This window comes from Lactuca serriola, chromosome 4, assembly GCF_051521515.1.
Source record: "Lactuca serriola cultivar US96UC23 chromosome 4, Lser_US96UC23_V15, whole genome shotgun sequence".
Classification (NCBI taxonomy): Eukaryota; Viridiplantae; Streptophyta; class Magnoliopsida; order Asterales; family Asteraceae; genus Lactuca; species Lactuca serriola.
Window position 1 is genome coordinate 377,244,201 of NC_136411.1, and position 72,089 is coordinate 377,316,289.

Here is a 72,089-nt window from a genome sequence, read left to right on the forward strand (position 1 = left end):
TTTTCGATTAAATGAATCGAGTTATTGTTGTTTTTTAAGTTGTTCATAGTAACATTTATTGGTTTTCATCAAGCATCTTAATTTATTTTTGTTGTAGCTTGAAATTTGTTTTAATCTTATTATTATCAAATTATGTAAATTGTAAAATTAAAGTGTCTTTATAAACTTTCGTTGATTTTCTACCAAATACTTGAGCACAAAAGAACTGTACTATATTCCATGCACTGTGAAAGACCTTTAAGGGACGGTTTTTCTTTGATAAAGAATTGAAAGTGTTTACCATTAATAATACTACATGATAATCACATCTTCCAACTTATATTCCCCATCGTGCGATCCGAATTGACAGTGATATCAGCATGACTAGGAACCTACACTATAAAAACATAATCACGACTTTGTTGCTTTAGGCCAACCGGTATGCCTTTAACGAGGGGGCTCGTGGTGGTTGAGCTGGACCACGACCTTGGCCGTGCACACTATCTCAGCCGGTCGTGGTCGTGTTGGGACGTTATCCGGACGATGAAACCAAACGTCCAATAGGGCTCGACCTCTTTTTTGACCATTTGACTAGCTGTTGAACGGTCAAATTTATTAAAAATTCGTTTTTTCTAAATCACTTTTTTTTACATACCATTTTCACCTATAGATATCTCATTCTAAACCTTATTTCTTACATCATTCGTTTCTTACTCTATACACAAAATACCCAAAACATTTTCGCAACCAAAACAATGGATCCCAACCAAAACACTCCTCCAAACTATAAAAATCGCAAACCCGATAACGCTTTTGCGTTAGACACAACCCCTCGCCAATTCCCGACCATGGAATCACCTCAAGGTGGTTTAGTCAATTTGCTTCAAACTGGTTCCCCTATCCAACAAACAACACTTTTCCAACAACAATATCAAGCTTTCTCGGCCTTCCAACAACAACAACTTCAACAATATCAAACTTTCCAACAACAACAATTCCAGCCACAACCATCACAACCCCCTCATTAGCCGGATTTTGTTTCGGAAACTCAACATTCACCATCACCTCAACCTAAAAAGAAAAAAAGGAAAAAACACGGGCCGACCCAACACCGCCCAAGAAAGAATCCCATGGACAAAAGAGGAAGAAGAAAAGCTAGTCGAGGCATGGATTTCAGCTTCCCAAGACCCAATCGAAGGCAATAGTCAAGCTTTTGGTTGTTTTGGGGAGAAAGTTTGTGCGGTGTTTTACGAGCTAACGGGAAGTGAAAGCCGAAATCCCGATCAAATTAACTTGAAGTGGCGCTATATTCGACTAAAATGCACCGAATTTGGATAAATTTACAACAACCTCCTAAACATACAAAAAAGCGGGGCAAACGATTGTGATGTCTTCAAGGTGGGTTTGGACCAATTTGAAAAAATAACGCCAACACACAAAGCTTTTCCATATGTGAAACATTGGCTAAAGTTGAAAGATGCTCTGAAATGGAAGGGACAAATGGAAGGAAGTTCATAATCTTCCGGTTCAAAGCGTTCAAGAAACCCCGACGGAACGTTTCAACAATCGGACGGGCGAACACATTTCGACATCAAAGATGATCCACTCGATATTGAAGACGAGCAACCTCTTCGTCGACCCGTTGGAAGAAGTAAAGCAAAAAAAAAAAGCGGCTTCAACGGCTTCGGGATCTAGTGTTACGAATCAATTTGGAGAGAAACTTGATCGTTATGTGGACGTTCAAGAAACAAAGGCGGAGATGTTGAGTTGGGTAGAACAAAAAATGATAGAAACACAATCGGTGATTCAAAGAAAAAACGATATAGAAATCTTGAAAATGAAAGCGGACGACCTTGAAGGCGGAGATTTGGAGCTATTCATCGTGATGAAGGAGTTCGTTCGAGTCTGACGTAGGAATAGAGGATAGTTTTTTTTTAGTTAAGCTTGGTCATTTTAGGTTTTTTATTTTTAATGTTATTTTTTATTTTTTTTAATTAATGTAGTTTTTAATTTTTTTATTTTAATTAATGTATTTTTTTTAAATTTTAATAAATGTAATTTGGTATTTTAATTTGGTATTTTAAATTAATGAAAACTAGTATTTTTTTTAAAAAAAAAATTATATGATTTTTATGTATTTTTATTTAAATTTAATTAAAAAAACAAGGTGGAGTTGTGTGTTTAGTGGTAGGTATCTCATGGTTAATGGTAGAAAATGTGGTGATAACATGACACCCACCACTATAGTGATTAACGGTGGGTATAACGAATAGTCTTAGAACAAGTAAATCTACTCTAAAAAAAACTTCGTCGTATTGTCATGTATAAGCAAGTGATTGTAATATATATCTCCTAATATAATAAATAAGAGCAATTTTGCCACGTGGTTTTCAATTAGTCCGCCCAATCAATTTATCCCGCTCAAAATATCAAAGTGAATTTCCCCAAATACCCTTATTCGGCTTTAATAGTTTTGCATTTACGTTTGAAGTTTGAATTGATATACCAAATTATCGGCGTTCCGAATTTGATAGCAAGAAATCGGGAATTCGATACCAAGAAATTAGTCATATCCAAACTTAATCACCGATTGTTAATGTTGAAGGTAGATTCTCTCTTAAACCCTAATCCTCTTCCTTCTCCATCAATGGTTCGTTGCAAGAAACGGCGTTCAAACGCTACATCCAGGTAATTAGCCTTTGATTTCAGATTTGAACTAAGCTACAATCGATTTGGGTGTAATTTCTTTTATGTGATTGGTTTTGGAGTCGCGACATGGCATATCATCTGTCCCCTTCAGCTGTTTTTCTCGCCTATTTTTCCAAAGTGAAGTTCTGAAACTCTCATACTTTTGTCTAGCTACTTTGAACTAATCAAAATCAAACCCCCAATTTCCTTTCACTTTCTTCAACCTGCTTAAAATCGAAAAGCCAATTTCGTCCTCCATTGTAGTGGAAGGGTTTTTTCCATGGTGATATTTTAGGTCAAACATTTTTATCTTAGGTAAGAAAAGGTAATTCATTTCACTTTGTTGATCATCGTCCCACCATCTTTTTACCAGTCTGTTCAACACCATCTTATCATCGCTGGTACCAAAAGGTAAACCTTATTTACTACTTTATGTTTCAATCTATATAACAATCTCCATCAATTAGGACCCACACCCCCTCTAACAGACCACAATGTTTGTAAAAGCTTATTTTGTGATTTTTTAAAAGCCTTGGACCGTGTATGATGATTCTAAAAGACATGGGATCAGATGGATATATTGTTGTTAGGTTTATGAATTTTTCTTTTGAATTAAATGCTTTTGTTTGTGTAAATATGATATTTTCTATATGAAATTGTTCCTTATTTGGTATCAGTTATAAACATATAAAGTTAAATCTATTGAGTTTGTTTGGTTTCTTGCACATAAGGTGTTTGATGTATTGTCTCACTGAGATATTTGTTTGGTTTTTATTGTTCTAGATTTATATAAGGTATACTCTCTAGATTTAATTGACTTTCTTGACTGTAGGCATTTAACAAATAGAAAAATGTTTTAAATTTTTAATTTGGATCCTTTATTAATCTGAAACCTTAACACTTATATGTTTTATTTATACCGTCTCACTTTAATTCCTTCCTAATTAGCATGGCATTTTAAAAAAATCTTGAAATAGAATGATCCTTTCATTAATTTGTTTATGGTAAGTTGATATCATCCTTTTTAGTGGAAGGGATTTGTTGTAATAAAAAATGGTGTTGTTAAAGTTGATGGAGGGAATGATGAAGCTACAATGGATGCGGTAGATGATAAAGCTAAAAAAGATACATTTTTTTTGCTTATGTCAACTAAAAAGCAATATTTTTCCATGTTTTCTTGATAAACAATGTAAATATTCTTTTAGAAATGAAAGGAAAAAGTAAATGATCACACATTTGTAAAAGTATGGGACTTAGGATTTCCATGATTTTCTTTATTAATTACTTCTTTAAGTCAGAAAGAGCAACTTAAATGGCAAACAATCACCAAAATTTTTTATGAAGAAAAGTGTGTGCCAAAATTATGGTTAAATGCAATGAAAAACAATGAAATAATGGTTAAGGATATACTAATTTTGTTAATTATGTGCATTTTGTTACCTTTATTGTAAGAAAAAGCAGTGTTTGATTTTACAACTTATTTTTTACATCATATTTCAAAGAGAGGTGAAAAAGCTCATATATGTGAAATATACTAAGTGGTGTCACATAGATGATCCCCAAGTGTTATAAGCTTGTGTTAGGCCTTTAAATGGACGCATTTCCAAAGTTTTCTCCATATTATGGCATTTTTATGATGTCAAGGACATGGTTTCACAACTGTAACAGAAACTATATAACAGTACATAATTTAATATTATTTGTTTCTTCAAAATGACATGAATTTTCAGTATCGATTTATAAACTGCCTTCTTTTTTTATGTTATATTTTTATGGTACTTTCACTAAGTTTATGATAAATGGGTAACATAATCCATTCCAATTTTACATTATGTCTTTAAGGGTGGTTGCAACATGGAAAGTAGCAAATGTGGAAGCTAGAACTACAATTGCTATATTTAGGTGGGGGGAATTGCACTAGCAGTTTAATCATGCTCAATTTATTTCAAGAGTATTATGTTAAACTTTTAGGCCTTACACATAAAGTGTTCAATAAATATTTTAGTTTGACATAATTAAAAAGCACATGCATAGCATCGTAAGTGCATGTTATATATGAAGCTTTATTTTCTAACACCTCACTTTAATGAAAATGAAAGGAGTTAGCTATGTAAATTTTTTTTTCTTTTCTTTCTTTTCTTTCTTTTTTGGGTGTGTGGATATGAATGATAGCAGAAAATTGCAGCATACTTTACCCCTTCAACCAACATAGGCAATATACTTTATTTTCTACATATAAAGGCAATGTACTTATCACTTTACCTATAATAGCAACATGTTTTTATTACTTTACACACGTTGGAAATGTATTTGCAATTTCTTACCCATATTAATTACATAAATTTTGTTCTTACTTATTTTTTGATAACTAAAGACATCTTGAATACAATATTATAGTAAATTTGGGATAGAAAATTATTTTGTTAGCAACAAATCTATTTTAATATACTTAATGAAGAAAATTTGATGGTTACATATGCATATTCATAAATGGACAAAATTAATTAGCAATAGAACATGTTATTATTGATAAATATATGTACAAACCAAAGGTAATCACATGTTGATATATACAAGTGAAAACACATATTTGACTAAATAAGGTTTACCTATCATATTTATGTTTAGTAATAGAATCAACAAGTGATTTTTGTTTGGTGTTATTTTTAAAAAACTATATAGTGCAACAAACCAAAATCTAAACAGCAAGCACCATAAGCTTATAACAAGGTATATATTAATTTTAACTAACAACTATAAACTTATAGACAAAAAATTCAGCTTTGTAATTTAATAATTTTTTTATTTTTTATTATCATTTTAAATTATCAATAGTGTTTTCCCTTTTTATCTGTGGCTTCCACGGGTTTTAACCAAGTATATATATATATATATATATATATATATATATATATATATATATATATATATATATATATAGAGAGAGAGAGAGAGAGAGAGAGAGAGAGAGAGCGAGAGCGAGAAAGAGAGAGGGGGGCTAGGTTATAATGTGGATGGACAACTATTGTGCGAACGCACAGACAATGTTATTCTATGAGAATTACTACGAGAATAAGTTGTAGAATAATGTGAATACGTTCAACCTTACACAAATATCTTCATTTTCATGCATTCTCACTATTTCTTATTCATTTTTGTTCTTACATATTGTTTTTCACTCATTGTCATTCTAACAGAATACGACTCAATAAACATTCTGACAACATTCCAGTAGAACGAGAATAATAATAAAAAGTCTATAATAACCTTATAGACAATTTAATTAGTGAGAATGTGTAATAATGACAATAGTTATGTAATATTAAACATATTCATATTATAAAACAACATATTTTGTTTGTCATTCTCACAAAATATACAGCACCGTCCACACATCCGTACAATAGATGTCAATCCACATTTGAACCTAGCTATATATATGTAACACTCTAAAAATTCCAACCAATTTAAACTTTTCAAAAACAACCCAATTTCATAAAGTTAATACAAAAAGGTTTTCAATACAATTATTTATCAGAGTCTTCCCAGAACCATATCATAGAACATAATCATGAGGAGCGGTACGATCACGCCTTTGCCTTGCCACGGTCTCCTGAAGTACCTGAAACATTTAAACCACAACTGTAAGCCCGAAAGCTTAGTGAGATACCCTCAAAATACCAACGCCATACAAACATAACCATATCATATAACCGATACAGAACAGCCATGCACTTCGGTCTACTGTGTGACTGGTCCGCCACACCGGCCTACAGTCCCCCTGGTCCACCCTCTGAGTCTAGCCATATACATCGAGTCTACAGTGTGATTGGTCCGCCCGTACCGGGCCTTCAATCCACCTGGTCCATTCTCTAAGTCTACAGTATGACTGGTTCGCCTGCACCGGGCCTTCAGTCGGCCTGGTCCACTTACCGAGCCTCGGTACGTCTGGTCCGCCCTCTTGGGGCCTACAGCCTATCCGGACCGCTCGCTGGGCCTTCGGGATAACCGGTCCGCCCTGGGTATGTTGGCCTACAACACAAAGCAGGACCCGCCTCAACCCAACCCCAATCCAACAACCATGTGCATATAAACATATAATCATATAACAATCCACATCCAATCACATAACATAACCTCATCCTAACAAGGATACCGACCTAACTGGTCACTAGCATAGCATCATCCTATATACCAGGATACCGACCTTAACCAGGTCTCTAACATATACCATCCTAACTACCAGGATGCAAACATAGCAAAGCAACAACATAACAACAATGCCCAGATTACAATCCGATAAAGGGTCGGCCTTGGTGCCTTAGACCCTGTTGATATAGTGAGGATAACTCACCTCGCAACGGCTGACTGAAAAGGATAAGATCACGCTGCTCCAACCCCCGACACGAACTCCACCACTGATCAATACCAAAAGACTGAACTCAATAAATACCTATAATTACCAAAATACCCCTGGAAGTCAAGTGGTCAACTCTTGGTCAAAGTCAAAGTCCTCAGTCAAAGTCAACCCTCTTGACTGACTCTACTCGCCGAGTCAACCTGCTGACTCGTCGAGTCCCCATACTCTGAAACTCCCATAACATGACTCAACTCGCCGAGTCGCCCCAAGACTCGCCGAGTTCCAAAACTCTGAGTCTACCTGTACTCAACTCACTGAGTCATCCCTTGACTCACCGATTCACAGCTTAACCAGAAAAGGTTAGGACCTCACGACCAGACTCTTCGAGTCCAAAAACAGACTTGCCGAGTCCAAGGCTATCTTCAACCAACTCACCGAGTTGTTCTTCCAACTCGTCGAGTTGCTGCCCATCTTCATGCAACTCGCCGAGTACACCCATGTTGGGTTTGGAGCAATCTAACACTACCTAAGTGTGCATGCAACCCTAATAAACCTTGGATCTATGTTTTCTTCTAAAATACATGCAAATAATAACTTCCAAGGTTTCTTCCTAACTAGCATAGCATAAGGATTATGAATCATAAAAGTACTAGTAGAAATACATACCTTTTGATGATGGTTGATTGTTTGGAGTTTGAGAACCAAGCACCAATAGTGTGAATGCCTCAAATGGAATCACAAATCACCACAAACACTTGGAAAACTTTGAGAGAGTAGTATACTTTCTTGTGGAATCGACCACCACTAAGTCTCACACTACTAGTGTCACATTTCTTGCATCATATGCTTCTTTATATAGTGTGCATGGTTAGGGTGAAACCCTAATAACCCATGTCTTTTCCTTTCCAAGGATCCATAGGTTAAAAGCTCCATGGACCATCCATGGACTTCCATATTAGCTTAGCCCATTAACAAATGAGTATTAGCCCACACTATAAAATATAATAGCCCATAATTTAATCAGTCTTCTTTTTAATCTCTAAATTAATTCATAATTAATTTAAGATTAAAACTAATTAATACATGACTTCATATTAATATATTATAACTTATAATATATTAATAGATCGTAAGTATACAATTCTCATAAAATTATCCATAAATCGTTTGGGTGAAGTGCAACCCAAATGGACCATGACATGTCGGGTCAAGTATGTACCAAATAAGTTATGGACTTAGACACCTTATCCAACAGACTCCCACTTGGATAAGTCTAATAACTATATTTGCATATGTTACTTCAGGAACCAACCAACAATCGTAGCTCTCGAAAACTCTGTTAAACTATGAAGCGCCATTTTAGATAAGTGATCATATAATCCTCTGTTCTCATGATATCAGCCGGACAAATACATGGAACAACGTCGTACTTATTGTCTAGCAGTTTGTTTCCCGATTTTCGATTTGTCTGACAAAGAACTTAATCGAACACATCAATTTAGTTCTAACCGGCCGGCACATAGGTCACAACAAAATCATCGAGGGACCCAGATATCGCTTCTATTTCTAGAAGGAACAGATAAACTTCGACTCATATGCTTGTTCTACTACTTGTTGAATTGTACACAAAGGCACGTTTTATAACATCAAGTTACTGATGCGTTTACGTGCAATCAATGCACAACCAACTCATAGAACAACTCATATCTCTAGGTTTGAAGATTTATATGATATTACCGTCTCACGATCACTCGAGATAAATTCCATGAAGTGATACAAGTGAGCGTGGGTTTAATCCAATACTCATAACTTATGAGCACTCATGAATGTTGTAGCAACCATTGCTATGAGTAAACCCATTTAGCCATCTACAAACTCGATTCATGACAGTCTTGATTCATACCTACTTCCAACATATGAACGACTGTGGAGTGTTTAAATAACTTAGTCATTCGGAAAGAATAACCTAGCTATTTTGGAAGTCAAAACATGCAAAGTGAGACACAATAATAATCGAATCCAATATGGTCTCAGAACCTTTTTGAATATAAATAGAACCACATTTTATTTATCACCATATTGATTACACATTATTCATTGTATAATGTTTCAAACAATCAACTTAAGACTTGAATAAAAACAACAGTCGTCCCATGCTCCTGGCATGTACACTTTGTTTTTCTAAAACAATAGTTATGCCATACTCCAAGTATGCACACTATGTTTGTCTATGATCCTTACATTGTGATGTAGATCAATTGAACATGATTCCAATGATACTCATTTCACAATCCCAAATCCTTATTGTAAATGTGAGAATCCCCGATTCCTATCATTTACCAAAAAAATCTGTTAGATTTTAAACTTTTATGCAATGTTCCTCTTGTAATGATTATGCACAAAGTCACCAAAACCTTGTCACCAGTCATTACAGAGTATTCCAAAGAAGGTCAACTTCTATGGAACGGAAGTCTCATATTCAAAGTACATTGCTTTGAACATCCTTCTTGCATTAAGGTTTTCTAATCTTACATAGATTGAATAACTTCCACCTATGGAGACATTTCCATAGTCCCATTTTGACTATCACTTCCGAACAAGAGTTACTTCTTTTCAGAACATATCAATACGGTCCTTTCCGACAACTTACATCATACTTCCAACTTTCCCTGAGCAACCAATCTTTGGCGAACCTCAGATTGTCCTCGACAATTGCTTAATCACTTTAGTCATATCCAGTTCTAGACTTTTCCCTTCTCAATGCCTTAAGCATTTGGAAAATTTAGAAAAGATGAATATTATAGCACATGCAATCGATCCTATATCTGAAGCATATGGGACACGATTCATGATGTTTGACATAAAGACATGATACTAGACCAGTCTTTTGCTACAATATTTTTTATCTGCCATGTTTTCAAAATTTAACTATGAAGAGGGATGTCGTAATCATAATCGAATTTTGAAAACACAATATATATATATAGAATTTCTTCAAGTTGAACCATTCAGACATAAAATTCATATATATGTCCTTGACTAAAGATGATTAAAATCTCAATCTAAGCTTCTAGAATTGAAATGAAGTATAGTTTCCTCTCCCTTAATTATAGCAAAACGACTTTTTCAACCCCTACAACTTCATGAATTGAAACTTTTGTTTTTCTATAATTAACATTGCTAGCTTGCAATACTAATCATAATTATCATACTCCCACTAACATGATGATTATTAGCAAAACACTTATGCTCCCACTAGCTCTGACATATTTCCAGAAATCTGCTGGACTTCCGAAATTTAGATTCATACACCCTTTCCTAGATAGCTCACATGTGTGTCTAAGCAATTTCAAGAACTATGAAAGGGATGTCGTAATCATAGTCTCAATTTCTTAGACCTTTGCCATTTCTCACAAGTCCATGTTAGTGTGCCGGTTAACCACACACGCTCCACTAACGAATTTTGAAAATGCAAATAACACAATTGATATCTACGTAAAATCTACTTAGTGAAAGCGTTTCCTCACCATCATTTTCATGAATCGGAGAGAAACCTTATGACACTTAGATTTTATAGTGTATGAGTTCCTATCCATGTGAATTTGTCAAAACTATAATCACAAGATAAGGTTAGTGACAAATTCAGCCTTACATGGATTAAACTTGTTCAATCTTAGTTTCTTGTCACCTTGGTAGCACAAGGCCCACCAATGCTTCCAAGTTGAACTCTGATAACTCACATGCAAATTCAACTTATTTGAAGTAGGTACAGAAATAAGAATTATGTCAACACGATAGGTTGCAAACCTTAAGTCGTGTGCTAGTGATAAATTACAGGTTTTACTCTTGATTAAATCTTGAAACTCTTTCGGGATCTTTAAGGCTCCCACTGTCCCCTTGATATATAAGTTTCCCCAGTCAAGAACCATTCCTTGACAAAAAAATATTCAAGGGATAGTGCGGATTCTTATCAAGACTAACACTTCGCACAATTGGTCTTAGTTGGTCTTTGTCTCATCCAAGACATCACAACTTACCAATCTCAAATGTACAAGGGTAGAAACATTTTACGCTACATTTGATAAGTGTTTTAAACCTTACTTTATGTCACTCAATGTTACAATCTTGGAGTATGAATCTAAGAATTGTTTTGGAACTAAGTATGACTCATCTTCTTGATTTTAACCAATCCAACAATTCATGACCTCTCTTCTTAGCCATAACAATGCACTAAGATGTCCTTAGAGTATGAGTTTGTGATATGGTTTCATAATCATTAAGATGATCATGAAATATGATACTAAAGTACTCTCCCATCCTTTTAGATTTGAGAAACTTTTATCTTTCTGCCTAATTTGATTCTTCTCATTTGTTTTGTCATACATTGTAACCTTTTCAATGTTACAGAATTATACTTAACCTCATAAGTATAATCATATTTACTAATCTTTAGTAAATCATGACAAATCAATCTTTGTGGTGGACCTTGACCAGCGCACACCCAGTGTACCTAATTCCTTAGTCCTTCAATTGACTCACATATACATGTGATCAAAGAATTAGGCTTAATTTTCAAAGATGAAAATTCTCATTCATCATACAATACAACTTGTATGATTCCAAGTTTCTGTCCAATTGAAACTTGGGTGATGAAAAACTTTCTTCATCTGGTAAATTCAGACACTACCACAAATGAAAGAATCAAATCCACTTTCCAATATTGCTATTACTGGAAACATATAAGCAACAATTTTCCACAGATGCCATTGTAAGGATATTTTTAAAATAAATAAAATTAAAACCCTTTTTTCTTTTATTTTAAAACTTTGCGGAAAAACTTATCCTTACAATCCACATGAAAACCTTGTTGTTATCTATTCATAAGCAATATATTATAACTCTTAAGCAACAGCTCAAAATTCTGATTACCGAACCATGCGATCAAAACCCACCTTTGCAATCAGAATCAACATATACTTACTTTAAGCTTCCTATCTTTTCTTTGATTCTTAAAAACATCAGCATGTGACCCATTCACATTATGTAATAAGAATCTCCAAATAGGAACTTAATAGAGTTAGATAGTGGACTTTACCCAAAGTAGAGTCAAACCTCTTGACTTGATCAACCTTATGACCTTTCAGGTGAATAGGGCAGCTTCGCAACCAATGCCCCTTCCTTTGGCAATAAAACATATAGACCCTTTGGTAATGGCACATGAGACTATCTCAGACTTAGCCTTTCTCTTTACCATTTGGTCAACCGAGTTGACTATGGCCGATCCCTTTCCATTGGGAAGAGAAATGCTTTTCTAGATATCCAATGCTACCATTGTCAATGTCCATTTAAGACTTGGGAAGTTGTTCTTTTAATCAAATTTGCTTTACTGGTGTTCCAAATCATTGCTGATTCCACAACACCAAGCAAATAGATAACATCATTAAGGGTCATGTCATTGTCTGCCTCATAGTAGTCCCAAAGAGACTCACTATGTTACTAAGAAAGTGATTGAACATCCAACTTTCACGAGACTTTGACACCTAACTCTCCCGGCTTGTCAATATGTGACTTTATCTCCAAGATGTGAGCATACATAGACTATGCTTGCCAATAGGGATTGAGTGACTTTAAACTTTTCAAGAACTTGTGGGTGAGGGAGAATAATTGGAGGTGGTGGAGGAAGTGAAGCATGATGTTGAGGGACACCATCTTCAAGAGATTTGGGAAGATCATAGTTGTCTGAACCAGACATCTATAATGGGAGAAAATCAAGTTAGTTAATTCAAAGTCCTTAATATAACAACCAACATGAAATATTAAGGCTAGGACCCAACACAATATTTTATAATTTGGAAGAGGGATGCCGTAATCCAAGCTATAAAATATTTGAAGGTAGGCGAATGACGATTCACCAATTTCCACCATGAAAAACGAAATAATTTATTAGGTTTTAATTGGATTTGAAATTCCTAGATCTTTTGAGATTCATTGAACTTTTCAATGGCATGTTTCAATCTCGAGTGTGCCCTCTCAAATTTTGTGACTGGGATGCCGAGGATCACAAAACAAGGTGTGAATAACCATACCAATTCACTTGGTACCCTTAATATTATCACCCAATCAATGTGCCGGTTAACCACACACGCTCCATTGATCTATGACAAACATTAAGTCACCCTTCGTGATCCTTACTAGTCCAAGTTAGTGTGCCGGTTAACCACACACGCTCCACCAACGACTTGGTAAGGTACAAAGTGTGAATTCCATGGGATAGCACCAAATTCACATTTTTCCTGAAGTAACTAAGATTGGGAATTAAATAAAACATTTAGTTACTTTATAATAATCATTATACTTTTAATGAGAATTTAAAGTCATTGTCCTACCCGTTCGGCTAACGACCCTCCACCAGTCAAGCAAGCGGTGGGTGAGAGTGGACACCCATTAAGTCGTCATTTTATAGGCAACAACCTTATACCCACCTTATAGACCGGCTTCGTGAATGAGGCCTACTAACAGTAAAACGACTTGTTCTTATACATATATATATATATATATATATATATATATATATATATATATATATAATAATCAACCATTAATCTTATAATAGTATAAGGGTAGAATTTTAACTTTTAAAACTTCTAGGGTATGGAATTAAAGTTTGTGTGAGACTTTACAAATTCCAAAACTTGAGGGCAAGTTTTGAACAATTCATAAACTTTTGGATATTCATAACTTATGAGTTTTAATTAAGTGTTTAATACTTTTAATGAAGAGTCTCTTGGAAATCCATAACTTGAGGACAAGTTATGAAGTCCATAAAAGCATTTATTAGAAAAACTCTTCTAAAGTGTAACTTATGACTTCTTAAAAAAAACATTTAAAAGAAAAAACTTTTGGAATTCCATAACTTGAGGACAAATTATGAATTCCATTAAAACACATTAAGATCAAGAATTAACTAACAAACAATTTGCAAATAATTCCTATGATCTAACAAAACTCATATGAACATGAACATCCACATCAACAATTTCAAGAATCATATGAACACATATAAAATTGAAATTTTGATTATAACTTTGAAATTAGTCCACCATCATCATTACCACATCAAAAATAGGTTTTATAAGATCAAAACAGTTTAAGGTAATGATTCTAGACCAATTCCAGCACCAAAACTCGAAAATCTTGACTCAGGCCTGCCAACTCGTCGAGTGCATGAACTGACTCGGCGAGTTGGTTGAATCTACACATGGACTCGGCGAGTACCATGAATGGACTCGGCGAGTCTGCTGTGCAGAATGCAATTTTTCGACATTTTTCAGCAATTTGCATCAAGTATTCAAGAAAACAAGCCTAGGCTCTAATACCACTGTTGGGTTTGGAGCAATCTCACACTTCCTAAGTGTGCATGTAACCCTAATAAACCTTGGATCTATGTTTTCTTCTAAAATACATGAAAATAATAACTTCCAAGGTTTCTTCCTAACTAGCATAGCATAAGGATTATGAATCATAAAAGTACTAGTAAAAATACATACCTTTTGATGATGGTTGATTGTTTGGAGTTTGAGAGCCAAGCACCAATAGTGTGAATGCCTCAAATGGAATCACAAATCACCACAAACACTTGGAAAACTTTGAGAGAGTAGTATACTTTCTTGTGGAATCGGCCACCACTAAGTCTCACACTACTAGTGTCACATTTCTTGCATCATATGCTTCTTTATATAGTGTGCATGGTTAGGGTGAAACCCTAATAACCCATGGCTTTTCCTTTCCAAGGATCCATGGGTTAAAAGCTCCATGGACCATCCATGGACTTCCATATTAGCTTAGCCCATTAACAAATGAGTATTAGCCCACACTATAAAATATAATAGTCCATAATTTAATCAGTCTTCTTTTTAATCTCTAAATTAATTCATAATTAATTTAAGACTAAAACTAATTAAATAACATGACTTCATATTAATATATTATAACTTATAATATATTAATAGATCGTAAGTATACAATTCTCATAAAATTATCCATAAATCGTTTGGGTGAAGTGCAACCCAAATGGACCATGCCGGGTCGGGTCAAGTATGTACCAAATAAGTTATGGACTTAGACACCTTATCCAACAACCCATGTGACTCGCCGAGTACCACTAGCTCTTAACCCATACAGAGGCTTTCGAAGCCATGCAGGGTCTCAAATCCATAGATCTACTCTTATACAAGCCATCCATCATGTAAAGTGGCAAACTTTACGTGAATCCAAGGAGATCTAATCATAATACACTCTTGGCTAAGGTTTGGGACTAAAAGGCTTCATCAACAACTCTTGAATAGGGACTTTATGCTCTTTTGGATCATCACTACTCTAGATCTGAGGTAGCAACCTCAGATCCAACCTCCAAACTCAAGATAGCACTAGATAGATTCCCAAAAATCCCACAAATGATAGATCTAGATGGATAACAGCTCAAGCAACGAATCCTTACCTCCAAAGAAGAATCCAACAGAAGAATAAGCCAAAACCTTGCAAAGCCCCTTGCTCCAAGCCTCTTAATCTTCAAAGATTTCTTCAACAAACACTCCTTCAAGATCCAAATGCTCTCTAATTCTCTCACACACGAATATTAGGGTTTCTGGACTTCAAGGGAGAGCAAAGAGGCTGGGGAGAGGGTATTTTGTTCTTTATATAGGGCTCAATCCCTGGGATTAGGGTTTTCTCCACATAGCACCAACTCGCCGAGTCCAGCCGCCGACTCGCCGAGTTGGCCACTTAACACGCGACCAGAATCGCGACCCTACTCGCCGAGTCCACCCATGGACTCGCCGAGTTGACCATTCACATTTTCACTTTGAACCCTGAACTTGCACTCCTGAACTCGGGATGTTACAATTCTCCCCCACTTAAATTAGGCTTCATCCTCGAAGCCTGCGACAACCCAACTCCAAAAACTACTCTCGCAATGCACCACCTGGCATCAACCAGACCAGGTTCCTCAAAACACAACCACCGAAACCCAAAACCTAACTCTTCCCCAGCGGTGTCCTGACCAACGCCTCATCCTCTGATAACCACACTTATCAACCGAGTACCATTCCAGGATACTTCACTCGCCCCAAATCACCACGATCGCTTGACCCTTACACAACTAGACATCCCCTAGTACCGGGTCCTGACCCGGTACCAAACTGCTATCCCTTTCCTAGACTAGCATAACTTTTATCGAATTCACTTCTAGGACTCATCCCGCTTTCAATCCGGATCCAACTCTTTTCCTTTCGCGCTGACAGGATGACCCATCCTTCAACTCCTGAGCAACTCTCCTAAGCTCTCCTCTGCAATCACGCCCACATCCTGAACCTGATCCAACATCCTCGGGCTGGAAAACCCGGCACACTGACAATACCTCTAGACATCCCCATGAATGGTAACCAATGAAACTCCCAATACCAAAACCTTTAACCGAACCATAACCCTCAAGGAACAAACGAATACAATACCAAAAATCACACAACGAGACTAGCAGATATACCATACTCCATAATAATCACAAGATAACCAAATATCAAGAAGGAAACATACCCGCAATTAGCATGTAAATGGACCACAAAGGTCCAATAACATGTAAGAGGGTAATTTGGGCCCAATAGGAATGTGAGTGGACCACCAAGGCCCAACCAACATGTGACCCATAGCTCAGGCCCAAATTAACATGTAAATGGGTCGTAAGGCCCAATAAACATGTCATGGAAAATATTGGGCTTAATATAGACTTACATGGGCCCTTAAGGCCCATTTGCCATGTAACGTGAATATTAGGCCCAATAAAATTGTTATCGATGTATTACGTCAATTTGTTATTATTTTGTTGTTTGTTTTAGTTCGGGGTTTACTGAATTGAATAGAAAAAGTCCTCTTTTTGTAAAAACGGCGTTCTTGGCCAATAAGTCTCAAATTTTCAATCAAGGCCCAAAGTTTTGTAAAAATAACACTTTAGTCCATAATTTATAAAAATTTGTAATTTCATCCCAAATGTTTAGAAATTCATAGATTTAATCCAAAATTTTATATTTTGACATTTATGGCCCAGTTTTGCAGAAAATTACATTTTCAGCCTCTTGTTTGCAAAAATTGTCACTTTCAACCCAATTTTGATAAAAGTTACATTTTTGGTCCAATTTAGAAATAAATGTTATTTTCACTGTTAAAATTTACATTTATGACTCAAACATTGGTCAAATAACATTTTTAATCCCAAAACTTCCATTTTTTTCGCAAATTTGGGCCCAAAACTGTGAGGCCCAAATGTTTGGCCCATTAAGCTAAAATTTACATTTTTGGCCCTTTGGAAAGTATGTTTATCATAAAAATCCCTTTTTTATACAAGTAGGACCTTTTTGGTCTCTATAAAAACATAAATGTCACTTTTTGCCCTTATCTTTTGTTTTCTTAACAATTTTGACCCTTAACAAGGTTTTTGTTTTAAACTTTTATATCTTAAACATATAATCACTTTTGACTTGATAATATGATGTATAAAGTGTCTTAGTTCATGGATCTTTACTCAATGTTACTTAAATTGTCGAGATTTGTTAAGATCTAACACAATTTTACAAAATAAACTAAGAAATCACACAAGACATGCATATAACACATAGATCTACACATTTTACTTGCAATCTCCCCCAAAAATCATATGAAAACCGAAAACGAGGGGGTATGAACTCACCTTTGCTTTGATGTTTCGGTTTTGAAGAAGAATGGAAGAAGATTTTTGGTCCTAACAACACCTTGAAGTAGTTTTCGAGCTTATGAAGTTTCTAATGTGTGATCATGGAATAAAGCTATGTAAGAAGGAGTTTTTTTCATGTTAATATGAAAGAAGATACTTGTGTTTGACAATAAATTACCAAAGATTGGAAATACTTAATGAAGATCCTTAGAACTCTAGCAAATTTTCGAGATCTTGGAGGAAGGAGGATGATCTTTGAGAGTGTTTGGAGAGTGTTTGAAAAAGAGAGTGTGTGTGTGTGTGTGTGTGTGTTTAGCTCTCGGCCGTGAGATAAAGAAGAGAGAGGGTGAGAAGAGTGTGCATGGATATATGGAACTTGTATAGATGTATGTGATGCATTAAGCTTGGTTATCCTTTAAAAAAGTGATGTGTCATGGTGTGGATTAATTAGCCATTTCTCCTTTTTTTTATTTAAATTAGCCGAGAATTGGATTAGGAAGGAGGAAGTGAATTAATTTGGGCCGAATCTTGATCCTTACTCGAAATCATGAGGCCCATAGAGTAGTTTTCGGCCCAATGGGCTCATTAGATGGTTCACGGCCCAAGTGGCATAAAAGAATGGATATATGGCTTACTAGGGTTATTTGGATTAGTTATGGCCCAATGAGGCCCATTAGGGTTAGAATGAATCATTCTAGGCCCAAATGGTCCAAAATGTTATAGATTTGTGAATTGGGTCCATTTAGAATCCAAATAGGGTTTCTAAGCCCAAAATAGTTGGATTGAATGCTTATTGGTCCATTAGGCCCAATAAGGAAATCCTAGTCCAATATGGACTCAAACCAGGATTCTTAGGGTTTTCAGACTCTTTGTTGAACATGAAAGGTGAATTTAAATGAGCACTGAGTGATATTTACTTAGAGTGTATGTTTTACAATAGTTGAATGATTACACGAGAATGGAATTTCCTAGCTAAAATACTAGTTGTGACATTAAGCCCATAACTATAAATGATATGTACTTAACCCGGGAGTATCATGGTCCATTTGGGTTGCCTTCATCAGAACAATCTAATAGGATGGATATTTGAGAAAGAGGTTATTTATGATTTACTAATATATTATAAGTATAATATATTAATTGAGAAATCATAATATTTAATTAGTATTGATCAAGAATTAATTTGGAAATAATTTAGTGATCAAAAGAGACTAATTAAATTAACAGTGACTAATTATGTAAATTAGTGATACATATAGTTTGGGCTTTTGATCCATGATGGACTAAGTTTATGCAAGAGTCCATGAAGACTTAGCCCACATGAGTTATGGATCATAAGCCTATGTGTATGGATTAGGGTTTACACATGACCCTTGGATTCCTACACTATATATGTGTTATCCCTTAGCCTAAAATCGGCCCCCTAAGTCTTCTAGGAAGAGATATAGCCGATTTTGGAGTGTCTAGCCTCTCTCTCAAAGTCCTCCTTTGTTCATGGTGTGTGTGAACCATTTGATGCATCACACTTGAGGTGCTAAGCTCTTGAAAGGCCAAAACTACAAGCTACAATAAAGAGGTATTCTTCTAACTTGATTTTATGATTTATATGTCAAAATTGTATGCTAGTTGTAGGTTTCATGCTTTGGATAATTTTTTTATTGCATGTATAACTAGAGAAAACTTAGATCCAAAGCATTAGGGTTGTATGTGCACCATAGGAGTGTTATAGTACATAAAACCCAACAGTAGTATCAGAGCCATGGGTAGTTTTGTAACATCCCGACTCCCAGGTATAGTATATATATATATATATATATATATATATATATATATATATATATATATATATATATATATAATTATGAGTTTATTGAGTAACTCGACGAGTTGGAAGGACCAACTTGCCGAGTTGGCGTTGTGAGAGGAAACTCTAAATTTCCAGGGTTGGGTCCTATTTAAAGAACCTTAATCCCTCATTTCTACCTCACTAGCCACCTTACTCCCCTGTCTGAAACCCTAATCGTCTATATTTATCTAAGAGAGATAGAGAGATAATCTTTGGGCATTTTAGTGCACCTTTTGAAGAGAAGAGAAGAGTATCAAAGCAAGGAACGAGAAGAGGCTGTTGGATTTGGTGTTATTTCATCCATAGCTTCTGTAGAAGGTAAAAAGTCTTCACCTTGCTCATTATTGTGATTAGATCTCGTTTTCATGGAGTTTTAGGGCTTTTTCCATCTTGCCTTGAGACTTTGAGTGTGTTGAACTCACCAAGAGATTGAGACTTCAGATCTGGAGCTTGTGAGGTCCCTAGAGTCCAAAGGTCCCAGCTTTATCCACCTATAGAGGATCTTTTATGCTTAAGACCCTAAATGGAGCTTGTTTTGGCATTTCAAGCCCTAAGTGCCATGCATGGATGTAAAGATTGTGGCTTTATGTGGTATTTCATCCTTGGGAGGCTAGATCTAGAGTTTGGGGTTGTGAATCTACCTTAAAACGTCTGAATGAGAAAAAAAGACTTAAGGGACTCGTCAAGTTGATGAGCCAACTCGACGAGTTGGCTAGGGTTTTCCTCGACGAGTCTAGACACGAGTAACTCGATGAGTTGATGAGACAACTCGACAAGTTAATTTGAGTTCTCACGAATTTTCTGAAGGAACGAGGGGACTCGACGAGTCACATAGATGCAATTGACGAGTCGGGTCAACATGGACAGTTGAATCGAGTGTTGACTTCAGTTGACTTTAGGGTTTGGTCAAGACAGGTATTATGGAGACCATGGAGGGGTAGAATGGTCTTTTACCCATTCCAGGAGTTAGAGAGAGAGAGAGAGAGAGAATAGCCTTTGGTTTATCTAGAGTTGTGATTGGAGTGTTAATTAGAGATAATTGTCATATGTGTTAGGCGGAGGCTAGATCGGTGATTCGTGTACGATGTTTATTTGCTTGCTTACGAGGTTAGTCTTTTCAATATACTTACCTTGAGTGGTAATTTTGTGTAACCGGAGGGTCTTATGTATTTATATTGAGTATTGTGACATCATGCATTATGTCTTTGTGATTTATGTTGTGTATTATGCTGAGTTTTACTGAGTTAGGATCGGAGGGTCCACCCAAGTTGTGGGACCGGAGGGTTCCACTGAGGCACATCGACCAGAGGGTCTTATTTGAGATATAGCCATGAGTGGCTAATGAGTTATGTGTGGTATTTTGGGGAACTCACTAAGCTTCGTGTTTACCGTGTTATGTATTATGTGTTTCAGGTACTTCTCAGGATCACGGGAAGGTGTCGGCTTGATTGTACATACTAGTTGGAGTTTACATTTGAGGATCTTGGATTGTGTTTAACAATTTATGAACATGTGTTTTTGATAAATTGTCATTTGGAGATTTTTGAACTGTGTTTTATGAGAATTATGTGATTTTAAAAACGAAAAAAAATTGTTTGAAAATTTGCGTTGTTACAAGTTGGTATCATAGCCTTGGTTTGAGGGATTCGAATATACTTTCAGGTGTGTCTGGACTCAAACTGAGGATTTGAGAAATTTTTTCAAAAGAAATTGTTTTTCTAAACAAGTAAGAGTTTTAAGTGAAAAATGAGTTGGAGCAGTGTGTACAATCAGCCAGAGCCCGAACGGTGATTTCCCAAAAATCCCTTACTTATTTGTGTTATGAGATATTTATGAGATGTTAGGGATGCATGCTAGAGGCTAGGTATTTTATATTTTAGGTCTAGAGTTGGCTGATTTGTGATGCCTTAGCCTAGGAGTTGTTGTCATCTGTTGTTGCCTTAAGTATGTGTTGAGTAGGAGTATCTAGCAGGAATCACTTAGATAGAGTTCTGAGTCGAGGGATAATCTAGGAGAGATATCTAGATGAGTATATGAGGAGTCTACTAAGAGAGTAGTATAATATTCGTGAGAGATAGAGTACTTGTGAATTGGAATCCTAGGAGGAGGACTTGGGGTGACTACAGGTTGGTGTGGAAGGTAATATTGGGGTCGTACTACTGAAAACACTGGATCTGTATGCAACCCAAGTAAGAATCTTAGGGTACTAAGGAGCATGTAGGGGCGGGAAATCGAGTGTGAGTATGCTCGAACGAGTCTCTAATGATTTTTGTGTTGTGTTTCAGAGACATCATGGTGGGTACGCGCCACAACCCCGAGGGCGGTCGTGCAAGTGACGAGGAGATCCGCAGGATCATTCATTAGGAGGTGGCCGCAACTATCCGAGAGGCGATACCGGAGATGTTTGGGTTTATTAAGACCACACTAATTGAGACATCTGATGAGCGTTATGTTGTTGTTACTGAGGCTGTTGTTGCTGCAGCCACTGCAGCCCTAGTCGCTGCTAGGCCACAAGGAGGTGAGTCTTTGTTGTTCTGGGAGTTCAGCAACACGAAGCCACCAGAGTTTGATGGGACACATGATCTGATTGTTGCTATGAGATGGATCTCCAACATCGAGGGGTGTTTTTACACATGTTCATGCCCCGGGCACTTGAGAGTTCGGTTTGTGTTGAACCAGCTTCGCTTGGGAGCGAAGGACTGGTGGAAGTTTGTGACAGCCACTTTTACTTTTGCAGACCATGTTGTAGTGACGTGGGAGAGGTTCACACGGTTGTTCCAAGACGAGTATGTTCTCCCGGTGGAGAGGGAACGGTTATCCCATGATTTTATGTCTCTCAAGTAGAAGACAGAAACTGTGACTGAGATCTCGAGGATGTTCCATGATAGGGCATTGTTTTGCCCTGAGCATGTGTCTATTGAGGAGGCACGTGTGAGTCGTTATCTGAGCATACTGAGAAGGGATATACGGGAGTTCGTGGCGAACTCGTCTTATCGTACATTGGCCTATTTGCAGACCAATGCCCGACGGAGGGAGATTGAGCTAGAGTTATAGGCCAGGGAGGAGGGAGAGTCCCAGGGGAGGGATCGGAGACCGATACAGTCATAATCGGCGACGAAGCGGACAAAGCCCGTTGATGCAAGAGTTGGGGGCCAGAAGGTCCGCACTTGTGGTAAGTGCGGAAAGAGTCACGAGGGATCATGTCGGGAAGGGATTTGCTACAATTGTAGCAAAGATGGGCACATGGCGAAGGATTGCCCCCAAGGGGTTTGTAGTTTGTTTTCACTGCAACCAGACTGGACATCGGAAGGTTGAGTGCCCTCAGCTGATTCAGGGATCAGCCCAGGGTTCCACTCCTGCTGCTTTGCGTGCTGCTGATAGTCGGCCGGTGAAGGCCGAGGCTTCGAGGGCTCGTGGGAGAGCTTTTCAGCTGACAGCAGAGGAGGTCCGTGCAACACCTGATTTGGTTAGTAGATATTTCCTTATTTATATTATTTTGAGATTTTTTGTGCTTATTATGTGTTGTATATAGGTACTTTTCTTGTGAGTTCTGTACCTAATTTTGTGTTATTTGACTTGGGTACGAGTCGATCCTTCGTGTCTTTAGCTTTTAGTCGTCACACCAGTATCCGACGTGAGGCGTTGAGTCGACCTCTAAGGGTTTCTATAGCCGACGACCATGCGGTTTTCTCTATTGATGTATTCCTGGGATGTGTACTAGAGATTTTTGGTGTTGAGTTTCTAATAGACCTGGTGACGATCGCGATAAGTGATGTCTGTGTCATAGTGGGCATGGACTGGTTCGGTCGGTTTGGAGTTATGATCGACTGTGAGCGTTAGATGGTGACCATACGAGACCCTAGTGGGGGAGTGATTACGGTGTATGGCGAGGGTACCAGATCTGGATCAGCTTTCTACTTTGCTGCCAGGGCAAGACAAAGTCTACAACAGGGTTGTATGGGCTATTTGGCGTACGTGATGGATACATGGGTTGCTACAGAGAGGCCGAGTTTTATCTCCGAGGTTCCGATAGTGTGCGAGTTTCCAGATGTTTTTCTCTAGGAGTTGTCGGGTGTGCCTCCCGAGAGGCAGGTGGAGTTCCGAATTGATTTGGTTCCGGGTGCGACGCCTATTGACAAGGCACCTTATCGCCTTGCGCCTCCAGAGATGCAGGAGTTATTCTCACATCTCTAAGAGTTGTTGGGGAAGGGTTTATCAGACCGAGTAGCTCGTCGTGGGGAGCACCTATCATTTTTGTTAAGAAAAAGGATGGTTCACACCGGATGTGCATCGATTACCGGGAGTTGAACAAGCTGACTATCAAGAACTGTTATCCACTAACGAGGATCGACGATATCGTTTGGCTGTGCTTTTGTTTTGGAATTTTATATATGATTTTTAAATATGTCATACTATAATTGTAATCTGGAAAGGATAACTTTCTTTGGAATCTGTTATCTTTTCAGAAAAGGAAAACTGGTTTACAGAATTTTATCATCCCTAGTTGTTATTGTAAACTTGATTTTAATATTTATATAATTTTCAAGATCCATTAATGTCAAAATCATACATTAGTATATTAAGATTGATGCTCAAAACTCATTCTGATTACAAATGGCTTCTATTTATGGTTTAAGATTCCATCTTGACGACTTTTAACCTCTTTTTGCCTTTTGTTCAGAATTTGCTTGGATGGGCATCTTTACATCAGACAACACTGGATTGGAATGTTACTTAGGTCTAACCTAGAATTGAAGTTCAATATGATTGTATTCTGGTGTTTGGTATGCTCCTGAATCCGGTTTACGTAAACCAAGGAGATACAACTCAAGCTTAATCAGGACGGACTTGGAATGAAAGAGTAAGTATAAAGATAAACGGAATATAAGAAATAACAACATGTTGTTGTCTTTTTGGTATTATGGCATCATACTTTTCATTTCTATGAATTGCAACATTATACCTTTGATTTATATGTTATTCATAGCAATGTAATTTCATTTTATTACTCAAAATAGCAACGTATTTTTATTTCTTTATTCAAATTACTGTTTGTGGGCCATGCATAAAGGCCTTTTTTCTAGTTCGTCCTAGGCATTTGAATCCTGAGGACCGGCCCGGTAATAAACTTGAGTTAGTTAGACCCTTTGAATGTTTCGGTAATCTTATGTATAATAATACTTGGTCAACTTTATTTCATCATGTTTAGTCTTATGTTTAACAACTAATGGGACAAGAGCAACGATTACATAGATAAAGCCATAATAAAGATTTTTAACCATATTTGAAGTTTTGAACAGTATTTTATACCCACGCTAGCAATAACTAGCGGGAAAACGATTACAAAGATAAAGTCATAATAGGTTATTTTAACCACACAACCCACAAACTACTTAAAAAAACTTACCAACCGAATGTTATAAAGAATCTCTTTTGATGGTTGTATTCGTTGCAAAGAGCAACTTTTCTTCTTTTTTTTTAGACTAAACTGCACAAATGGTCTCTGTGGTTAGCTGAAAATTGTTACTTTGGTCCAAAAATATTTGGACTAGCACCAGAAGTCCAAACTTTTTATTTTGTTGCGGGTTTGGTCCAGTTTGCTTTCAACTTTTTTATAATGACGGATTTACCCTTGTTTTTTTAGTTTATTTATTTATTTAAATATTTTTATAATTATAAGAAAATAAAAAACTAATTTTTCTCTCTCTCTCTCACCAAAAATCTACAACAAAGAACACAACCTAACCATGGCTTCCCACCATACACATCTTCTCTCATAGTGGACCATGAATCGCTAACATACACACACCTCTCGATCTCTCAAAAAACACACATGTTGTCAAATCCATCTCTCAGAAAACCCATCTATATGAATCGATTTTCAATCAATCTATATAAACGACTGTGGTGGCGTTTTGGCTCAATCAAACCGTTAGTGGTGTTACAACAACTGTTGTCGTGTTACGGATCCGATTAACAACCCTACATAAAGGAGTCGACCACGTTCTGATTTGAAGATGAAGGTCGATGATGGTTTGGTTGCGATGAAGGGTGAAGGCTTTCGACCTGTCAAGATGATGGCGACAAATACGATTTGTTCAATACTTAACTTGAGAATAGATCGAATTTTCTATTACAGCCAAACCGTCGCAGCCCCAAATCCATTTCCTCAACACCACCGAAGCACCACTATCAAAGCAATTAGGGTTCATAAGAACATATTAGAAATTAGGGCTCGTCCCTATCTCTCAAGCTTTTCTTCGTTTGCTTCATCATCTCCAAATAGATAGAAGAGACGAACTCAAACGTATGTCCTCAATTTCTGAATATCAACCCACTGATATTTTTTTTTTCTTTTTTCACGACACCTGCAAATCAGAAACGAATGAGAGGTTGGGATAGAAAATCTGAAGGTGGATGAAGAAGGGGATGTGTTCTTCAAAAAAATTCACAGGCATCTCATTGCTTTTGGATTGAATGTGGTTCACAAAGAAGATGATGAATAGTGGATCCCCTAATAAAAATGTAAACCCTAACGGCTTCTGTCTTCTGTTCCTTTTTTATACCCCAAAAGGAATCAAAAATAGGGTATGTCTTCTATCTTCTAAATTTGTGGTGCTCGAATCTTGTTGTGTTCTTGCTTGTTGGGAAGACATCTGCATTAACGATAAATGTTGCTGGCTTCATCGATTTCAGATCATCATTTTTTCATGGTTTGCTGGGAGAAGATAAGTTGGGTTAGCTTCGTATAGGAGAGAGAGAGAGAAGGAGAGAGAGAGAGATTGGTTTTTTATTTTCTTTTAATTATAAAAATATTTAAATAAATAAAAAAGCTTAAAAAACAAGGGCAAATTCGTTATTATAAAAAAGTTCAAAGCAAACTGGACTAAACCCGCAACAAATGAAAAGTTTGGACCTCTGGTGGTGCTAGTCCAAATCTTTTTGAACCAAAATAGCAATTTTCAGTTAACCACATGAACCATTTGTGTAGTTTAGTCCTTTTTTTTATTACAAAAATGAGTTGGTCAGAGAAATTGTTTGTAAAAATGGGTTAGTTTTAAAAACAGTTGTAAACCGGTTTTGTTGGCCATATTTTGTCAAACGTTTTTTACAATTTACACTTTCAACCTTTTTTATTTTTATTTTCAACCCTTCAACCTATATTAATATTACACTAACATCATTTTTGTCTTTTAAATTTTATTTCATACATACCTTTTAATTAAAATGATATAAACTACACACCAAAAAAATAGAAACTTTAGCATAATAAAATTTAAAAAAAAAATAATTTTAATATTAAGATGTTACGAATGAATTTAAAAAAAAATACGAGAGAGAATAAACATGAAATTACAAACTCAGTTAAAAAAATATACCATCTATATTGCATTGGATATTGGTTAAGAATTTGGATAGTTTTTTTATTATAGCCAAATTAGTGGCGTATCCACAACTACGAGGTTCATCGTGATGACGAATATCCATTTTGTTATGAATTCAACTTTTCATGCCTCCAACCTTGACTAACATAACGTTTAGAGTAATATGCTTAAATGTTCCAATTCGAATTCAACCAATAATCAACATGAGTGAGTGGTGCAAAAGTAGAATTATATTGTTATTTATATGTCATAGTAGTGTGTACATGATTAACAATGGAAAGAAGGTTATCTTTTTATTGTATATACAATATAATTGCATGTGAACAATGAAATCTGTCAATTTGCTACTACTAACCACATGTGTATGTATGCTGAAACTAATGGACGATGTATGTATTTCCTCCAGTTTCATATATTTGTAACCATATGACAAATATGTAGGCACCTTTCATTATAGTTAAATTCAATTAAATGATAGTTTTGTGCATGGTGTCAGGTGTAACCGTGTAACAAACATATGTCACATACATGATGGTAGAAATGTATTTCAATTTAATGTATCTTCACTATGCTTTCTTACAAAGTTGCACACTTATGTCGAATGTAAGGTAAACACACGCCGTGATCGGTAACTGTCTTACCTTTTCAATGCATTATTCATACTCTTAGATATATTTGTCGTTAATGGTGTATGGTGTCAACACATACATAACTCCCGGGTCGGCATGGAATCATTTTTCCGGCTTATATGTCACAACAACCAAGGCAAGCAAGTCAGGTCGGAAAGCCCTTCTCTAGCTACAAAGGTACTCAGCTAAGCACGCTCGCATAAAGTATTTCCGTAGTAAAAAAGCAATATCCCACAACACAATAGAAAAGTTCAAGATGTGCCTAGATTCTTTTTAGTTACGTTCAATATGCACCTACTTTTAGCTTCCTTCAAAGCTCTAGATTCTTTTCGAGTATTAAACATGCCTACATAGATTTATTCAACAAAAAAATTGATTGATTATATAATCATATACTATTTTACTTCAAACCAACATACCATGAGAAGTTGAACCAATGTTCTCATCTAGAAAAGAATCAACTTCATGTTCCTCTTCTTCATAATCTTCCTCATATTGGTTCAAACTAAAATAATGAACTCTTCCTACATGACATTGATGGGGAGAGAGTGACTTCATTGTTTCATCAGTAGGCAACACTTCATCTTGCAATCTGAGATTAGTATGTCCCATATAAATCTTAAGATATACAACATCATGATTGCTACTTGACTTATGAAGGTCATATTTCTTCAATATCCCTTTTGGGGGGCCAATTATCTAAATAGAAATAAAACACACATTTTTAATTCAATGTAGAGTGGTATTAAAAGTATGTGTTAGAGAAAATACCATATTTGAGAAATTAGTATTCTTCAATTTTTTTTACTTAGCTTCTCCATTCCTCGATGTCTTTTTTGATTCATCAAGTGTCTACTCAAACACTGCACACCATACAAGTCCATAAAAAGTACATAAAAGACATTAATTCTTATAATAAGAACAATACAAAATAACATTATACTTTCTGAAAATCTTTTCTCTTAAGGAATAAATATGAAAATGATCAAAGTTTAATGCTAAAAATGCTAGTTTTTGAATATTTTTCAAGTATTTTCCAAAAAACCAAAAATAGACAGCAAACTTTAGAAACCATGCATAAAATAGCATTGTACTTTAAGAAAAATCCTATTTTCCACATATTTTCTAAGTAGTAGATATGAAAATGATCAACGTTTGATGCTAAAAATGATAGCTTCCGCATATCTTTCAAGTATTTTTTCCAGAAAAACCAAAAATAGGTAACAAATTTTATAGAATATATAGAAAGTAATATTATATTTTTAGAAAATCCTATTTTCTATATATTTTCTAAGTAATATATATATATATATATATATATATATATATATATATATATATATATATATATATATATATATGAAAATGGTCAAAGTTTGATGCTAAAAATGCTAGTTTCTACATATCTTTCAAGTATTTTCTAGAAAAACCAAAAATACGTAGCAAATTTTAGAAAACATGCAGAAAATAACATTGTAATTTCATAAACCAAAAATTTACATGTGTTGTAAAGTTTGTTGCCCATTTTTGGGTTTTATGGAAAATACTTGAAAGATATGCAGAAAATAACATTATAATTTCATAAACCAAAAAATTTGATTGATTATATAATCATACACGTTAATCATATACTATTTTACTTCAAACCAACATACCATGAGAAGTTGAACCAATGTTCTCATCTAGAAAAGAATCAACTTCGTGTTCCTCTTCTTCATAATCTTCCTCATATTGGTTCAAACTAAAATAATGAACTCTTCCTACATGACATTGATGGGGAGAGAGTGACTTCATTGTTTCATCAGTAGGCAACACTTCATCTTGCAATCTGAGATTAGTATGTCCCATATAAATCTTAGGATATACAACATCATGATTGCTACTTGACTTATGAAGGTCATATCTCTTCAATATCCCTTTTGGGGGGCCAATTATCTAAATAGAAATAAAACACACATTTTTAATTCAATGTAGAGTGGTATTAAAAGTATGTGTTAGAGAAAATACCATATTTGAGAAATTAGTATTCTTCAATTTTTTTTTACTTAGCTTCTCCATTCCTCGATGTCTTTTTTGATTCATCAAGTGTCTACTCAAACACTGCACACCATACAAGTCCATAAAAAGTACATAAAAGACATTAATTCTTATAATAAGAACAATACAAAATAACATTATACTTTCTGAAAATCTTGTCTCTTAATGAATAAATATGAAAATGGTCAAAGTTTAATGCTAAAAATGCTAGTTTTTGAATATTTTTCAAGTATTTTCCAAAAAACCAAAAATAGACAGCAAACTTTAGAAACCATGCATAAAATAGCATTGTACTTTAAGAAAAATCCTATTTTCCACATATTTTCTAAGTAGTAGATATGAAAATGATCAACGTTTGATGTTAAAGATGATAGCTTCTGCATATCTTTCAAGTATTTTTTCCAGAAAAACCAAAAATAGGTAACAAATTTTATAGAATATATAGAAAGTAATATTATATTTTTAGAAAATCCTATTTTCTATATATTTTCTAAGTAATATATATATATATATATATATATATATATATATATATATATATATATGAAAATGGTCAAAGTTTGATGCTAAAAATGCTAGTTTCTACATATCTTTCAAGTATTTTCTAGAAAAACCAAAAATAAGTAGCAAATTTTAGAAAACATGCAGAAAATAACATTATAATTTCATAAACCAAAAATTTACATGTGTTGTAAAGTTTATTGCCCATTTTTGGGTTTTATGGAAAATACTTGAAAGATATGCAGAAACTAGAATTTTTAGCATCTTACTAAATCTTTGTATGATGTTATGAACTCTCTATTTCAATATGGCAAAATATCAATATATATCATGCAAAAGTTTCTTCATAGAAACAATATACTTTTATATATTTATTTAGTATACCATTTACTTTCATTTCATTCTATTATAGCATTGTACTTTCAAGAAGACAGCGTACTTAAAAAGGTTTTTTCAAAACTTTTTTCTATTAGAACATTGTACAATAATTTTATAAGAAGCAATGAAAGTATGATGTTATAATAAATAAAAAAGTTAGAGTACATTGCTATTTATTAGCACCATGAATTATCATAAATGAACCTTTATAAACACATTAAGTTAGATATACCTTTGTATTATGCTTGTAGGAAAAATTCAACTTATGATCCAAGTTGTCGATTCATGATGCGTGCAGGGGCGGAGCTTCAACATATTATTTGGGGGGGGGGGGGGGGGGGATATAATATGTGTAAAAATCGGAGAACACGGGGGCACCGTCAAAAATTTATATTTTTGGTCTAATATGTATTAAATGAAAGTACATGGCCTATTTGTAACAAAACAATCAGGGGGGGCTAATAAAGCTCCGCCCATGGACGCGTGTTATACATACACACCTCATCAACCAACATAAGAATAGACAATATAAACTGCACCTCCAGTTCAAGAAGTTCCCTATAAAATATGAAGCAATAAATAATCCTTTAAATGGTATAGTCATTGATGATTGGGTAAAACTATGTCAAAGATTTGTAGGTGGGGAATTTCAGGTTTTCACTTCTTTACCAATTATATCATTCCTAACAATTATCAATAAATGGTAAAATAACATATTTATAAATAGTATATATGTATTCAATTTATAGAATTATAAAATTGGTCCCTATGTTTTTTGGTTTGAAAAAATGACAGAAACAACCCTTGTTTTTTTTTTTTGCAAAATTTACAGAATTGATCCCTATGTTTTTACATTGTAGAATTACAGAAATGGTCCCTGTGTAATACTATGGACAAATGATAGAAATGGTCCATATATTTTTTGGTTTGCATGTATGATAGAAACAACCCTTGTGTTTTTTATTTTTCAAACTTTACATAACTGGTCCAATGTTTTTACTTTGCAAAATTATAGAAATAATCTATGTGTAATTTTAGTGGATAAATGATAGAAATGGTCCTTGTGTTTTTTGGTTTGCAAAAATGACAGAAACAATCCTTTTGTTTTTTATTTTGCAAAATTTACATAAATGGTCCCTATATGTTTACTTTGTAGAATTACAAAAATGGTCCTTATTTTTTGGTTTGGAAAGATTACAGAAACAACCCTTGTGTCTTTTAATTTTTGAAAAGTTCTAGACTTGGTCCCTATGCTTTTACTTTGCATAATTATTGAAATGGTCCCTATATAACAATATAGTCGAATGACAAATATGGTCCATGTGTTTTTTTTTTTTTTGCTTTGCAAAATTATAAAATGTCCTATATGTAATACTGTAATGGTGTAGCACAAAATTACAGAAGTAGCCATTGTGTAACGCAATAATAATGTAGCGCAAAATTACAAAATAATAATAATAAATGTGTAATAGTAAAATTACATAGATATTCTATATGTCTTTACATTTTGCATCAAATAATCATTTTCACTTATTTAATATTATAGAAGGTTAACATTAGGAATAAGAAAAAAAAATCATTTAATCACCATTCCACCTACTGTTGATAGTTTCAATTACAAGGATTGTTGACATGGTAACTTTTTTAAAACCTAAACTTTTATTTTCATGTCATATATATATATATATATATATATATATATATATATATATATATATATATATATATATATATATATATATATATATATTGACAAAGTTATGGTTTACAACATTTTTAAACGTAAAAATAAAGAAAGAAAAGAAGTATCATTGATTGAACATTATAAGATTAGATATTTTTCAAGAAAGAAAAATAAAATGGTCAATGAGACAGATGAAAAAATTTAGGTATTTTTAATATCTTGACACGCTTATGAATAATTTGTTTGTTTCACTTTTAATCTAAATTGTTTTTGTTATGCAGAATGAATTGATAAATGAGGAAGCTTCATAGTTTTGTTTGTCGGTTAAAATTTTTATGAAAAAACACATCATATATCGGGACATATAAAAGGGAATTCTATTTCGACAAAACAAGTTTTAGCCAAAAAAAAGTTACAAATGGAACTGGAATTAAAAAATAAAAAATCAAAAGCTTATGATGAGAAAATTAAGGTAATTAAAGAAGAGCATCTATAATTTTAAGACGAGCATATCAAATATCAAAAGGAGAAAAATAATAAAATGGAATTTATGATAAAGGAGCTTTTATGTTTATCTCAGTTATATTGATCAATTGAATTTATTTTTAATTCACATTAATTCAATTTTTAATTCACATTGATCTTTATATGTTTGCTTTTTGAAATATTGGATAAAATATATGGATTTTGTTTTTTAAAAACGTAATTTAATATTTTATATTATAAATATGAAGATTTATTTGGTTATTGTTGTTGTACTCTAAAGATTTATATCATTTACCTTTTCTTATGATTCCTTAATTATTAACTTTTTTGTCATTTAGTGACCATTCTTTTTGGTCTCTAACAATATCAAAAAATTGTTACCACTTTCTTTGTCATTATAACCATTAATAGGTTAACAAAATAATTGGATAAAATAGTGATAATCGTTATTGATTAGTGACCACGTTTCAAATGGCATTTGATCTAGTGGTAAGGAGTGATTTGAAATGTCATGTATTCAAGTCTTTTATGAGACATAGGTGGTATTTAGAAGTATGTTAGCTAGTTTGTTGTTTCAAAAGAAAAAAAAGTGACAACATCTAGTGACGAAATTGGTCGTCACAAATTTTATGAGCAATATATTTTCGTCACTATTTAGTGACCACTTATATATCTAGTCACTAAATTAGTTTAGTGACAGACCTATAGTGTCGAAAAGTGATGAGCAAATATCATTTAGTGACAACTCCTTGTATTGTTTAGTGACTATTTCACTTTCGTCACTAATTGGCATTTTTTTTTTGTAGTGATAAAATATCTTATTGTCTTTTATTTGTACCTACACTAGACAAAAAAAATTATTTCAGTAGTTACTACTAACCACATGTTCATCAAAAAGAGACAACTCATAAGCAACATAATTAAATATTAAACAATGTTATTTACCTTTTGAAATGTTTAAATTCAGAATTTAAAACGTATTTAATATGCCGTTAACTCTAAATTTCTTAGAACTTTATATAATCAATATTTGAATATCATATAAAAAAATTCATAAAATTCCAAAAATAAAAAATAAAAATAAATAAAAACAGTTAATTAATAATAATTTATAAGAAACTATAAAAATGCAATAACACTTGAGTTAGTTAAAATTAAGATTTATGAAGATAAACAGAAGAATAAGGTGAAGATATTATAAAACCAATTCTAAAAAAGGAATCCAATAGATTAGGTATTAAAATAATTTCAAATGTATAAATGAAATAACATAATTATTTCATGATACCTGAATTAACTACATTTTGTATTTTGTTTAGTTTCATCCAATATCTCAACAAATACATATTCACCTTATTATGGGAGGATACAACATCCCAATAAATCACATTTTATAATAAAAATTCATCTAATTAAACACAACAACCAAAATATATAGAAAAAGTGAAGAAATAATAAAAAGTGGTGAGTAAAGAATAAAGAAGGCTTTCCTTATATAGAACCATCTATTCTCTTTCTTTTTTTAATTTGGGCAATGTGGGATAAGAGCAAAAAAGAAAACAACCTTTGCGTTTACTGTTGTGTAGCTTGAACTTTCTTTTAATCTTATGATTATCAAATTATGTAAATTGTAAAAGGGATTTTACAAACTTCCACTCCCAGTTTCCAAAGCAACGGTCGTTCTATTAAATTTTTTACACAAGAGAATTGTTATATTCCACGCATTGTGAAAGACCCTTAAGGGTCGCACATTTTCTTTGATGGGAATGGTGGGTGTTTATAATTATTTATAAGACTAAATGGCGTCATTATGATGTCATGCAATTAACACCGTCGGTGTCAATTAAGAAGAACTAGGATGTGGAAGATGCTTCTCAAAGATCGTGGGATACAAACACCTGTCTAATGGAACACGAATTCAATGAAAATTATGCTTATGGGGAACATTTGTTTCAACGTCGATTTTGAATGGTGAAATATTTATTTCTCCATATAGTAGGTGATGTTACTAACATTTCTGAATATATGAGACAACGTCGAGATGCAAGAGGTGCGAATGGGTTTTCAGAAATACAAACATGCACAGTTACGTTCATCGATTAGTTTACGGTTTCGTTTATGATTCATGGGATGAATTTTCAAATGTCTGAGCGGATAATAGTTTGGATGCATTTTGCATATGCGTTGTCACTATTTACGGACCAAGGTACTTGCGTAAACCTATTTTTATTGACGTTCAATTATTATATGCTCATCATGCTAGTGTTCATGGCTTTCATGATATGCTTTGAAGTTTGGATTGTCTTCATTGGGCTCGGGGTAGTTGTCCTAATGTATAACAATGGCAATTTACATAGTCATACTTGAAGTTGTTGCGTCACAGGATCTTTTGATTTGACATACATTTTTTGGTGCTCCCAATTCAAGCAACCATATTAATGTTGTAGACATGTCGCTCATAAATGGGTTTTGTGATGGGTCCACACCTAACTGTCCATTTCAAGTGAATGAAATGATGTATGATTATGGTATTATCTTCTTGGTGATATATACCCTAAATTTGTTGTATTTGTGAAAATGCTAACATGTTTAGGTGATCCATAACGCATAAAGTGTAAAACATTCCAAAAAAAGGCTAGGAAGGATGTCAATTAAGCATTTGGAGTCCTCAACATCTGGCACATCTTGGAACAGTGGAAAAGCTCACTCGTATTATGTATGTGTGTGTCATTTTACATAATATGATTTTGGAAGACGAGCACAAAATAATTTGTCAGATTCAAGCAAATGACAATGCATCCTCAAGTGCATCAATACAGGTTGGTTCCCACGTATGGCGTGCAAGAAGAAGGGTCATACGTGACTATAAAAAACACCATGATCTTCACAACGATGTGGTGGAACATATATATCGAGTTAATGAAATTAATTTAAATGAGCTAATTGACAATGATATCGGTGAATATCTGGACTGAAAGATTTTATGTTATTTGGATTAACGGCACTGTAACACCGTAAAAATTAAAACAATTTTTCAGATTTTCAAAACACATTTTTCTAACACATTTATTAATAAAATGTCATTGTATCATATCCTTGTTTCACAAAACATTCCCCAAGATCGAAAAACATAAAATCTCATGTGTGTGTGTACGAATCATGTCGGCGCCTTCCTGCGTTCATCACTGGTACCTGAAACACATAACACGTAACACTGTGAGCATAAAGTTTAGTGGGTTCCCCAAAATACCACTCTAACACATGTTAGCCACTCGAGGCTATAACTCTGTTTGACCCTCTGGTCAATGTGTCTCAGTGGGACCCTCTAGTCCCAACTCTCTGTGGGCCCTCTGGCCCTAACTCTGTGGACCCGAAGGTCCTAACTCTATGGACCCACTTGTCCTAACTCTGTAACTCTGAATCATGCATATCACATATCACAATAAATCTCAACACATAAATAGCATACAAATACACTGGCACATAACTCTAAAATATACTGCCGCATAACTCAGTTACCACTCTAGGTAAAGTATAGTGAGAAGACTCACCTCTGGTAACTCGGTAAATCTCTGATGCGGTAAACGCTGGCCTAGCCTCCACCTAATCATATGAAATAAATACCCTATCTAATATAACTCTCAAAGGCTAGACTATGTCCTCTTATGACACTCTCATAACTCAAAAGGCCCCACAATAGACCATACCCTAAAAGTCAACCAAAGTCAACTTTCCGGGTTACGCTGCGCGTACCAGATGTGTACGTTGGGCGTACCCGGCTGCCTCTCGAATCGGGGAACGCCACCTTTACACGGCGCGTACTGGGATTACGCCCGGCGTACTCCCCTGCTTCAGCCCTTTAGTTCTTGAGGTCTTAAACAGTTAAGACCCACGTCCAACTTCTAGATCTGACCACATCTAAGCCTCATAATCCATAAAGTTGATGAGGAAAGTTTTGAACTTTATACCTCTAAGTGCAGCCCCTTTCTCTGTAGATCTCAGATCCAAAATGGCACTTTAAGCTCTAGCCTCCAAGAGCTCCTTTCCTTCTTCTTCACTAAGTCACCAATGCACAATTAGCTCCAACAACACTCACACACTCTAAGGACGATGGGAGGCTCTCTCTTAGGGTTTCACTCACTGATATGGAGGCTGAGAAATGAGCCTTAGCACCCTTTAAATAGTGCACAAGACAGATTAGGGTTTTGCACCTGGGCCGGGTACGCCCAGCGTACCTTGGCGACTCTGCGTCCAAAATAAGCGCATGAGTACGCCCAACGTACTCATTTGCCACATAATTCCTCTAAAGGGCTAAACTTGTCAACAAGAGAAAAGAATGAGGATTGAATAGTTGTACCTAAATCTTGGGATGTTACATGCACTACATTATGAAGTTAGTTAATTTAATTTTCGTTTTATGATTATTAAATCATATTTAATGTTTTTAATTTTTAATTAAATGTTATTTAATGTTTTTACAATTTATTAAAAAATTATGCTATTTAATTATTTTTTGTTTTTTGTTTTATGTAACTTTTATATTTTTATTAAAAAAAAGTTGGTAGGTAAAAACATCACCACATCCTAGTTCATAGATAAAAAATGTAAAAACTGCAAAAGCTTATGTGGTACCTAGGTGACACTCTTTTACCATTGACAAAAAAACATCACACCCTTTAGCCTAAGCAGTAAATTAATACTAAATGATAATCACATCTTCCAACTTTCACTATTGTTTGATCCAAGTTTGATTAAGTTGACAAGATAGTGGTATGAAAATGTTATGATTACACATATACACTAACAAAAACATGATTACATATATACATTGACAAAAATATAATGATACAAATTCACTATTATGAGATCCAAATTTGGAAGAAAACTCATCATATTGTCATGTTCAAACAAGAGGTTGTATAAAGCGAATATCTCATCAAAAGAGCTAGTTTATTATGACTTTATCGAATGTATGTAGATGTTAAAGTACACCAGAGGAGGTGCATCAAAAACCAATCATAATCTCAAAACAATAAAAATTGATCATTGCTAATGTAAATGAATAATCATATCTTATCATATATGTAGATATTAGAGTTTCCAAAGTATCTCCAAGAAAGAGATCTATGTTAGGTTCAAGAACAAATAAATGTCAACATAAAAACAAAATCACACAATAAAGATGCATAGAAAATAGAGAACATAATGAATTGACATGATTTACCCAATCTTATCTAATCCAGTAATGTCACACGCGCTTCCTACATTGGGGTTACAATCGTATATTAAAGATTTATTTATAGTAATCGTTTGACCTAAAAATGCATGCAAGCCCATGACACCACCGACTGATATGGACTATCTTTTGATCACCTTAGCCTTTGATGTAGCACTACAGTTGCACCACAAGTTTGCCTAACTCAACAAACCACACGAAGTCGACAAGCCAAAGTTACTCTAAAAAAAGTCACACTCAAGTTAAAGTATGAATGACCATATTCCTACTCTTAATAAGTCCTTACCTGTTGGAGTTCAACCTACTAAAAATCTATTTCTTATGTCAACGGTCCATGAAAATCTTACGTGGACGCTCTTATGTTATGAGATTTCATAGAACTGACAAACTTCTAAAGGTGTCATACACCATTTTATTTCATAGATAAATAACATTAGGCTTCTCAAAACTATAAAGGGATATCATCTATTAATTCCGTTGCAACTATCTGCAAGAAAATAAGAGTTGAAAAATACTAATCTAAGTAAATGTTTCCATCGGGTTTTTCTTTGTAAATAAGAAAACTGAAAAGAACAAAAAGAGCCACTTTTCATTTATATGATATTGTTTGTTGAATGTTAGTATTTTTATGTAATCCAAAATTTGGTTTTAATATAATCACGTAAAATTATGTTGTTAGGATTGTAAACTTAAAATTCATTATGTCCTTAAAATTGATTATGTATTAGTACACAATGTATTTCAAGTTGTATTAGTTAACATGAGCTGACTTAGTGCATCCAAAGATGACTTACTCTACGTATGCTAACCCATTTTCATGAAACGACACCCCATCACCTTAAAGGTTAGATGTATGGAAACCACTGCCCTCCGTATCAGAATCTGAATCATCAGAGTCTACAATATATTTAGGGTTCTACCCCATAATTTCACGAGCATGGACCACATAATTGTTTACATGAATAAAAATCTTAAATGATTATAATAAGATAACCCAAATGAGTCTTATGTCATGTTTGATAGTTGGTGTCTAAGAAAGAACCATGTTGTTTGATTGTACATCTGACAGATTGTGCTGAATGATGAAAAATGACCATATTACCCTGTTGTTCTATACTATGAATGATGAAGTTGCTGAGTAATTATAAAAACATACAAATTGCATACAAAATCAAAATTACACACTATCATTTAGAAATCCAAATACAAATTGTCATACAAAGTAATTAAACACAAATGAATGAAAATCCAAATAGAATGTCGATTAGGTTGCTTTTAGTTGATTGTTTTTCATGTTGATGTTATGTTGTTATTCTTTCTAGCTATTTTAGTTTTTTTTATAATCAAACGTTTGATTCTTGACCCGGTTTATGTCCAATAGTGGTGAGATGGATGAATTTTTTAATATAAAATAGAATGCTTACCATGTTATGTGTTATGTGTTTCAGGTACTTCCGAGGATCGTGGGAAGGCCCCGATTTGATTGTACACACACTCGCATTGGAGATATGTTTTTAGAGGATTTTGGATCTGTGATAAACAATTTTTGAAAAAAAAATGTGTTGATGCTTGATACTTGAGATTATTAATAAATATGACATGTGTTTATTTGTGTTTGAAAATGAAAAATTTTGGTTTGAAATTTATGTTGTTACAGTTTGACACAAGAAGATCAAGATTACTAATCTTGATGAATCGAACAAAGCCAAAGTGCCTACCCCGACTTTGATTTTTCCTTTGCAATATACACATCTATGACCTTCCTATATTGATCACAAGCACTCCAAATATCTTGGACGAATATCGAATCATGAAAATTCATGACAAAAACCGAATAAGAGACTTGATGGAGTAAGTCCTCCTTCGAGCGGCGTTTAGGACGTTGCCAATCATCTATCAAAACCACGATGTTTGAACCGGCCTAAGAATAGCCAAAAATCTCCCTCCGACTAGGGTTTTTGTATAAATGTTTTTTAGTCCTATTTATTTAGTTTGATTGAACATATCATAAACATATTTTTTTGCATGCCCTTACATGTCATTTTACATTTTCCAGCTAGTTTATCAACTAGTTTTTACCAAAACATCATTTTTTATCACATAGCTTGTCAGTTATCAAATTGTTTTTCAGTTAATCTGCCAAACATAACTTAATTTTCTCTTCACATAGTCAACTATGATCATACTTTTACAGTACACATGAAAAAAAATTAGCAAACAACTTGACACTTATTTACTTTGCACAAGTTGTTTATGCAGCTCAAGTTGCCTTGTCAGTCTATGCTGACAAAGTTATCAACATGATAAACTAAATAAGCTTAGACTCACACTAAAATAACTTTTCAACTAATATTAATAATCAAATATATATATACTAGTGTATCACCTTAGTTAATGCACAATCAAACGTGATCAAATAACTTTTCAGTTAATCTGTCAAACATAGCTTAATTTGCTCTTCACATAGTCAACTTGTTGGATTAATGTCTAAGTCCATAACTATATTTGGTATGTACTTGACCCAACCCGGCATGGTCCATTTGGATTGCACTTCACCGGCACAATTTATATGGATAGTCTTTTGAGAATAATATATTTATGATTTATATTAATATATTATAAGTTCTAATATATTAATATGCAATCATATTATTTAATTAGTATTGATCAAAAATGAATTTAGAATTAATTAAGTGATCAAAATGAACTAATTAAATATGGACTCTTATATATATATGGAATGGGCCAAGTTCATTTAGGTTGGGCTAAGCTATCATGGATAGTCCATGGAGTTTTAACCCATCGATCCTATGAAATGAAAGGTCATGGGTATTAGGGTTTACATGGATGTAACCCTAATCCTCCATACTATATAAAGAGGCCTTTGGCACAAGAAATGGCACTAGTGTGTGAGGACATAAGAGTGGGCCGATTTTAGTGTGCATACATATTCTCTCAAGTTCTTCCAAGGTGTTTTGGTGATTTGTGATTCCAATTGAGGCTTCCACACTATTAGGGCTAAGCTCTTAAAGTTTAAAGACATCAAGCTACATCAAAAGGTATGTCATCTAACTAGAACTTTGTAGTATAGGTGCTTCATAATATGCTAGTTAGGATGAAACCTTGGAATATTTAATATTTGCATGTATACTAGAGAAAACATAGATCCAAGGTTATAGGGTTGCATGTACACCATAGAAGTGTTAGAATGCTCAAATCCCAACAGTGGTATCAGAGCCTAGGCTTGTTTTCTTGTTATACTTGCTTAAACTGCTTAAAAATCGAATTTTGGTGTTGTCTTCATAGCAGACTCGCCGAGTCCAAGGCAAAAAGCATCCAACTCATCGAGTTTGTTCATGCACTCGACGAGTTGAACCCCCAGACAGCATATATTCAACTGTTTTGGCTGGAATTGGACTACGAACATTACCCTAAGCTGTTTTTGGACTTATAAACTTATTTTTGATGTGGTAATGTTCATACTAATCCAATTTCAAAGATAATTGTCAATAGATTCATGTTTTGTATTAGTTTAAGTGTTATGCTAATTACATGAAAAAGGTTGATTCCAATTATCTTGTTCATATGAATTGCTTAGATTAATAGAAAAGGTTGATAGATTATGTGTCTTTGATCCATTTTAATCTAAGAATTGATTCTAAAATGTGTTTGTGTAACTTGTCCTCAAGTTACATGAAAAGTCACATTAAAATTTCTTAAAACTCATAAAAGTTGGCAATGGTTACAAAATGAAGAGTCTTGTCCTCATTAAATGGTTTTATGACTCCATAACTTGTCCTCAAGTTATGGAGGTTCAAGAGTCACTTCATTAAATCATTAAAATGTGTAACCTTAATTAGTTCCATAGGTTACAAAGAAGAAGAGTTACATTCTTTAATAGTTTAAAGTCTTCCATAACTTGTCCTCAAGTTATGGAACTTGAAGAGTTTTTTAATTAAAACTACTTTAAACACATAAGTTATTGAATTAATTAGTTTTGAATATTTTCAAAAACTTGCCCTCAAGTTTTGGAATTTGTAAAGTTTTCACTTATGAATACTTTAATTCCAAGTTAAGCCCTTAGAATTTTAAAAGTTAAAATTCAACCCTTATACTTTATAATATTATAAGTTAATAATATATATATATATATATATATATATATATATATATATATATGTATGTATAAGAGTAAAGTCGTCTTACCATTAGTAGGCCTCATTCACAAAGCCGGTCTATAAGGGGGGTATAAGGTTACTGCCTATAAAATGGCAGTTTAATGAGTGTCCACTCTCACCCACCGCTTCCTTGACCAGTGGAGGGTCGTTAGCCGAACGGGTAGGACAAGGACTATAATTCTCCCTGCATTAAAAGTATTAATGATAAATACTAAGTAACTAAACTCTTATTAATACCCAATCTTAGTTACTTAGGAAAATGTGAATTTGGTGCTAACCCATGGAATTACACTTTGCACTTTTCTTAAGTCAGTTAGTGGAGCGTGTGCGGTTAACCAGTACACTAGCTTGATTTAACAAGGTAGGCAAAGGGTAACTTAATGTTTATCATAGTATCGGTGGAGCGTGTGTGGTTAACCGGCACATCGATTGATGGGTAAATATTAAGGGTACCAAGTATATTTGCATGGTTATTCACACCTTGTTTTATGATCCTCGACATCCCAGTCACAAAACCTGAAGGGCACACTCGAGATTGAAACATGCCATTGAAAAGTTCAATGAATCTCAAAAGAATCTAGGAGTTTCAAAACCAATTAAAACCTAATAATACATTTCGTTTATCTTGGTGGAAATTGGTGAATCGTCATTCACCTACCTTCAAATATTTTATAGCTTGGATTACGACATCCCTCTTCCAAGTTATAAAATAGTTTGTTGGGTCCTAGCCTTAATATTTCATATTGGGTGTTATATTAAGGACTTAAATCAACTTTACTTGAATTTCTCCCATTGTAGATGTCTAGTTCAGACATCTATGATCTTCCCAAATCTCTTGGAACTTCACTTCATCCACCTCCTCCAATTATTCTCCCTAACCCACAAGTTCAAGGTCACTCAAGCCCTATTAGCAAGGCAAGGTCTAGGTGTGATCACATCTTGGAGATGAAGTCACATATTGACAAGTCAGGAGAGTTGGGTGTCAAAGTCTTGAGAAAGTTGGTGGTTCAATCACTTTCTAAGTCACATAGTGAGTTCCTTTGGGACTCCTATGAAACAGACTATGACAAGACCCTTAATGATCTTATCTATTTGCTTGGTGTTACTGAATCAACAATGATTTGGAAGGCTAGTAAAGCGAATTTGATTAGAAGATCGACTTCCCAAAACTTTATGGACATTAACAATGGTGACACTGGAAATCCAGAAAAAGCATTCTCTTCCCAATGGAAAGGGATCGGTCATAGTCAACTCGGTTGACCAAATGGTAAAGAGAAAGACTAAGTCGGTGATAGTCCCATGTACCATTACCAAAGGGTCCATATGTTAAAGTGCCAAAAGGAAAGGGCATTGGTTGCGAAGCTGCCAAATTTACCTGAAACATCATAAGGCTGGTAAAGTCAATAAGTTTGACTCTACTTCAGGTAAAGTCCACTATCAAACTCTATTAAGTTTCTATTCTGAGATTCTTATTACAAGATGTGACGGGGTCACATATTGATGTTTTAAGAATCAAAGAAAAGGTGAAGAAGGAAGTATATGTTGATTCTGATCGTGAAGATGGATTTCGATCACATAGTTCGGTGATTAGAATTTTGAGCTATTACTTAGGAGTTAGGTAATATTGCTTAGGAATAGATAACAACAAGTTTCTCATATGTTTTTGCATTGTAAGGATAAGTTTTCCGCAAAGTTTTAAAATAAATATTTTTTTTGGTTTTATTTATTCTAAGTATCCTTACAATGGCATTTGTGAAAAATTGTTGTTTATATGATTCCATTGATAGCAATATTGGAAAGTGGATTTGATTCTTTCATTTGTGGTAGTGTCTAAATTTACCAAACAAGGAAATATTCTCATCACCCAAGTTTCAATTGGACCGAAACTTGGAATCATACAAGTTGTACAGTATGATCAATGAGAACTTTCAGCTTTGGAAATTTAAGACTAGTTCCTTGTTCACATGTATATGTGAGTCAAGTGAAGGACTAAGGGATCGAGTACACTTTCTTGTGCACTTGTCAAAGTCCACCACAAAAGATGGATAAGACTATTCGTCATGATTTACTAAGGTTTAGTAAATATGATTATACTTACAAGCTTAAGTATAATTCTGAGACATTGGAAAAGTTTCAATGTATGACAGAACGAATAAGAAGAATCAAATTAGGCAGAAGGATAAAAGTTTCTCAAATCAGAAAAGATGAGAGAGTATTTTAGTATCATGTTTTAAGATCATCTTAATGATTTTAAGTCCTTATCACAATTCATCCTCTAAGTGCATTCTAATAGTTAAGAAGAGGAGTTATGAATTATTGAAGTGGTTAAATCAAGAAGATGATTCATACTTCGTTCCAAAAACAATTCTTAGAGTTATACTTTAATATTGTAACTTGAGTGACATGTCTTAAAGAAGGTTTAAAACACTTGTCAAATGTAAGAGTAAAAGTTTTCTACTCTTGTACATTTGAAATTTGTAATTTGTGATGTTTTGGATAAAACAAAGACCAACTAAGGCCAATTGTGTTAAGTTTCTGTCTTGATTAGAATCCACACTATCTCTTGAATATTTTCCAAGAAAGTCTTATAGGTCAAGGAGACATTGAGAGTCTAAAAGATCCTGAAAGGGTTTCAAGAAGTAATCAAGAATAAAACTTGTATTTCATCACTAGCACACAACTAGAGGTTTATAACCTATCGTGTTGACATTTCTGTGCACATTCCAGTTAAGTTGGCTATACATTTGAGTTCTACATGTTCTCAATTGCTTGCATACTTACTTGGAAGCAATAGCAAGCCCTTGAGCTGCCAGGTGACAAGAAGTTAAGATTACACAAGTTCAATCCATATGAGTTAGGATTTGTCACTAACCTGGTCTTGTGATTATGGTTTGACAAATTCACATGGATAAGAACACATACACCATAATATCTAACTGGCACAAGGTTTCTCTCCAATTCATGAAAATGATGGTGAGGAAATTCTTTCACTAAGTAGATTTTAAGTAGATAGCAATTGTGATATTTGCAGTTCTCAAAGTCGTTAGTGGAGCATGCGTGGTTAACCGGCACACTAACATTGACTTATGAGAACTAGAAAAAGGTCTAAACAATTGAGACTATGATTACGACATCCCTTTTCATAGTTCTGAAATTGTTTAGACACACCTGTGAGCTATCTAAGATAAGGTGTATAATTTTGATAAAACCTTATCAAAGCAATCTAGTATCAGAAATCTGAACTCTAGTAAGAATGTCAATAAAGTATTGACTTCTAGAGGTCCAGTTGTTTTTTGGATACATGTCAAAGCTAGTGGGAGCATAAGTGTTATGCTAATAATCATCATGTTAGTAAGAGCATGATAATTATGATAAGAATTGCAAGTTAGCAATGTTAATTATAGAAAACAAAAGTTTTAATTTGTGAGGTTGCAGGGGTTGAAAAAGTTGTTTTGCTATAATTAAGGGAGATGAAACTATACTTCATTTCAATTCTAAAAAGCTTAGATTGAGTTTATAATCTAAAGAGATTATATTGAGGTTTTAATCACCTATAGTCAAGAATATATATATATATATATATATATATATATATATATATATATATATATATATATGAATTTCATGTTGGATTGGTTCAACTTAAGAAAATTCTATATATTGCGTTCTCAAAATTCGATTATGATTACGACATCCCTTTTCATAGTCAAATTTTGAGAATATGGCAAAAAAAATATTATGGCAAAAGACTGGTCTAGAACCATGTCTTTATATGAAACATCATGAATCGTGTCCCATTTACTTTGGGTACAAGATCGATTACATGTGCTATAATATTTATCCTTTCTGAATTTTCCAAATTCCTTTTGGCATTAAGGAGGAAAATGTCTAGAATTGGATATGACTAAACTGATTAAGCAATTGTCGAGGACAATCTAAGGTTTACCAAAGATTGGTTGCTCAAGGACAGTTGGAATTATATTGTTAATATTGGAAGGACCATATTGACATAGTCTGAAAAGAGGCAACTCTTGTTCAGAAGTGGTAGACAAAATGGGAATATAGAGTTGTCTTCATAGGTGGAAGCTATATGTGTAAGATTAGAAAACCTAATACAAGAAGCATGTTCAAAGCAATGTACTTTGAATATGAGACTTAGTTTCCATGGAGTTGATCTCCATTGGAATATCTTATAATGATTGTTGACAAGTCTTTGTGACTTTGTACATATTCATTTCAAGAGGGTCAGTGCATATAAATTTAAAATCTAAACAAATTTTGATAAATGATAGGGATTTGAAATTCTCACATTTTTCGATAAGAATTTGGGAGTGTGAAATTAGAATCGTTGAAATTATGTTCAATTGGTTTATTTAACAAAGTAAGGATCATAGACAAACATAGAGTGCATACTTGGTGTATGGCAAAGCTATTGTTTTGAAAAACATAGTGTATATGCTTGGAGCATGGGACAACTAGTGTTTTTAATTCAAGTATAAAGTTGATAAAACCGAAACAATTAATAATGAGTAATCAGTATGGTGATAAATAAAAGTGGTCTATTTATATTCATAGGGTTTGATACCATATTTGATTCATTTATTCTTGTGTTTCACTTTGCATGTTTTGACTTCCAGGGTAAACTAGGTTATTCTTCCCGAATGACTAAGTTATTCAAACCATCCACAGTCGGTCATATATTGGAAGTAGATATGAATCAAGACTGTCATGAGTTCGCTTGTAGATGTCTAAGATGTTGGACATAGCAAAGTATTGCTACAACACTCATGAGTATTCATAAGTTCTGAGTATTGGATTCAACCCGCGCTCATTTGAATCACTTCATGGATTTTATCTCGAGTGATCATGAGACGATAATATCTTATATTCTTCAAACCTAGAGATATGAGTTGTTACTATGAGTTGGTTATACATTGATTGCACGAAAACGCATTGGTAACTCGATGTTATAAAACATGCATTTGTGTATGATTCAACAAGTAGTAGAACAAGTCATATGAGTCAGAGTTTATCCATTCCTTTTACCTTTAGGATAAAAGCGATATATGTGGGCCTCTCGATGATTTAATGATGACACATGTGAGTGCTTGGCCAAGCCAGAACTGATATGATTTGTTCAATCAGTCAGTCGTCATGAATCGGAAATCGGGAAACAACAAATGGACAGAGAGAATGATTATAATCCATGTCTCAGTCCATATGATATCTAGAATGGAGAATATACGATCCCTTATCTAATGGACAAGTCATTTATGTGACAACCCGAAATTTATCCCGTCATTTTTAACCACATCTTCTGTTAATAAAACCCGCTTTATTAATTTTCCATTAACCTTTTGGACTAGGTTAATTAAATTGGGACTTTATAATGACTTTGTAAGGGTTGAAACAAATTAGAAACACCTTCAATAATCCCTTGAAATTTTTTAGTTTCAACCAAGTCAAAATACGACCATTTTATCGGGTGCGACCAAAAGCCCCGTTTAACGTCAGTATCGGGTAGATTTCCACTGAGCCACAAACTCAAACCCCTATATAAGGGTAAGTGGACTTCATTTGAGACTTTTCATTCTCTCTCTACACTCTCTCTCTACAAGTTGCTTTCGATCCAAAAACCGCCCATTTCGAGCCCCAAACTAGTAAGTAATATATCCTAACTTGTTGTGTAGGTTATTTAGCATACAAATTCGTGTTAAATACATCCAAAAGTGGCCAAATCATGTGTTTACGGCCCAAGAACACTCTTGGACCGTGAACACCCTTAAGTGGGGTTTTGAAGCCCCAAAACCCTTCCAAATCACTCCTAGGGCTTAGATATGACTTGTGGACTTACACCTTCGAGCTTAGAACACTAAAACCTTGCATTTTGGAAAGTAAACATGAGTTTACGGCCCAAGAACACTCTTGGACCGTAAACCCCTCTTCAAGGGTCGTGAACACCTTTTAAGGTGTTAGAATTGCCCTCAAACACCTCCTATGGCTTGGGAAATGTCTAGAATCAACCACAATTGAAGTAGGGGCTTTAAACATTAAAGAAACTATGGACATAGGAGTTTACGACCGTAAACCCCCCAAGAATTGGTCCATGGGCCGTAAACTCCCTTAAAGAGGCCAAATGATGCCCTAACTCCCCTATATGGCTTGGAAAAATGCATAGAACTTTATACCCTTTCATTTAAGACCTAAATACATGAAGGGAATGACCAAGTGAGAGTTTACGGCTGTAAACTCCTTGTTTATTGTCGTAAACTCCCTAAAATGGTCCTTTGGAGCCTTAACCCTTTCCTATGCCTTAGATTTAAACCTAGCCTAATTCTATGAGTGATATAAGACCTTGAAACATCCAAGAACACACCACCCGTGAGTTTACGGCCATAAACTCATGGGGATATGGTCTTAGGGCTGAAAACTCCATAAAGAGTTTACTCTTGAAGAGTAAACTCCCTAACTAAGCCATACACTCCCTTATTTGCAACCCAATAGCCTCCTAGCACTTGACCAAAGTGTTTTCCGCACATTAGGATGCGTTTGCGTGTTTAATTAGTATTATAATTACTAATTGTATGTAAGCATATATCATCATATGTTAATAGGTCACTAAGTGTGTTCAAGTCTTCACTTGACACCGAGCACCCAACCGGCACCTCCATCCGATCCACTTACAACAGGTGAGTTCATACCCCTGAATTAACCTTTTAAACATTTTTACATGCTTTTATGGGGGGGAATACAAGTTAAACATGCTAGTTATCATATCAATCATATGTGATTGATAACCCGCATGCAAAAGGATTTATCACACTTTCAGCTGTTTTACCAAGTATAATACTATAGGTGGTTTTCCAAAACGTCTTGACTTGTTTAAATCTTTTCTCAAATTGTCTCTCGCGCTGTATGTTTTACTTCAAAACCAGTTACAGCAGTGTTTTAAACAAAGGTTTTCTTTACTTATATTGTTTTATCAAAATTATATTCAAAACCTGTTTATCAAAGGATTTCCAAAGGTCTTCAAAGGATTTCCAAAGGTCTTCAAGCTTATTTTACAAAAGGATATCAAGTCACAAGTTTGTTAAGTGTAAAGGTTTTCCAAAGTTTTCTTCTATGCTTCTATGCTTCTATGCTTCTACGCTTCTACTTCGTTAAATGCATGCCTGTACTTGTATAGTTATATAAATAATGTTTAAAGGACTTAGGAAGGCTAGTTCGCCCTATTTCCTTTTCCTTGTTGGGATGTGGTCTGGTGGGTATCGGATATCCGTCCGAAGGTCATTTAAACGTTAATTATATATCATGTATACATGTATAGACATAAAGGTTTACACCAACCAGTTCATTTCCCTTGGGTAGCAAGGGCATCCTTCCATTCATCATTCATAGATCAGAGACACTAGTAACTATTATAGGAATAATTAGGAGATTCTAATCACTCTTTCTAGTTCAGAGAATTCCAAAGGAGTCAGTTCATTCGTGAGTCTATATCATTATTCCAGTACTTACAATAGGATTCAGAATACGAGATGCATCTTCAAGACACGGATCTCCCCGTCGTCAAGTTGGCAACCAGAGTCTCCTGGAGGGAGAGCGGGCATTGTGTGTATAGATCTATACGGGACTGACACTCCCGCACCCTGACTGCTAGCTACAGTCCACAGCCTACCAAGCCAAAGGGTGACAAATGTCACATTTATTCCGACGCTTGCAGGGCGTCAAGTACTCTAGTGTCAATCAGTATGGTTACGAGTATCTCCATGTTTACCTTATAATTCATGGCCTTAAGGTAACGAGAATTAACATTGTATTCTTGAAACAACACTCTTAGGATTACCCTTTGTTTTAGACCTTGCTAGCTGTATCGTTCATTTGATATTGTATGGGTTCTGTGTTTCTTTGTTTTAGACCTTGCTAGCTGTATCGTTCATTTGATACTGTCTGGGGTCTGTGTTTCTTTGTTTTAGACCTTGCTAGTTGTATCGTTCATTTGATACTGTCTGGGGTCTGTGTTTCTTTGTTTTAGACCTTGCTAGCTGTATCGTTCATTTGATACTGTCTGGGGTCTGTGTTTCTTTGTTTTAGACCTTGCTAGCTGTATCGTTCATTTGATAGTGTCTGGGGTCTGTGTTTCTTTGTTTTAGACCTTGCTAGTTGTATCGTTCATTTGATACTATCTGGGGTCTGTGTTTCTTTGTTTTAGACCTTGCTAGTCGTATCGTACATTTGATACCGTCTGGGGTCTGTTTTTCCTTTTGTTAGACTGGGCCAGGCGTATTATTCATTCGATACTCTCCTGGAGTTATGATTTCTTTTGCCTTAGTTAGCAGCATTTTCTGCTGAGGCATATGTTATTTTCCCCTAGTATTTTTACTAGTGATATTCTCCTACTTTCTTTAAAGTCAAATACCGTATTTTGGGTAATGATAGTATTTCAGGGAAAATTTCTCTTTAAAACATAACACTGTCGAGTCTTGGTAGAAGACTGCTTTTAATTAGAAAATATAGGATTTTCTGGACAGGACGCTAATATACCGTAGATTCTAAACTACTACTTTTTATAAAGTTATTTTGAATAAAATGCTTACTTACACAAATGACACTAAATACTTATGAACTCACCAGCATTTATAAAAATGCTGATACTCGCTTTCAAAATAACTTGTAATCTCAAGTCAGCAATAGACAGGTACACCCGGGAGCTTTTGTGAAGCCAGCCTAGAACTGAGCTGCATTTATACTAGTTTCTGTATTACTTTGATGTCCTATAAAATGTAACTTATGTAAAACTATTACTATTAATGCAATGGTTGTTGTACTTTGATTACTATACTGCATATGTTGTGATACTTGACATGACGTCATCCACCCCAGAACGTTTCCGTCGCTCCGGTTTTGGGGTGTGACAATTTACAAGGTCAGAGTTCGACAACGGCTTTAAGAGCTACGATTGCCAGTTAGGTTTTGAAGTCATACTCAATAATACTTTTAGACTTATCCAAGTGGGAGACTGTTGGATTAATGTCTAAGTCCATAACTATATTTGGTATGTACTTGACCCGACCCGGCATGGTCTATTTGGGTTGCACTTCACCGACACAATTTATATGGATAGTCTTTTGAGAATAGTATATTTATGATTTATATTAATATATTAAAATATGGAATCATATTATTTAATTAGTATTGATCAAGAATTAATTTAGAATTAATTAAGTGATCAAAATGAACTAATTAAATATGGACTCTTATATATATGGAATGGGCCAAGTTCATTTAGGTTGGGCTAAGCTATCATGGATAGTTCATGGAGTTTTAACCCGTAGATCTTATGAAATGAAAGGTCATGGGTATTAGGGTTTACATGGATGTAACCCCAATCCTCCATACTATATAAAGAGGCCTTTGGCACAAGAAATGGCACTAGTGTGTGAGGACATAAGAGTGGGCCAATTTTAGTGTGCATACATATTCTCTCAAGTTCTTCCAAGGTGTTTTGGTGATTTGTGATTCCACTTGAGGCTTCCACACTATTAGGGTTAAGCTCTTAAAGTTTGAAGACATCAATCTACATCAAAAGGTATGTCATCTAACTAGAACTTTGTAGTATAGGTGCTTCATAATATGCTAGTTAGGATGAAACCTTGGAATATTTAATATTTGCATGTATAATAGAGAAAACATAGATCCAAGGTTATAGGGTTGCATGTACACCATAGGAGTGTTAGAATGCTCAAAACCCAACACAACTATGATCATACTTTTACTATACACATGAAAAATATTAGCAAGCAACTTAACACTTATTTATTTTGCACAAGTTGTTTACACAACTCAAGTTGCCTTGTCGGTTGTAGACTCACACTAAAATAAATTTTCAACTAATATATTACAATACACATGAAAAAGAATTAGCAAACAACTTAACACTTATTTATTTTGCACAAGTTGTTTACGCAACTCAATTTGCCTTGTCGGTCTACGTTGACATGATAAACTAAATAAGCTTAGACTCACACTAAAATAACTTTTCAACTAATATGTTAACAATCATATATATATATATATATATATATATATATATATATATATATATATATATATATATATATATATAGGCCTAGGGAATATGTGGTTGTCATGTACCTAATGTTGGATATAGAACCATCAAAAACTATATAGAGTTTTAACAAAATGCAATCAAATATCTCTACCATATTTCTTGCATCCTCTATTAAAGCTTATGCTAAGCTTTGTATATATTTTTATGGATTTTTATAAGTTTAATTTTGCACCACAAACCATATATAAGAATATTTTACAAACTACTTGTAGGTCTCTAAATTGAAATTTAACACATGAAACTACATTGAAAGATTGAAATTATTCATTAAAAAAAACCCACTAAACCTCTTTCTATAAGCCGTCATAGAAAACCCATACAAGTATACATAAGATAGATATTGAACGAAGTTATGAAACCTACTAAAGGTCTAATAAAAAACACAGTCGAAATAGATAGATATTGGGGATGAATCGGGAAATCAAATATAATATGAGTTAAAAGGCTATATGAGCTAAAAATGAAAGAACAATGTGTTTTTTTAATCAAAATGAAGTCAATTTTGATGGTTCTATACCTAACATTATATAAATGACAACCACAATCAAACGTGATACTAGGGTCGATATCACCATAATAAACTAAGTAACCGTACGTTATCCTCTCTATAAATGTTTTCTTATAGAGAATATGTAACAACGTAAATTTTCAAGAGAAATTTTTGATTTAAAATCATATAAATCTTCATGACACATTTTATTAAAATCTCATTTGTTCAATTCACAAAACATAACTCCAGGTTTTAGTAATTAATAATCCAGGATCCTCATAACTCTTTCTCTGGTGTGTACAATCAACCGGTGCCGTCCCGCAATCCTGAGAACCTGAAACACATAACACATAACACGGTAAGCACGAAGCTTAGTGAGTTCCCCAAGATACCACATAAAACACATATTAGCCACTCGAGGCTATAACTCTATGGACCCTCTGGTCCTAACTCTGTGGACCTTTCGGTCATAACTCTGGAACACACACACAACATAAATCACATAGAAATAATGCAGTGCATCACATCACATAAATAGCATACAAAATACTCAGTCACATAACTCTAATTACCACTATAGGTAATGTATAGTGAGAAGACTCACCTGGCAAGCAGAAAGCAGCTATCCTCACACTTGAATCTCGAACTCGCCATCGCCTAACACATAGGATGAATATCTCTTATAATAACCCTTTTTCACGAATCAGATAATCGAAGGCGGTTCCTTCTCTTTCTAACTCTTTAAAGTGGGTAAAAGACCATTTTACCCTTCCGAGGACTCTTATTACTTATGTTGACCAAAACCCCAAAGTCAACAGAAGTCAAGCTAAAGTCAACAGTCCACATTTAACCCTACTAGTCGAGTGCACCCATGCGACTCATCGAGTCCCCTCGCATCAACTGAACTCTATCTAGGACTCACTCAGCTCGTCGAGTTGACTCCCAACTCGGCGGGCCAACACTGGGTTAAGACTACTCGGTCAAACCCGCTACGACTCGTCAAGTCACCCATGGACTCGGCGTGTTGGCTCCCACATATTTCTCATTCAGCCATTTGAGGTTAGATCTGCAACCCAAACTCATAGATCTAACCTCCTACTACCCAAAAGTCACGCAAAGGTCTGAACTTAAGGCTCATGCATGGTGTATTTTGCTCTATACACCATTTTGACTCCATTGAAGCTCCATAACTTCAAAGCTCCAAGGTTACTCACTCATGGCTGCCTACTTTTTGGATCTCTGGACGTCACAAGGTCCAAATCTACAATTGACTCGAAAAAGGGTTTGGATGCACCCAAAACCCCATCAATATAGATACAAGGCCAACTTTACAACCAAGGAAATCTACTCAAACACAAGGGAGGCAAGAGTTGTACCATATCTGAAGCTTGAAATGAAGATGAGACCGATCCACCAACTCTCCTCTGAGACCCTTGCAACTCCCTTGATCTTCTTCTCAAAGAAATGACCTCCAAGAAGCCTCTTTCCTCTCTAGCTCATAAATAACTCTAGGGTTTCTCTCAAGGGACGAAGACAATGTTGGGAAGGGGCCAAGGAGGCTATAAGTGCCTTTAAATAGGTCCCAAACCCCGGAGATTAGGGTTTCTCTGCCCAGCACCTACTCGGCGAGTCCCTCCTCGGACTCGTCGAGTCCACTCATTAAATCCACGGGAGAAACCGGACTCGACTCGGCGAGTTGGACCCTTAACTCGTCGAGTCTCTCCTTTAATCACAAGATTAACCTACACCATAATACCTTTGAAAATCCGGATGTTACAATTCTCCCCCACTTGAATTAGATTTTTCCCTCGAAATCACTCCGTAACCACACAAAGTTCATTAACACGAAAGACACCACCGGAAGGATCTGCTACTACCCCGATATCTTTCTCAATGGACACCTAAAACCACATAGAAACTCCCACGTCCCAAAACAAAACCAACTCTTCGGCCACTAATATACTCTTTTCCAATATCTGGAAACCCTAGTGGCCTAACTCGCCGCCAGACCACCTACTCAAGCGATCACCATGATATTCGCTCCTCGAATGTCAACCTTGATAACCCACTGATCCTCTGATTCTCACAAGACCGAATCCAACAATTGGATACTGCTCACTCATACCAACATGCTAAAAGATTTGAATCACGCCCCAAGAAACGGATGGGTCCACACCTTACTAGGGCTCATCCACTAAACCGCTATCAGAACCCATCCGAACAAAGAATCCTTAACACTTTGTCCTCATACATAAGGGAAAACCATAATCGTTCAGAAGTGTCCTCAAACATCACATTCGTAAGCCCCAACTTCATTTCTCATATCCCTTTTCAATACTGGGCACTAAGTCGACTCCTAACTCCACAATTGGACCTCCAAAGGTCACCCATAACATGCCCCGAAATGTCTCACCGACTTCCTTCTCACAACAACAACCTCAACCCAATGACACACAAGTCATGAAGCTCTCTTTACCCCAACGAATACCACAAACCCACTAAATTGTTTCACCCTCGACCTCTGTCGAACACCACTCCTTAGATACATGCGCCTCGCGATACCTCCCGTACCCGAGTGTTGACCTACACAGGTCTAAGACATCAGCAGATAAACAATACCTCTCAACTTGGGACCCATCTCAGAATCTAGAATCTCATCCCGCGTACTCAAAGCACCACTAGAGCCAAACTCAAACTCGAGAGTCTGGTCCGACCCAAAATTGGAACCACTCGACCTTATGAACCACTCAACTCATGACTCATGACCCACAACCCTTGTGTACATCACTTCCCCAATTCCTTCTGATTGTGATAACCACACCTTAACTCAGTATATAACGATCCTTGATCATTAAGGAGACCAAAGTCTCGTTCCTGGTCTGACCACCAGGTCCCCAAAAACTCAATAATAAGGCTACCCAAGCCTAACACTCCTCTGCGTCATGCTCTGACTTGCGAATAATACGGCTTCCTGTAGTATCACGATACCCTCTTGCTGACTAGTGAATACTACTGCTCCCCGCATTATCACAACACCCTCTTGCTGACTAGTGAATATTATGGCTCCCCGCAGTATCACAACACCCTCTCGCTGACTAGTGAGTACTACGGCTCCCCGCAGTATCACAACACCCTCTCGCTGACTAGTGAGTACTACGGATCCCCGCAGTATCACAACACCCTCTCGCTGACTAGTGAGTACTACGGCTCCCTGCAGTATCACAACACCCTCTCGCTGACTAGTGAGTACCATGGCTCCCCGCAATATCACAACACCCTCTCGCTGACTAGTGAGTACCACGGCTCCCCGTAGTATCACAACACCCTCTCGCTGACTAGTGAGTACCACGGCTCCCCGCAGTATCACAACACCCTCTCGCTGACTAGTGAGTACCACGGCTCCCCGCAGTATCACAACACCCTCTCGCTAACTAGCAGCGCTTTCTCTTATCATCCCACAGTCTCATACTCACGTTAACACCACACTGCGTCCTCTAACTCATGCTCCGCGGACTAACATAGATAGGTATCCACACTCATCCAAATTATGCATCATAATATCTAAGGACAACCGCCATAACAAAACACCTTTCCCTGATGCAATCCACCTTCTTAAATGATCCCTCCTAATGTCAATACCCGAAGGGCTCCCACTGGAACCGTATATACTTGATTCACCACTTGCCGCCTCAAACTCAAGACTCTAAAAATAATTCAAATTCAGGGCATCATACTCGGATACCCCGGAACACCATCGCAGAACATCATGATGTCCTGCCTCAATCACCGATCCCATACTTACGACATCATACACGGATACCTCAAAGCTTTCCCCCAGGATATCATAACTATCCTTCATTTCACACAACGCGCAACTTCGGAGTATCCCAACTCTCAAATGAAACACTAATGAATCAACAATGACTCGGAACATGATGACAACCATCCGAAACTCCCTCCTCTATTGCTCAAAACTCATGCAAGAATACACTGACCGATCCTGAGGTTGGTTGTCTAATTTCACATCTACTCTCCCCAAACTACATATAATAGCCCATACATTGGACTGGAATTTCCCAACCGCCGAACTAACCTTACAAGTCAAACCACCTCGAAGAATTTCTAACCACTACAAGTTCCCTGACCAACGGCCACAGGCCGTGGAGACACTCATCCTTTCATGAGCACGAGCCTCATGCATAAACTTTAACCACCAATAACGCTAGTATTCTGAATCCGTACCACAAGTCTCTATATCCAGTTCTCTAACCGCTCTTGAACCAACCTCTGATTCTCTTATTAGAATACCCGGTTCTCCCCCACCCAGGGTTTGAACCATCATCATTTGACGCACCAACAATCTATCCCACAGACTGTTCCCACCAATAACATTGCACCTACTCCTGGAAGGTGTTACGCACGCTCAATGATCTCCCGACAGAGATCAAGCAACCCCAAATAACCCCAATCTCAGATGAAATCCTCAGAACTTCCCATCATGACTGTCTCTAGTCATTCAGAAACTCACACCCTCCCATCACCGAACCTCCCCAACTGTCCAGTATTAACTCTGACTCTTAGTCTGGAAATAATGAACTATCATTCTCTTCATCCTCGACTCCTCAACCAACGCTCTATCACATCACTCATCATAAGAGTAGAGACTCCACTTCCACTCTCGATACCCATCATAGACAAAAGCCATTGCCCCGATATACTCTTCTTAATCATCCGCTGCTACAGCTAACATGTGCCCTACTATACTCGAGTAGGGTGTGTCCTGGTCCTTGACCATCTTAGTTCCCACCGACAGCCTGCTCATGCTATATCATTACCTCGCGACAGACATACTGCCAAATACTCCGGTGGAAGATCGCCATCACTGCTACCCCGCAGGACTTACCCCCAAGCTAAAAACTGAAGATCTCGACACTTCTTATGTTTCCCACAGGAAACGGAAATAGCACCACTCAGATCATAGAACGTGACGTTTCCACTACCAGCTGATAGCTTAACTCAGACCGCAATCCTTCACATAATACCATCTCCACTCATCTTTGAGTCTTGCGACTCTAACTGACATCTCACTAAAAAATCTCTCGGAAATCAACTCAAATCTCTTCTCAAGGTATGCTCTTTTGAAACTCATTCAACATGGCCCTCTGGCCCCATATTCTATCGCATCCGATCATAGAATAACCCAAACACTACAGGATAACTGGAAAAAGCACAAACACTATCCACTACGAAGCATGGTACTCGAACCATGACACCACCTCTCGCTCTGCTACCGGTCATGGTACCCAAACCATGACATCACCTCTCGATCTGTTACTGATCATGGTACCTTAACCATGACACCACCTCTCGATCCGCTACTCAGAATGTCTGGAATACTCCCTGCACCGAGTATGGGTCCTCTGCTTTCAGTAATACGGGCCCATACTAACTGCCACATCTACCCATACTCTCTACACGGACCATCCCAGAATCCTTGAGTAGTTGCTCAACCCTCTCAATCACCAATCCCCATACGCGTACTCGCTTCCCAGCGAAAAGCTCTACTCTGCCAGCGTACTCTTCTGACTATGGTCACTTCCTAGGCTCTTCCTAGGTTCTCACATTTCTCTGCCATCAGCAGCTGGAGAACTCCTAATGATGCCAGCCACCTCCCTCCTGAATATCGTCATATTCACTTAGTAGCTGTCTCCCATCATCGAGGGTTCTACAAAGCACGAAGCAAGCAACATTCGGGCATTGAATAATCTCTACTAACACGAGAAACCACTCTAGGTACAACTCCACTGGCTCTACTCACGCTCAAAAGATATCACCAAAATCAAGTAACTCTACCCCTCACGGGTATCTAACTATTCTCGCAGTATGTGACAACTCGAAATTTTCTATCCTGTACAGTCAAACACTTCATTGAAAGTAAAAGTTTCAATTGCTGAATTTTAATAGTTTTGGAGTCTGTTTGAGCATTCTGAGCCTTGTACACTTAAGGGATAAGTGTCGGGGTTTATCTGCTGAAGCTATAGTACAAAGAACAAGCCTAAAACACCTTGACCATGAGTTCACGGCCACCACAATGGAGGTTACGGCCGTAAAATCCATGTGGGCCGTAAACTCACTCTATATGATCAAGGATGGCCATTTGTTTCATTCCTTTCCTTTCCTTGGCTGATTCTCTTTCAAATCCTCCCAAGTATCATCCACATTTCCGTCCTTAGATCTTCAAAACTTGTAAGTATTCTTCCTTGACTTGTTGATACAACTCTTAAATTAGCATTCTCTCATGATTCCATCCATGAAAATCATGTTTTCATAGATCTTCGAGTTTCACCAAGAACACACACTAGTGTTCTTGGCCAAAACGACCAGTTCAAGCTCCTATATCGTAAGCACTCTTGTTCTAACTTGTTGTACACTAGATTAAACATGTTTAGGCCTTAGAAACATTAAGAATCAAGGGTTGGATGAGAGTTTACGGCCAAGGATCTCCCAAGGCCATAAACTCCCTTTTATGGTGCAAAGTTGCCCTAATCTCCTTCCTTATGCTTAGAACTCGGATTAGAACCCTCCAGCAATGAACTAGGGACATTAAACTTCGATTTAGTGCATTATACCATGAGTTTACAGCCGTAAACTCATGGAGAAATGGTCCCCAGGCCGTAAACTTATGTTAAGGTCAATTCTTGGACCTTAAACTCACATAGCCTCTTGTCTAACCTTGGAACACTTAACTACTTAAGACATCATACCTTTAAGCCTCTATATAAGACCCTTTAGAGAGTTTACGGCCAGGAGTAAACTCCCTTGGGCCGTAAACTCCATTAAGTATGGTCCTTGGGCCATAAACTCAATAGCAATGCTTTACACTCCTTTGTTGCAACCCAATGGCCTCCTAACACTTTGACCAAAGTGTTTTCCACACATTAGGGTGTTTATACTTGTCTAATTAGTGTTATAATCACTAATTGTATACATATATGTCTTTATATATTTTTAGGATCATTGTGTGTGTTCAAGTCTTCACTTGACAGCTAGCACTTGTCAGACACTTCCATACGATCCACTCACTACAAGTGAGTTCATACTCCTTAATTAACCTTTTAAATGTTTTTAAATGCTTTTATGGGGGGGATACAAGTCGAATCATACTATTTATTATATCAATCACATGTGATTAATAACTAGTAAACAAATGGATTTACTACATTTTTAGTTGTTTTACATATTAAACTCTTTATTAAATTGTCTTACATACTGTATCTTTCCCTTCAAACTATGTTACAATCAGTGTTGCAAAACTCGGCCTACTCGGCCGAGTACACGGCCGATTACTCAGAATCGGCCCTCCACCGAGGCGAGTAATGTCAGCTCGGCCAAAAAACTCGGATTTAGTCAAAATCGGCCAAAAATCGGTCAAACTCGGTCAAAAATTGGACAAACTCGGTCAAACTCGGGCCTACTCGGTCAAACTCGGTCAAAGGGTCAAAATTGTCATAAAAAGAGAAACAAATCAAGAATTTCAAGATTAATATGTATAATGCACTTAATGATTTGTTATTTAACACAAACATGTGATTATTACTACATATATATCTTAAATTTTCAGTAATTATCCACGTAGTGAGACAATTATGTGTGTTTCAGTTTTTATGTATTCACATGTATCTAATTTTGGTTATATATTTCAATCAAATTATGATTTTAACTTATGATTTTGACATATATAATTTTCCAAAAAATATTTCTACATGAACTACCGAATCCGAGTACTCCCCAAGTACTCGCTACTCCCCAGTCGGCCGAGCAGGTACCGAGTAGCGAGTTCTACAACCTTGGTTACAATTGTATGTCAAACAAAGGATTTCTTATACTTTAAATTGTTCTTATCAAACAAACTGTTTTCAAATCATTTTATAAACTGACATCAAGTCATCAATTCCTATTTATTAAACTTTTCAAATGTTTTACAAAACTTCTTTTAAACTTTTATATTATAAAATGATTGCCTATATATGTATAGTTATATAAGTAATGTTTAAAGGACTTAGCACTGCTAGCTAGCTTTAATTCCTTTTCCTTGTTTGGATGTGGCCTTAGGGTATCGGTTATTTGTCTGAATGTTGTCTAAATATTAGTTATATATTATGTATACATATATAGACATAAAGGTTCTATTAGTCAGTTCAGTACCTTTGGGTAGCAAAGGCATACTTTCAGTTATACACGTACATTACTAGTAATTATAATAGGTATAGTTAGGAGATACTAATTTCTATTCCTAGTACAATGAATCACACTAAGAGTCGGTTCATACATGAGTCAATGCATACTATAAACAATACATACACTAAACTAATACATACACTACACTAATACATACACTAAAAAATACATACACTACACTAATACATACACTACACTAATACATACACTAAACAATACATACACTACACTAATACATACACTAAACAATACATACACCACACTAGCATATGTCATCATCAAACTCAACTATGAGATACGGGCTCTGCCCACACTCCGATACTATCATATCGTCTATACGGGCCGACCTTGGTGCCTTAGACCCGTTCCTACTGGAAGGAAACTCACCTCGAAAAGTAGTTGTTGAAAGTCTGCTTGCTAGACGTCTGACTGCTGCACCGGTAATCCTCCGGCTATAAATCCATAACATAGATTAGTCGCTCATAAATACCCTTAGGTCAAATGACTGACCTACCCCTGGTCCAAGGTCAACTCCTTGGTCAAAGTCAACTTCCAGTTGACTGGACTCGCCGAGTCATGGCACAGACTCGCCGAGTCCCTCTCCTATTAACCCAGTACTAACTCATCAAGTCCTTCTTCCACTCATTGAGTCACCCATAACTCACTACTTGGGACGATTGGACCGACTCGCGATCCGACTCGCCAAGTCTGAGAACAACTCGCCGAGTCCCACGAGCAGATCTCCTATTCGATTCCAAATCCTCATCAGAGCATCCATCTTGAGGATTTGGGTTTCTGGGACAATTGCTACACGTTAAATTGCTAATTCCGCGTGCAGCTACGAAGGGTTGGACCTTCTACACTTAAAACCGTCTTAACTCAGTAACAGTTCATATGACTCGCCGAGTTTGAAGAACAACTCTTCGAGTACCAGGCAATCTTCAAAGGACTCGTCGAGTTGTTCATCCAACTCGTCGAGTCTAAGACCATCTTCATAGAACTCGCCGAGTCCACTTTGGAACTCGCCGATTCCCTTCCACTCTCCTCCCATACAGACCAAATCTGAGACATGCAACGGTTCTAAACCATAGATCTAAGCTCCTAGGGCATGGTTATCACGTAAAGTTGCAAACTTTACATGCATGCATGGCCCTATGAGCTCCAAAAGGCAATTCCAAGCTCTTTATGAGGTCATGCACTCAATAGGGACCTCAATCACTTCAACCACAGAGACTTTACACTTCTAAGATGTCCATAAGGTCCAGATCTGAAGTCCTTTCAGAACATAGAGCATAAACACATGGAGTTTGAGGTCTTAGGGCTTGAAAACCACCAATTTGGGACAAAAAGAGGATCTAATGAACTAGTGATCAAGGTAGGAACTTTTCTACCTGAATGGAAGCTTCTCACAGTGTAGATTCCGGATCTACCTCCCCTCCTTGCACTCTTCAACCTCCTCCTTCTTCTTCTTCTAAGCTCCAAACTTTCTTCACAAGGCCAAAATCACTTACAAGAACAATATGAGGGCTAGGGTTTCGCTCTACAGCTCTCTGGAAGTGTTAGGGACAAAGGAGGCCAAGTTAGAGCGTTTAAATAGGGTGCAAACACCCAGGTTAGGGTTTTTGCCCAAACAAGGTCTACTCGCCGAGTCCACGGCTTAGACCCCGCATCTTATCCCGCTTCTACTCGGCGAGTTGGTCCTTCAACTCGCCGAGTCCAAGACCAAAAATGCAATATTTAAAGAGTTAATTACAAAGAATACGTATCAAGAACCAGGTGCTACAAATCTCCTCCACTTATTTTAGACTTCGTCCTCGAAGTCTGCTGCTCGTCCCTGAAACAGCTCGGGGTAGTGCTCCATCATCTCTTCCACCGGCTCCCAAGTCCACTCTGATCCCTTCCGGTGCTGCCATTGCACCTTCACGAGTTCCACCCTCTTGTTCCTCAAATCCTTCGACTTTCGGTCGAGGATCGCTACAGGCCGCTCGATGTAATTCAGGCTGCCATCAACCTGAATGTCCTCCAAGGGTACTATTGATGAGTCGTCCACCAGACACTTCCGCAACTGATAGACATGGAAAGTGCTGTGTATCTGACTGATTTCGGCTGGCAAATCCAGCCTATATGCCACCTTGCCCACCCGGGCTATAACCCTGAACGGTCCAATATACCTTGGGCCCAAGTTGCCTCGCTTCCTGAACCGAATGACGCCTTTCCAAGGAGACACTTTCAGGAGGACCATATCTCCGACCTAGAACTCCAGGTCTGATCTACGCTTATCGGCATAACTTTTCTGCCGACTCTGAGCAGTCTAAAGCCTGCTCCGGACTTGCTGAATCTTCTCTGTCATCTTGAGCAGCACTTCAGTGCTTCCCATGACCCTCTGGCCAACCTCTCCCGAACATATCGGGGTCCTGCACCTCCTCCCATACAACATCTCGAAGGGAGGACGGTTGATGTTCGCATGATAGCTATTATTATACGCGAACTCTGCCAACAGAAGGTAGGTATCCCAACAACCTCCGAAATCCAGAACACATGCCCGCAACATATCCTCTAACGTTTGGATGGCCCGCTCGCTCTGACCATCCGTCTGCGGGTGAAAAGCGGTGCTGAAATGCAGACAAGTACCCAACTCATCATGAAACTTCTTCCAAAACCTGGAAGTAAAACGCACATCCCTGTCTGAAATCACCGACACTGGCACCCCGTGCTGCGCCACTATCTCCCTGATATAGATGTCGACCAATTTCTCGGCCGAGATGCTCTCATGGATCGGAATAAAATGGGCGCTCTTGGTCAATTGGTCCACGATGACCCATATCGAATCCACTCCTCACGCGGTCCTGGGAAGCTTCGTAATAAAATCCATCGTAATATCTTCCCATTTCCACAACGAGTATCCAACGACTGCATCTTACCATGTGGCCTTTGGTGCTCGGCCTTGACCTTCCTGCAGGTCAAGCAGCGCTCCACGTACCAGGCCACATCCCGCTTCATGCAGGGCCACCAATAATCCAGACGAAGATCCCTATACATCTTTGTCGCCCCGGGATGAATGGAGAATCTAGATTTGTGCGCATCTTCCATTAGGACCTGGCGCACGCCTCCATGGTACGACACCCACACTCTACGGTGTAGTGTCAACAATCCTCGCCTGTCATAGTCGAAAGAGGAAATCTGACCAACAATTCTCTCACTCTTCCGATGTTCCTCCTTCATCGCCTCCTGCTGAGCCTCCCGAATCTACTCCAGCAGCGGAGTCACCATTGTCATCCTCAAACAGACATCCCTGATCGGTGTTGCCTTGTGGCTAAGTGCATCGGCCACCACATTGGCCTTTCCCGGGTGGTAAAGGATCTCACAATCATAATCCTTCACCACATCAAGCCATCGACACTGTCTCATGTTCAGATTCGGCTGATCCATAACTGATTCTTCTTTAAGCTCACATCCCATCGAGGAAAAAGAAGTTAAAGTGGAATCATCAATTCTAAACCTGTAGAACCTTGATTATATATCACTCTTATGTATACATTCTTCAGTGATAGATCAACCGTATGAATCCTTGGATTGAACTTGACGTACTGCACGAGTGGTACTTCGGGGCTTTCTTCGGAAAGGAAAAGAACTATGAGGTACTCCATGCATGAGTACTTCGGTGTTTTGATATGACGGCTTCGCTGGAAAGGCGATTTCGAAGAAAGAGATGTATGTATGAAGCTGTTTTTGTGAGGATCAAATTGAATCGAGTTGTAAGAAAATGTCGGAATCATAAGGAAACTTAAAGACATTAGATTTGAACATAAGGCGTTACAGACAATACACAACCGTGCAACCATCAACAGAGTTACAATACTTTAGACTTACTACAAGACTATTGCTACGGATAAGGTATACTACAAAAGACAAGTATACGCAGCACGAGCATCCCTACCGACGGGATCTCGCAAAAGGTAAGACTCTGGTTGCACTAGTTTTGGATGGTTTATAAGTCTGTTACCACGAAATGCCTAAATTACATTAACGTGGATCCAGAGTAGGCTCTCCTGCAGCTGTGATCCTGAGAATCTTCCCATCTGCGCCAAAGTTCTGCGCTATCGGGCAATCCTTCTTGAGGTGTCCAATTTCACCGCATTGGTGACATATCTGGACAACACCAACATTGGTGGTGGAAGTGAAGTGTCGAGTAGGAGTTATGGGGACACGGTTGCTTTCATTGATCTTCTCTTTTGGGCAATCTTTGTAATAGTGCCCTGCCTCACCACAACTATAGCAAACTAGGCTTGCTCCAGTGGTGGAGGTAATTCTAGAGAAACGAGCAATGTGCCCCATCTTGTTGCAATTATTGCATTGTCGGACTCGGCAAATTCCTTTGTGGTGATAGTTGCACCGGTCTCACTTCGGGAGTGTTCCTTCATATGGTCTGCTCGGTACTGGGATGGCAGCGGTTTCCACTTGTTGTGTTGCATGGCAATTCTCTGAATCGTTTGCGTTCCACTTTGGCTTGACGTTTTCTTTTCTTGAACTTTGAGTTGTTGTTTTGGGCGGTGGCGACTGTTACTATTTGTTGATTTCTTGGATCGTTAACACGATCGGGATTGTCAACTCCTTTTTCAGTCTTGCTTGCGTTGACAGTGTTGCGGTTTGCAAGGACAGCTGTCACGGCAGCCATCACGGCAGCTGAAACTGCGGTTTGAAAAGTAGTGGCATCCATAGGAAAAGCAGAGGTTTCGTTGTTCGGCTGGCTGCTTCCGGATGAAGACATGATTCTGTAACACGAAAGATAAGGATTTTGTGAGCGGTTCTGGTTGACCCTCGATGTAGTTTGATTGTTCCAGAAGAGAGTAAGGGTATGTTCTCGAAATTTTGACCTACATCCCTATGATGCATTCCTAGTACTGAGTGGAAGTGAGTTTATAGGATGGTCTCATGACGTTTGTCGTTCCAACCGAGGTATCGTTGGTTGGTGAATAACATGATCGAACCACTGAAAGAGACTTGGAAATGCCTCCGGAGTTAAATTACTATAGTCCAATGACTTGACTAAAGCATGTTTCAGATAGACTCCAATGAAAGTATGATAAGAGTATTTGAATAAATAATGACACAGAAGTTAGCCGACTGTCAATATCTTTGATATTCATGACGTAAAAGTTCGGGAAAATGACCTTGTAAAAGGTCTTACATCATATCCAGAGAAGATAGTTCTTGACAACATAAAGACCTAACCAAAAGTACTTACAGTACAAGATAGTTTCATAGAAAATGCCACATAGAGCATAGACAGAAAATCGATTCCTTTTAACAAGGAAAATAAAGTAAAGTATCTACTACTGGCGACGGTCATCCCTCTGGTGAACTCTCAGTTCAGCCAGTTGACGTTCCACATCAAGTAGGTGTCTTTCGTACACCCTTTGGCATACTCGAAGCTCTATGACTTCGGCTCGTGATTCGGCCAGTGCTTGCAGCAGGGTTTCATGGTTTCTCTCAGATCTCTCACGAGCATCTTCTAGATGAATGGTACGGAGGGTATGCATTCTTGCATCGGCGACAACTTCGGTGATCTGATGTAGGGCTGTCTTGCCTTAAATCTCATTTCGGGCCACTCTGCGGATCAAGATTGGCAAGATTCTGTCTGTTGAGCCCCCATTGCTCAGGTCATAGAAGCTTCGGTCACCATTAAATGGCATGGACTGATCTTGTCCTTGGCTCCATGTTTCCAAGCATTCCACCTACTCAGGTGTCGGGCCATGAAAAGTCGGACGAGGGTTAGGAATTGGAACGGGAGCTGCCTAGGGTAGGTTCTCAACCTCGGTTCGGAGTTAGCATCGTCCGAAAGGTCTTCATCAGGGTGATCATTCAAAGGGATAGGATGATCAGTCTCTGGTTCTTCTCCAAACCAACCAGCAATGACTTCATTCGGAAGATACTGGTTGTCGTGGGGATGGAATCTAGCCATGTTATCTACGCGAGAATTGGGGTAAGAAAATAATTATTAGACGAACTATCTAGATAATTATTTAGAAAATATTCATTAGTTACATCACTATTTGTGAAGTGCATACCAATTATATGTAATCGAAACAGGATAGGCCTTCGAATAAGTGACCTTAACTCCAAATTCACACAGAATCGGGGTAAAGTAAAATTTTCACAGATTCCAGGTCTATAACATCCTAATTACATATAGCCTTAGTGTATCCACTTAGCAACTATCAACTTAGTAATGAAGATCCCGTTTTAGTTCTCAAGTATAAAGTACCTATAGTATCACCAAATACTCCTATAGTGTTTTAAGTTTAATGTTATGTTCTACTGTTCTCATTGTGGTATTGTTGGTAAGATTTTAGACTTGTTGCAACCACACAACTACACTTAGGCACATGCTAGTCAACCCTCGGATAATATAGTTGATCAGGCTATATCTTCCTAGTTTTGACTATATGTCTCTAAGTCCACCTGTGTTGCCCAACAATCGTAATTCTTTTGTACTGTCCTAGTGACACAGATTTTAGTATGAATGCAGGCACGTATACTTAATTAAATATTTTATTATTTAAAGTATAAACTCTTGGTCAGAGTATTTTTAATCCCATTGTATTTATAGTTAGTATATCTTTTATGGGTTGATATACTTAATTCACTATAAACAATGCTCTGATACCAATCTGTCACACCCCAAAACCATGAACGGCGAAAACGTTCTGGGGCGGAAGACGTCATGTACAGTATCACAACAATGAAAAGTAGTAAACAAGCAACAACATCATCCATTGCATTCATAATATAATTTTAATACAAATGTGTTCTGTCAAATTATAATAGACACTAAAGTATAAAACAAAATGAAAGATGAGTCTTGAACGAGCTCCATCTTCTCTAAACCTTGCATCGGTACCTGTCTACTGTTGACCTGAGGATACAAGTTATTTTGAAAGAGAGTATCAGCTTTAAAGCTGGTGAGATCATAAGCATTTTAGTGTCTTAATTTGTATGTAAGTATTTATATGTATTTGAAATGTAAGTATTTGTATGTATATGAACTGTAAGTATGAAAACGTTTTGAACATCCTAGAAAGCCATATGTTTCCTACTAAAAGTATCCTTCTACCAAGGCATCTAGTATCTATCTGTGTATATTTTAAGAGTATGTATTTTCCCAAATCTAACTATCATTAACCAAAAATATAGTATTTACATTACCGTGCATCGTGTGAATGTTCACGAAGTGAATGTAATGGGGAAATAATAAAGTACTGTAGTTTTATAATAAGTGACTACTGCTGTACTAACTACCTTAAACCAAATGAAATTTAAAGTAACATGTGATCGGCCTGTATCCTGCTACCGACTCAATAGTAAAACAACGATGTAAGACGCCGTAAGAAATGACATTTGGCACCCGTAGACTTGCAAGTCCCATTGTAGCGAGCAGCAAGGTGTAGGATAGTCAATCCAGTATAGATCTATACGCAAACTCATACGCTCCCCAATTAAGGAGATTCTGGATACAAAAACGGTCATGGAAGGTAGTGCCATGACTCGTTTAATAGCTCACATAACTGAATGTAATGTATATGGAATGTATATGTAATGTATGTGCTAGCTGTATTGTGCGTTCTTCCTCTGTCTAGCCTGTATGTTTGTTTCTCATCACTATGTATTATGTTTGTTTCTCATCACTATGTATTATGTTTGTTTCTCATCACTATGTATTATGTTTGTTTCTCTTCACTATGTATTATGTTTGTTTCTCATCACTATGTATTATGTTTGTTTCTCATCACTATCTATTATGTTTGTTTCTCATCACTATGTATTATGACTCATGTATGAACTGACTCTTTGTATGATTCATTGTTCTAGTATTAGTATTAGTATCTTCCTAAACTACCCATATGGTAGCTTACTAGTAATATAACTGGTACGTATGAACATCGAAGTATACCCTTGCTACCCAAGGGTATTGAATGAACTGGAAGAACCTTTATGACTATATATGTACACATGATATATAACTAATATTTAAACAACCTTCGGACGGGTACCCGATATCCCACCAGACCACATCTCAAGCGCGAAAAGGAAATAGGGTGGATAGCCTTCCTAAGTATTTTAAACATTTCTCATATAACTATACATATATAGGCATGTAATTGATAATATAAAAGCATAAATTAAGTTTTGTAAAACCTTTAAACATAATTGTTATCTAAGAAAAGATGGACTTGATGTCAATCTATAAAACGGGTTGAAAGTATGTGTTTGATAAAACAGTTTAAGTATAAATAAACATTTGGTGGAAACACGATTGTAAATGAGTTTGAAATGAAACATATAGTGTAAAATGAACAGTTTAATAAGGAGCTTTAAACATCTAAAATGTTTATGAAAATCATGTGAGAAAACTGTTTGGTAAAACAGTTAATGAGTAGTAAATCGCTTGAATGCCGCTTATTAATCACATGTGATTGATATAATAACTAGCATGATTCTACTTGTATCCCCTCCCCCATAAAACATTTAAAAACATGTAGAAACATTTAAAAGGTTAATTCAAGGGGGTATGAACTCACTTGTAGTGAGTGGATTGGATTGAAGTGTCGGATACTGTGATAGGTGACAAATGGAGACTTATACACACACATGAGTCTGGTTATCATATAATGAACATATATATAACTAATTAGTCAATTTATAACTAGTAAATTTAGTTGGGACACTCTAGAACATGAAAACACTTTGTTTAAAGTGTTAAAGATCACAAGGGTTGCATCCAAGTGTTTGTAGGGCAAAGCTAGAGTTTTTAGAGTTCAAGGGTAAACTCCTTTGGAGTTTACGTTTTTAATGACCATTACCCAAGGAGTTTACGATAGTAAATTAAAGGGTTTATGGTCGTAAACTCTACATTTTATGACCCTATGTTGTTTTGAGGTTTTACAAGTCCTTTGAAGCATTTCTACTTGGTGGTTAGGCCTTTGAAAAGATCTAGGGCACCATTTCACTCCTAAATGGAGTTTACGGTCCCTTTACCATTTTCCTTTGAGTTTACTACCTTAAACTCATGAGTTTACTACCTTAAACCCAAGTTTATGGTATTTGGGGGGTTTTCAAGTCCCTAGCTCAATCATGGCAATAGTCTAAATAGATTTAGACATAAGGAATAACCATGGGACTTTTACACACCTTTTGGGGTGTTTACGGTTTTGGGAGATCCCCAAACCATAAACACATAAAAATGTAAGGTTTTGGTGCTTATTGTGTGATAAACTCATCAAGGATGAATCTAGACAAGTCCCTAAGGCATGGTGAAGCATCTAGGCACCACTTTGCACCATATTTGGTGTTTACAGTTTTGGGAGGCTCCCAAAACCATGAACACCTTGATCTTGGTGTTCTTGGGAATTTTCTTTGATGCTAACATGTAATACAAGCTTAATAAGACTCAAGGATGGAAGCACTTACTATAAGGAAGCTTGAAATGAGGTAAAAGTCCAAGAACACTTAGTGTGTGTTCTTAGTGTTCTTGGTGTTTTTGGAAATCTAATCAAAACACAAAATGGGATGAAAAAATGTACAATCACTAGATTAAGTGTTATACCAACTTGAAATGGCTAGAACACTTACAAGTTTGAAGATCTTGAATTAAATCTTGGATGATACTTGAGAGTATTTTTGAGTTTACTCTTTTGGTGATTGGGGAGTAAACATAAAATGACTAGTTTGGGGAGTAAAGTCATGCTTAATGCATGAGTTCACGGTTTATGGAAGATTTTTCGGCCCAAACATAAAAGTTTGGCCGTAAACTTCTAAGACACGAGGTATTCGCGGTTTAGAAAATTCGAGACTCGAGACGGCCTATCCGTTCACCCGTTCGTTTAAAGATTAATTATTAAAATAATCAAATGAACTTATTTTTCCCAAAAACAAGTAAAATTGAACTTGACTTATAATATGAAGTGATTGACTTTTAGGGTTTGACCGAATGAAAATTCCGGGTTGTCACACTTGCCCTGGCAATCATGGACTCTAGGGTAGGGCAAGCTGAAAAGCTAACATGCTCTCGGATGTCAGCCTGTAGCATGTCATGATAGCGGGTCCTCCTCATATCCTTATCTCCCGCATACTGGGGCACCAGCAATGCCCTCTCCCGGAACTTGGCGGTGATCTCCGCCACAGTCTCCGTAGTCTGTCTCATGTCCAAAAACTCTCTGGCCAGCTGCTGAAGCTTACCGCTGGCGCAAACTCTACTCGGAACCGGGTCATAAAATCCGACGATGTCATATCCTCAACAGTCGAGGCTCCTAATGAGTCACCAACAGAATCCCACCGGTCTCTAGCTCTATCTCTCAAACACCCTGTTGCGTATCTCACCTTTGACCCCTCAGGGCAGAAGCTGGTCAGCTGTGCGGACTCAATGTCCGCAATCCATCGTCTGGCAACAATGGGGTCCTTCACCCCATGGAAATCCGGCACACCACTGCCCCTGAAGTCCTTAAAGGACAGTGTGCGAGACCCTGACTGGCCAGATGCCATGTCACTCCTGAACGCCTTGAGGCGGTCCTCCATCAGCTCAACTATCTCTTCCTTGATCGACCCGAAAATGATGGGGGTCGACTCAAAGATGCCTCTGGTGATCTCTGACGCGATGAACTCGCGTAGCCTCTCATCTACTGGCTCGGAACCTGATCCCGAACCCGATCCCTCTCCAGAACTACCACCTGCTGGCCTCTGACGTAATACCACTATTCTGCAATACACACAGGCAACCATTAGTGATATTGATACCTCTAAAGGGATCACATCTATTACAAGTTCCCTGGTCTTGCCTCAGCCTTCCTTAATTCGGGTACAGATCCTCTGCTTTCAATAGTACGGGCCTATACTACCTTCCACATCTATCCGTACCTTCCTCAAGGACAACCTTGACTCCACCAGATCCCCTTCTCCACTACCGATCCTCTCCTATTCCTATCTTAGGCTCACCCTAGGGAAAATCTCTGACTCCACCCAAACCGGTCCTCAGCCGCTGAAGGCCTCCTTGTAATGCCAGTTAGCCATTACCTAAATACCATCACATATGATGAGGCTCAGATAA

General features: G+C 36.5%; 1 protein-coding gene and 1 long non-coding RNA gene across 2 annotated transcripts in view; both read left to right on the top strand.

Moving 5' to 3' along the window:
• Nucleotides 1–33, top strand: part of LOC145097754 (glycosyl hydrolase family 81 protein) — a 2,544-nt gene extending 2,511 nt beyond the window's left edge. The window contains exon 1 of the mRNA XM_079035395.1: nucleotides 1–33. This exon is cut by the window's left edge and continues 2,511 nt beyond it. The gene's annotated coding sequence lies outside the window, so the exon portion shown is untranslated.
• A 25,105-nt stretch (nucleotides 34–25,138) lies between these two features.
• LOC145097755 (uncharacterized) lies at nucleotides 25,139–26,756 on the top strand. The gene is made up of 2 exons (XR_013704486.1): nucleotides 25,139–26,202; nucleotides 26,311–26,756. It is a non-coding gene; the product is annotated as an uncharacterized LOC145097755 (long non-coding RNA).
• Nucleotides 26,757–72,089: the final 45,333 nt, after the last annotated feature.